This window comes from Manis javanica, chromosome 9 (genome assembly GCF_040802235.1).
Source record: "Manis javanica isolate MJ-LG chromosome 9, MJ_LKY, whole genome shotgun sequence".
Classification (NCBI taxonomy): Eukaryota; Metazoa; Chordata; class Mammalia; order Pholidota; family Manidae; genus Manis; species Manis javanica.
Window position 1 is genome coordinate 111,882,853 of NC_133164.1, and position 72,089 is coordinate 111,954,941.

The window sequence follows — 72,089 nt, forward strand, 5'->3', positions numbered from 1 at the left end:
TCGCCTAGCTTTAGTGTATTTGCATATCCTCAGGGCTGGAGAGAAGTTCATCTCCATGTCAATGGGTAATTACCTGGGCAACAGAGGGCTTATCTGTACCTGAGAGGTAAGGGGAGGGGCGATCTTGCTTCTGTCAGAGTAGGAGAGAGAGACACCCCGGACTGCAGTTTGTAAGCAATAAACGGATTTTAAACTTTATTTCTCCCTTTGACTGATTTCAGTTGTAGAGGTATTCTGCCCCAGGATTTCCTCTCCCCAGACTTACAACATAGCAAAAGGAAACACTCCAGGAAAAGCTGCCACTCCAGAGTCCCTCAAATATCAGAACCAGAGGTTGATTGGATGAAGAACTTGTTCCTTCTGCCTGTTTGCTGTTCTCTGATCACTAGTGTCATTCACTCTGGTTACTTCACGTGGCCAAGGACACAGCTACCAGCAGACTGGGTCAGACACTTATGTATTAGTGAAGTAAGAGTCTTCAGCACCTGATTCAATTAAAAAATTCTTGGGGCAGGACTCAGTGTTCCAGCTTGCGTTATATGCTCAACCGTGGATGAATGACAATGATCATAGGGTACCTGATTGACCAGCTCGTAGGGTGTGTGTTTGGCATGAAGGAGAACAAAATACAGCACCCAAAAAATACCCCTCTCTTTGGCATATTGTTATTTTGAGTTGGTTATTTTTAAGAAAGAGCAGACACTGAAGCAGCTTTGAAAACTCGGTAGATAGTTACCTTTTGTAAGAGATGTTTACATTTATAAAGGAAATCTCCATTTGTAAAAGTGGGTAGGAAGAGGCAGGTGACTAAGTCCCTAGAGACTCTTATCAATGGAGAAGGCAATGCCTTAAATCTGCATACCAACCACACCCTTGTTTACTGTGCTTTTCCTGGTAGAACTGGTCTTCCTTCAGCCCACCCCCCAACATCTTTGTCTTTAGCTACAGATATTATTAAGGTGGTGGCTTTGGCCATTTGGGGGAGCTCCTCAGTTTTTTCTGGGTATCTCTCATGTATACAGGAGGGATTTTTATTATTGAACTTGTTTTTCTTTTGTTAATCTGTCTTTTATTATGGAGGTCTCAGCTAAGAACCTAGAAGGGTAGAGGGCAAATTATATTTTCTTCCTTATAGACACATCAAGCCCATTGAATAAATCAATGAATGAATGTAAGTAACACTCACTTGACTGTGGTTTGTAGGATTAGAAGAAAAATGACTACTGAGAAGAAATTCTGATAGGAAGCTATTGAGATACTGTTGGCAACATACAAAATGAATGCGGTCAAGATGTGATTAGGAATTGACTCCCAAAGTGGAAACTTGATGTGGCAGATGCTGTAGATGTCTCAGTTCTAGGCCACATCTCTAACGGTTCCTCAATTCATATCACCTAATATTTAGAAATTAGGATGTAGATATAATTTAGAGAAAAAAAACAGAAGTCTATACTTAGCATTTATCCCAAGACTTAAGAACATAGATTCTGCATTTTTTTCCTTTTACAATAGGAAACAATGAATTCTTAAATACTTACACAATAATAACATAACATATGAAGATGACACTCTTGATTTTCCTTTGATAGTTTATTTTTTGGTCCTCATACTGATGCCGGGGTTCTTGTTTGCAGAGCCGAAGAATGAGCTTCACAAACACTCAAGGTAGGAGAGCGAGGTACAGGCTTTTATTTAGCGATAAAGTGAAACGACAGAGCTCCCAGCTCACGCCAGGAGGGGACAAGAGAGTCCGTAGTGGTGCGTTGTCCAGGGGGTTTTATAGGCAGCTGAGGATTTTTCGAGAACATGAAAAAACTTAGGGGTGTGGACTTTTAAGTGGTCTCTGAATATTTAGAATTAACACTGTTAGGGTCCAGGACTCCGGGGTTTCCCAGAGAACAAGACACACGGACACGGAGATGAAAATCCAAGCAAAGTCTTTATTGAGCCAGCAAGCTGGGGTCAACAGCACCTCCCCTGACACGCAGGCCTAGTCCGAGCTGCTGACCCCGAAGCAACTTTGGGTATTGATTATATAGGATCTTCACAGCAGTTACATCAAAGCCCGCGCAATAGGATCTTCACAGCAGTTACATCAAAGCCGGCGCAGTTCTACAACTAATAGGTTTAAAACACACTCTATATTGTAACCAATGGGAAACATTGTAACCTTTTTAGGGAACGTGCCAGTTGCCTGCCCGCTTCAATTGTTATCTCTTGCTTACCCAAGCATGTCTATGTGACTTATCACGGGTTACATCCCCAGGCGTTCCCTGGCTGTTGCCCACTTCTAGTTATCTAACTTAGGGTAGGCGCATTTCTCAGAAGCCTCGGGTAATTTACACAAGAAAAGACTGGGTGGCTCTCGCTCTAGGCAGTCAGGTTAAGTGTCATTAGTTCTTTTTCCTGACTTGATGCTCTCTGCACTCCATTACAAACACAAGCAACTTCCTCTGATGATTTCTCCCTGAGATACCAGCATCTTGGTCTGGGGGCATATGAAACAAGGCCACCTGCTCAGCCCCTCAAGGTGAGCTGAGGTATTGTTTGCTAAAGAGTAACTTAAGAATTTCTAACGTCTTAACTTCTTGGGTACTAAAATGCAATCTTATCTTTAAGGTGGAATTCTTCCTGCCTTTTATTGTGTTGTTTATGCCTGGGCTTACTTGCTAAATTATTTGCCCAGTTTACAAAATTACTTCATCAGATCTGAAGGAGAAAGACAGCACATAGGCCTGGGCCTTTTAGTATGCTAAAGAGAACCTTACACGTGATTATAAATGGTTAGCATGATAAAACATGTGCTACTCTTCTTTATCTGGGGAACATTAACTGATTTTACTGAAGAATGATTCTAGAGCTCAATGTTTAATATAGAGTTTTAGCAGGGGGGTTTCCTTGCATGTAGTTACATTGCTCTGACTGCAAATATCCTGCCCTGCCCCCTCCAGAGGCCCTCACCCTACTCTGACTACATCTATGGTCCCTGTCTCAATACCAGGAGATTTGAGCTGAAGTGATAAAACTTGCTGAGGTGGTTTAACTCACTTTAGTTAACACAAAATAGCCATCTACTAAGTTCTCAGCTTTGTACCAAATCAAAACAGACAAAACTGAGTAATACACAATGCTAGTTTATTTCAAGGAACTGATAATGAAGTTGATGAAGTAAAATGAGTATAAATAATTATACTGCAAATAAATGATAAGCACTGTTAGGTAAAAATCCACAATAAAATTTAAATTCTCTATGTCAATGCTGAGAAAACAAATTATTTCATTATATGGTATTGAGAAAGACTGCAGGAATCCTGTAGAAATAAATAGGGCTTCAAATAATAAAGGATATTTGGGGAAGGCAATGCAAAACTGAGTTAACAGTTTAAACATAACTGGACCTTTAATTCATTAAAATAAATTTTCACAAGGAAATAAATATATTTTGGACATATATACACAAGACCCTATTGAGACAGGGATGGTGGGTGTAGTCAGAGTAGGGTGAAGGCCTCCAGGAAAAGCAGGGTGGAATATTTACAGTCAGAGCAATGTAACAATGGGCAAAGAAGTCCCCATTGAAACTCTGTGAAGCATTATGCAAAGTCAAGGTCACACTAATTCTCTAGGGAAAGATACCTAAGAATATAGACATCTTCAGTGAGATCAGTTAAGGTCAAAAGACCACGAGCACCTTGGCCTTGAATGTTTTGAGTGTTCTGCAAGGGTATCAGCATAACCCATGACTCCGCTGCCAGCCCTGGCAATCAGACTATGACCCAGCCCACCTTGAGGACAGGGCAGGTGATGCAAGTCCACACCCCTAAGTTTTTTCATGTTCTTGAAACATCCTCAACTGCCTATAAAACCTCCTAGACAACGCATCGGTACAGGCTCTCTTGTCCCCTCCTGGTGTGAGCCAGGAGCTCTATTCTCTCACTTTATTTCTAAATAAAACCCTGTACCTTGCTCTCCTACCTTGAGTGTTTGTGAAGCTCATTCTTTGGCTTCGTGAACAAGAACCCGGCATCACTATCATCTTGTGCACATAGATCATACAGGAAGCTAAGCGAATGAGAGTTAATAGGTGAACTCCATCCTTAATTCCCATAAAAACTAAAGAGATAAGAGATATACTACTCTTTGTTCTTTTCTAGTTCATCTCTGACAGTTTTAAAGTTTTCTAATGTGTAAACAGAATCAAGCTAGTATCTCATTTTCAAATGGTGTTCAATTATATAAATCTCCATTTTCTCTTTGCTTTTAATAGCAGGGCAGTGTCCAGTTATAATGGGAGAGCATTTTTTCACCTATTCAAATGTCATTTATTTAAGAAGCAGAATTTTTGCATAATACATCCTCTACAAAAGATCAAGTTGATACATTATTCAGGGAATATTTATGAGTTTATTCATTTGTTTTGCAAGTCTTGCTTACCTGTAGGTGAATTCATATTCATGAGCCAATTTATGTTATTGGCTTATTTTGTGATATCCAGATGTTATTTTTTTTCTCTCTGTATTCAGTAATGACCACTTGAGATTCAAATGCAAACAGTAGTTATAGTTGTCATACTTGTATATCATTAAGAAATGAATAAGTCTCCATAAGAAAAAGCATTTAATTTATTGCCTTCTTTTAAATGAGTCAGTACCATTGGGAATCTTATTTTCTACTTCAGAATAATTTTATGTCTACAACATCTATGTTTATGAAGGCAGCATTTTATAATGCAATACTTTTAAAACTTTTTGGTCTCAGGATCCTCCCTTCACATTCTTAAACATTGTTGAAAAAACCCTAAAGGATTTGTTTTATGTGGCTATGTTACCAGGTGAGATGCTGTTTTTCCCAGGATCATGTCTCAGAGGTAACGAAAAATGAAGCCGACAAGAGTGTGGAGCAACCAGCAAAGTTTTTAATGAGAAGTGAAGCAAAAAGGTCCCCTGCTATGCAGGAGGAACTCCAAGGAGCATGCCATTAGGACTGCAGTGGCTAGGGCTTATAAACATATCAAGGAGGAAGTCCACCTGGTTGCTTAGGACCTGTTGCTAGGGACAGGCTGGGAAGCCCATGTGGTTGCCTAGGACTTGTTGCTAGGGCTGGACTGGAGGATCAGAAAACATCCTTGTTTCTTAGGCTGGCCATTCCAGGAAGTGATCCACGTGTCCTGCTTGGCTAACTGACCACAATGTTGGATGTCAGCATTTCTGCTTGGCTGTTCTCTACCAGGGCAACATGTCCTGTTCTACCTACCCCAGTGACTACCTCCTGTCTCAGTTATATCTAATAATGTTAGCTATATTAGAAATACTATAAATTCAAATGGGTAAATTTAAAAATATTTACTAATATATTTTTAAAAACATTACAAACCAATTATATTAACCTTAATACTGTAGTTTTATAAAAAATTCTATTTTCCAAAACTAAAATAAAAATAGTAATATCATTTATGTGTCAACCTACCAGATTGGCTTCTATTCTTAGTATTTTATTGCTTTTTTTGGCAAGGATAACTCATATTCTCTATTCTGCCCAATCCAACAGGCACTCCTTGTCTTTTTGGTCTAATTTTTTTTAGTTTTCTCTCCTGTATCTGAGGAGAATAGGTATTTACTTATTCATTTTCACTTTAAACATTGTTTTTTAAAAAAAGTAAAAATAAGAAAAATCATCTCTGATACCTTTACCAACACATTTATGATTTCCAACATTTTTCGTTCCTTTGTGTAGAACCAAGTTTAAAAAAAAATCTTTTCATCATTTTTATTTAGCTTTAAGAACATCCTGTAATGCATCTGGTAGTGCTGTCAACAAATTCACTCTTGTTTGCGATAGAGAATGTGATGTAGAATTCCACTTTTGAGTGTTTGTTTGTTTTCAGCACGTTAAAAAGTCTGCTCAGTGCCTTTGGACTTACACTGTTTCTGATAAGAAGTCTTTGGTCATTATCATCTATCCTCTTATATATAAGGAATTTTTTTTTCTGGCAGCTGTAATTTTAAAAAATAATCCCTTTCAGCTTTTGATATATGTGTTTGTGGTTTCTTTGTGTTGATTCACTTTGAGATTTGTTGAGCTTTCTGCAATCTCTGGTTTTATAATTTTCATCAAATTTGAAATTTATGTTAGCCATTTTTTCTTCAAATATTTTCTGTAGCTTCTCTCCTTCTGGAACTCCAACTGAGCCTGCATTAAATTGCATTTTTTGCTGCACCTATCACTATGTTCTGGTCATATTTTTTCAGCGTTTTTATACCTGTACTTTAGTTTGGATAGGTTTTTTTTGCCATTTTCCCCCCAAATTCATTAGTCTTGTCTTTATTAATTTATTTCTATTATCTACTCTTCTATTAGTCCGATTTAGTGAATTTTCCATTTCAGACATTTTATTTTTTCAAACTTTGAAGTTCTATTTAGATTAGTTTTGTTTACATTTATCTTATTATGTCCTTATTTTCTTTCAAAAAAATCCCTGAGTATATTTGTAGTAGATGTTTTTAAAGTCCTTAACTCCTAATTCCATGATATCTATCATTTCTGAATCTGTTTCTATTTACTGATCTTTTTTCCTGGTTGTGGGTCACATTTTTTTATTCTACTTCTATGTCCATTTTGTAATTTTTATTGGATGGTGGATGTTGTGAACTTTTTGTTATTTTGTATATAGATTTCATCCTTCACATTCATCCTTCATTTACATTTTTTCTCTAATTTCTTGTTTGCAACCTTCATAGTGTCTTCATGCTTTGGTGACTTGACTAGGCTGGGAGGGACTGATTGATTCCAGTTTATATGACCTGCTATATGCTGCGAATCCTTAGTTCCTAAAATATAAGAAAATAGGTCAGTTTAATTGCTAAAAATTCCATATATGTATTTTATTCAGTTATTCTGTCCAGGTTATACCTATCCATCAGAGATCACATGTGAATATAAAAAAAAATTTCAATCATGAAATCCTTGGGGGTATCTATTTAATTATGGATAAAAGCAGTAAATACATATTTTTAGTATGTTTTAATAATCACAAAATATTTCCTTTTTTTAAACTTAGATAAGGAAGAGATGAGAAAAAAATCTGTTCATACTTTTCAATCAACTGAGCACAAAATGAAAAAAGATATTGACATGAGAATTTAATGACTAACTTATCAAATGCTTATATTTCAGGTATGATGTCATCAACACATGTTATTTGTTGTATTCTTTTTTATAAAATTCTATGTCATCTACATATTTTTTGAAGCAATTATAATATCCTTAAATCTGATGCTTTAACGTACTTTTAAAAGTGCAATTACCAGCTTGTTTTTTGGTAAGACAATCAAATAAGATCTATCTAGGAGATGCTGAAGGGCCAATTATTCCAGTGGTGTTAATCTAATATGGCTTATTTTTGCTGAAAATTGTAATCCAATGGGACATTGAATCAACATTATTAGGAGGATTTGGGCAAATGCTACAACACTTGCTATTTAACATGGTCTTTTAATATCTTTAATTTTCAAGGATCAAAACTCTATGCTATGGTGATTTTCTTTGGCACTGTAGTTACTGACCAGGCTGTTTTTCTTTTTTTTTTTTTCTCTAGATTTGTTGCCATCTAAGGATGGCAAAGATTTAACACAGTGTTTTCTGCTACAAGTGGTAAATATTCTTCTGCATCACATCGAAAAAACCTTTGATGTTAAGAGTAAAATATTGGACTTTCATCATCCTCATCAGCTTCTTCAAGGTTTGGATGGGTTTAATTTAGAACTGTCCGTTCACCCTGAATCTCTGGAGCAGTTACTTGTTGACCATACAGATACCTTAAAATATGGTGTTAAAACAGGTGATTTTTTGAATTGGCATGCATGAGCTGGAGACTGTATGATTAGCCTTGAGTTTACATTTGTGTTGAAAAATGATCCAGTTTTATTCATTTTTATTTAAAACATTTGTCTAGCTTATTTTCAAGCTGGTGTTACCATATGAATTGTGTTAACAAAGAAAAGTAAATAAAATGGTTTTGGTTTGGTTTGGGAAGTTATATTGCAATGGTAACTAAATGCACAATTTTTATTTACCTCTTCTCATTTATGTATTTCATTTGGCCATATTCATTATTGATGCTCAATTGAGTATCCTTCTATATCAATAAAATATATAGCCCTAAAGTTAATATATGTATAATTATATATATCCTATATGTTTGACTCAAATAAACTGACACTTAACAATAATGTCATTTTGACATCCCAACAACTGTAAGCACCACAAATATTTTGTCTTCAGATCAAACCAGTCAACCACGCCAACAAACAAATAAGATTTGTATTTGAGAATCCACATTGCTGAATTAATTTGAATAACAAAACCCAAAAGTATCTTCATTTTGACATTTATCTTATATAAACTATGGATAGCCTTTGAAGAGATACTATGCAATGTTACCATGTAAAAACCTAGGAAATTCATGGGAATTGCTCATTGGATTTTAATCATTGTAAAAAGATATACCACCAAATAACATGCACAATATGATTTTAATCATACTTAATTATATTTTAAATTCTGTGTGAAATTGTAAGTATGTACACAAACATAAAACTATTTATAATAAATACATTCTTAAGTTATATCTTGCCAATGTATTTATTACAAATAGTTGGATAGATATGTGCACAGTCTCTGTCGCTATATGTGTAAATTACTATTCTGTATGTACTGTTCTCTAGTCTATGTACATCTATCTATAACATTTATTATTTTTATAGCTAGAAAAATCTTCTTAAAGACAAAAGGAAAGCCTCATAGGATTGCAAAATAAAAGGCATGTTTAAAGACTCAAATTCAGCCATATAAAGTAAACACAAAGTTGAAATAAGTTTTAGCTAGTAATAAAAATATCAAAAAGACTTTCTGAAAAAGTGGGGAAATTTGGAAGCACTTCCAGCAGGTGTAAATCAAGTTATTTTCCCTTATCTAATATTGCATGTGTAGAAAGAATTGTAGGGATCCATCCCCCATGTTCGCATTTCTGGTATCAAGTGCAGAGGGAAAAGGCAACGATGCTGAGGAAGTGAAAAGTAAAGAATAACGAGGAACACTTCACTAACAGCCACAAATCACAGACATTCCATTTCATCCAACTTAGTGAAGATTTATCGAGCCCCTGCTTGTTAAGAAATTATGCAGCTGCTACGGGAGTGGGGGCATTGAAAATAAGAGTAAGTTCCTACAGGAAAAAGAGAGACTCAGAGAACTATGATGTGTATCGTCTTTGAGACATGTTGTCAAAAAAGTGCAAAGAACAATCTATTTTGCAGCCAAGAGGGGATTAAAGTGAGTTGAATATAGATTGTTCAGTTTGACAACTAATGCTCGACAATTCTTTATTAAAATAAATCTTCAAGAAATCATTGTAAGAGGGACATTCAAAAAATGTATATGCTACTTTTGAGTGAATAATTACTTAGTTTTTTGGGTGGTCCTTCCCCCTTTCCCTGAAGCAGCCTTACATACCCCATCCTGGGTCTTCCTAGTTTAGGCACTGGATAGGTTCCTCCCCTTCCAGCACGTGAGCTTTTTCTCAGCTCAGCACCTTCTCGGAAGCTGCTCCTAATAGTCTAATGATCTTCCTCCACTCTGTCTGGAAACAAACTTTGAATCTGACCTGAAAGATCACTTCTTCCATGAAGGCTTCTGTCAAGATTGCCTCTCCTGCTCCCCTGACTGCCTGAGGTCCACTAGGACTAGTCTTATGCATCCTGATCTTTTTCCATGTAGCTCTTTTTACAATTGCAGCTAAACACTGTAGAGGAATGCAGGGAACAGAGCAGAGCCACGCAGTTTTCGTAGAAACTACGCGAGGCTAACATTCCTGGACCCTGCCCTAAGTTAGATAACTAGAAGTGGGCGACCCCCTGGGGACGAAACATGATAAATCACATAGGAATGCTTGTGCAAAGGTCAGGCACCCGGCGTGTCCCCGTTTCAATATTATTGGCTAAAGTATAGAATGTGTTTCAAATTCATTGGTTGTGGTAATGTGCAGGCTTCGGTGCAATGGCTGTAAAAATCCTATATAATCCATACCTAAAGTTGCTTGGGGGTCGGCAGCTCAGACTCGGCCTGCGTGTCAGGGGAGGTGCTGTCGGCCCCAGCTAGCTGGCTGAATAAAGACTTTGCTTGGATTTACATCTCCGTGTCCATGTGGCTTGTTCTCTGGGGAAGCCTCGGAGTCCTGGACCCTAACAAACACATTTGTGTTACATTTGATTAATGTATTTTTCTTCCCATCAGTCAGTAAGATCCATGTGGTAGCCACTATGTCCACCTCATTTACCCCTGAAACTCCAATATTGAGTGCTGTCCCTGCATATGATGGTTGCTTAATAATGTTTAGCATATGAAATAAAATATGCTTGATCCACGTGTTAACTGAGAAACTCCTATACAATGTAATCACTTTGTAGCCCTGTGTTTTTATTTTGGCCCATTTGTCTTTTTTCTAGGACATCCTCTATTTTTCAACCAGCTCTCCAGTGGACTAGATGTGATTGGACTTGCAGGGGAATGGTTGACAGCCACTGCAAACACCAACATGTGAGTGTCCTTCTGGGCCCAAGGAATATGAGACTAAACACACATAAACGCATGTAAGCAAGAGTGAAGATGTAGAATGTGGAAGTTCTGCTGGATAGGATTTTGCTCTATCAAAAACAAATAGTTGATACTTTGATGGAAATGCCAAGAAGCAGCTACCTGTTCATTGGGTGACATATTTGAGGTATACCTGGTCCACTGGACAGTCTCTCCAGAAACTTGCAGGGTTTGAATTCCCTGCTAAGTAGTAAAGGTCAGTTGACTACTCTGAGCTAAATCCAGTTTTTAGGATTAGAGTCATTTCAACACTATCCAAAACAGGGCACAGCACAGAGCCGTCTGAAAGATATCCGCAGGTATATGGAAGTTATCTGAATGTAAATTAGAACCTCAGTCTGATCCAAGGTGAAGAAAGTAAACTGTTAAAGAAAAGTTAAATCCAGCTCATTTAAGTGTGATGCTTTTAAAGTTTTGACCTTTGCCACAGCAAAACTGTTTGTCATATGAAAATGAGATACACTGATGCAGTGTTTTGAAGTCAAGTTAATTTTAGGGCAACAGTTTTCCAGGCTAAAAGGGACAGAGAAATAATTGGATGTGAAATTGAAAGGAACAGTTTGTGTCAGATGTTAATATAATTTAACTAGCAATCAAAAGAGATAGCTGGTAGAAGTTTAAACTTTAACACCGAGAACTAAACATTTATGAGGAAGGACTGCTTTGCTATGTGGAAAAACTGAGGTTTACTTTAACTGTTTAGTTATCATTGGGATTTTAAGGATGCATAGTTCATGTGGAGTAATCAGCATTTTATAGATATGAAATGCAAATAAAAAGGGCCTACATAGTTTACTGCTATTTTTAACTTTTATTGCTTGATTATGTCCTTTAAACATGCATAGAGTAATACTTGAAAATAAAACCATATCTCTTGACACAAATGATATATTCTACATGTTATATAAATTCTTACATACTATGGAGTTGACATCTCCTTCCGTTGTTTAGAATCCCATTGTTATGAGTCTTCATCTTCCCTGTGAGGCAAAGAGATTTTTGGTTTAAACAGCAAAATAGTGGAAAGAACATGTGGGAGATGAAAAGAGAAAGGATTTAAGAGAGAGTTCTTTATCTTCCAAGTTTCCTCATTTTTAATGAATGGATATCACTTATGATCATCTGAGATAGTGGAAAAGCATGTGAGATGGAATAAAAGAATCAGATTCAGTTCCTACCTTCATGGCTCTAGAGTGCTGTGAAGTTGTGCGAGTCTCTGTTGTCTGAGAATAATGATGCCCTCTCCATGGAACTGAAACAGGATCAAAAAGGTAATGGGTGTAGAAGCGGAAATCGGTACCGCACATTCTGGAGGAAATGAGCCTCAGTGAAATAAAAGTCTGTAAGGCTTGATTTGTACTTTGTTCCCCTTAGAACAGAATGGCAATTCTAAGAGGCAATGGAGGTTTTTTTTACTGAGACTCTCTGAAGAGCCCGGTGCAAGACCTTCTGTGATACTGCTTTGTTAGGGCATGCCATCTGGGGGAGCAGGGTTGAGGAAAGATGAAGGGCATCTGGTTACTGCAAGAGGGCATTATAGACCTGGCTGCATTTAGTGTGAGCAGAAGTGAGTGCGTCATCTCCTGGGATGTAGTGCCCCCCTTGTAAATGACTGCTTCTGTAGGGAGCAAGGTAGAAGACCTTATTCCCAGTCAGGTCTCCTCTGGCCAAATGACCACACTGTGGGATAGTTAACTTCACCGTACATAATGACTGGGCAATCCTGGGACTCCCATCAGATTCCATGACTTGTCATACCTGGGGACAAAAAAGAAGCTCGGGGTTGGAGGTCAGTAACTGTGGTGTGGGTGGAAGGCAGTTCTTTGTTGGGTTGTGGGTATGTCTGAGTGGAAGTGGTCATAGTGGTGGCTGGGCCTCAGTAACGTCTCAGGCCATAGAGACAGAGCAAACAGACAGCATCTGAAGTGGCACAGAAATGGTGGCTGACACAGGTCATCTATATTATACATCAGAACACTTCAAGAGGTCTTCAAAATTCTTTTGAGGACAAATAAAAAGATTCTTGAGAATAATTGGACCCATTCTTTGATTTCAGAGCCTACTGTAAATACTTCATTGTTTATTGTATATGGTCTGTATAGAGGAAAGTTTATGTTTTTCTTTTTCATCCCAGCTGCTGTCTGTGGAGCTGAGTCTAACCCCGCAGTGTGACCCAGAGGAGAGTCCCACCATCATGCTGACAGAATTCTTGCCCTTGGGTCTCATTTTGTTCTTTTCTTGTACCATTTCCTTGTTTTGAGACATTAGTGAAAACACAATAGCCTTTTAAAAAATGTGTTTGCTTAAAGTACAGTCTTTAGGTAGAAAATGTTTGTCAATCAATTTTTAGAAAAGGCTTTTTCTATCTCCTTGTTTTGCAAAATTTTATCTGGAGCTCTAGATGTCTGTCTTTTTAATTTGCCCACTAGGGATTATATGTTTTTAATTTAATTTAATTTGACATTTTTCCTTGGTATCTGAGCATTTCTGGCCCTAAGAGTATTGAATGTGTGCTGAGGGGGTAGGGCTTTCTTTCAGAATTCCTTTTGGTGGAAAAGAAATTTCCAGCTACTGCACAATAGAAGCTATGATACTTTCTTTGTAGAACTAATATGCTCTTAATCTGGAAAGGACAATTTATAGCATATAAAGTTTAACTGTTTCTTGAACAGTCTACTATAGAACACAGAAATGTGTATAATCTTATCTAGCACATGATTTTTATCCTCTTCCATTTTGTACAATTCATAGTAGAATTTCTATATATGGACTCTAGGTTTACATATGAAATAGCTCCAGTATTTACTATCATGGAGAGATTTCTTCTCAAGAAAATGCATGACATTATTGGCTAGGGAGAAAAAGAAGCAGATGGAATATTTGCACCTGGTAAGAAAAAGCAAGAAATCATTTCTAAACGCTAAATGAAGTATCTATTAGGAGACACTCAAAACACATTCCAACTACTACTATTATTGTTAAGAGATACTGTAGAGGAATGCAGGGAACAGGGCTGAGCCACCCAGTTTTCATAGAAACTACGTGAGGCTAACATTCCTGGACCCTGGCCTAAGTTAGATAACTAGAAGCCAGCAACTACGTGAGGCTAACATTCCTGGACCCTACCCTTGTAGGATCTGAAAAATCAAAAGTTAGCATAAGTGCATAAGTACAGCCATCTTAAAGGCTTAAACACCACCCTCTAACCTAGAAGAAGGAAAATTATTAGAATCTTGAAAAACAAGTTAGTCAGCCAGTGTTAAATGTAGTGACCTTCAGTTAGCTAACCTCAAATTAGTTAATCATGAACACCAGGTGGTGGGCAGCTGCAGCCTTCAGACAGCTAACCTTGGTTGGATAGTCATGCATACCAAGCTTATCTTGCTGAAACACTGTGTAAGAAAATACTGTCTTTTTGAAAATGCTATGCTATAAAAACCTCTAGCTTTAGCTGCTCAGGGTCCTTGTTGAGACCTGCTGCGTCGGGCTAACTTGGACACCAGCTAGCTGGTTCCTGAATAAATTCCTCTTGCTTATTGCATCAAGAGACGCCTTTCGTGAGTGATTTGAGGCGGTGTCCTCCTCTGGGAGAATCCAACAACCCTAAGTTAGGTAACTAGAAGTAAATGACCCCTCTGGGGTCAAAACTCATGATAAGTCACATAGGAATGCTTGTGCAAAGGTCAGGCACCTGGTGTATCCCTGTTCCAATTTTATTGGCCAAAGTATAGAATGTGTTTCAAATTCATTGGTTGGGGTAATGTGCAGGCTCTGGTGCAATGACTGTAGAAATCCCATATAAACCATACCTAAAGTTGCTTGGGGGTCGGCAGCTCGGACTTGGCCTGTGTGTCAGGGGAGGTGCTGTCAACCCCAGCTTGCTGGCTCAATAAAGACTTTGCTTGTATTTTCATCTCCGTGTCCATGTGTCTTGTTCTCTGGGAAACCCCGGAGTCCTGGACCCTAACATTTGAGGGCTCATCCGGGATTCGTGTGGCTTCCCTGAGAACAAAGGATGGCTGGATGGAAGGTCTAATTGTCCGGATGGGGCGGTGTAATTCGAGGGTCGCCCCCTCGTATCTGCATAAATCCATTATAAAGCGGGAGTCGCCATCCTGTGTATGGTCTCGGGTTAGTGACCCCGAGTGAGAAAGTCCGGGTTGGTAGTCCCGGCCCCTGGGTTAGTGACCCTGGGTGAAGTCCAGGTGACTAATCCTGGCCCTAGGGTCCGAGTGACTCGGCCTTAGGAAGGCAAGTCCGATCAGCAGGAACCTGGCCCCCGAGGAGGACGGGATCGAGCTCGTCACCCTGCGGCAGTCTGAGTGGATGCCTTTCGGGAGAATCACGAGAGTTTTTGAGGATCCTGAAAGTGGTGAGTGTGGTGCGCACCAGAGTGAAAGAAGGACCGGTCCGAACAAGTGCGATCAGATGTGGTGTGTGTGCTTAGTGTTATCATAGATTGTTTTATTGTGTTTTGGTTTCAGTTTATATTTCTTTCTGCGCTTTTTATTTTAAGTCTCCCTGTTCTAAGGTTCCCTGTTCTTTCCATTCCTCCTCTCTGCCACTAAATCATTCCCCGCGGGCACGGGTCGGGCAATTAAGAGCCATTAGGGCACCCGCCGCTAGAAGACTCCCGTGACAGGATAAGGGGGTCACAGCCGCGAATCCCAGATAAATTCACGACCCCTGCAGAAGAAAAACTGTGCAACAACAGGCACCCGTTCACAAGCACATACACCAGTCATCTTGTTAGAGTGGCATCTCTACCTTTTACCCTTGTCTTCCTCGTATTTTTCACTATGGGCCAGACTCAGACTACTCCTAAAGGTCTGATCCTTTCCCACTTTCCGAAGGTTAGGAAACAGGCCCTGAATGTGGGTTTTAACATCGAGAAAGGTAGGCTCGATGCTTTTTGCTCAGCCGAGTGGCCTTCCTTTGGAGTAGGCTGGCCGACCCAGGGGTCTCTTTCCATGGACCTTATTGACAAGATCAAAGCCGTTATCTCCCGGGCAAACCCTGAGGGCCACCCTGACCAACTTCCCTATATCCTTGTTTGGGAAAATTTGGCTAAGAATCCCCCTTTCTGGCTGAGGCCCTTTTTGGTGGAGAAACTTCACATCGACCCACCAAGAGCCTCCGTCCTAGTTACCCAGGAAGATTTAAAGTCCTCTAATCGCAGGGCCAAAAACCCGAGTGCGCCGCCTGTCCTCCCGGACAGTTCTCCTCTTTACCCCCTTCTGCCGATTGAGCAGCCACCCCCGTATGCGGAGGAGAGGGGTGAAGCTGCGGGAGGATAGAAAAGGAGGCTGGGGAACCCAGCAGGAACCAGGCAGCCGCAGCTTCCCCAGACTCTTCAGCAGAGGAAGGCAGGAGGCCGGAAAGAGCTTTCCCACACTGCCCCGCCCTGGCCCCACGCTGGGCGCCAGGTAGAGCTGGAGGAATGCAGTTAAGGCCTCGGGGGGCCAGGGAACAAGAAAGGGAGGCTCCCTCCTCCACCTCAGAAGGATCAGTGCCGGTTCTGCCTGTGCGTGCCATCGGTACAGGCATCGCTCAACAATATCAATACTGGCCCTTTTCATCTAGTGACCTCTATAATTGGAGGACTCAGAACCCTCCCTTCTCAGAAGACCCCAAGTGTCTTATAGGTCTGGTGGAGTCCATTATGTTTACCCATCGTCCCACATGGGACGACTGCCAGCAATTGCTCTGCACCCTCTTCACGATGGAAGAGCGAGAGCGTATCCTCAATGAGGCCAGGACAAATGTCCTCGGAGAGAATGCAAGACCCACTACCCTCCAGCCCATCAACGATGAGGTGTTCCCACTTACGCGCCTGGATTGGGACTTCAGGACTGCAGAAGGTAGGGAGCGTCTCCGGGTCTACCGCCAGACTCTGATGACTGGTCTCCGGGTGGCTGCCAGACGGCCCACTAACCTGGCTAAGGTAAAAACTATTGTTCAGGGGGAAATGGAAAGCCCAGCTGTGTATCTGGAAAGGCTGTTTGACGCTTACCGGCAGTACACCCCCATAAACCCGGAAGCAGAGGAACATAGGTCAGCTGTAGTCCTCTCATTCATCAACCAGGCAGCCCCCGATATCCGGAGAAAACTCCACAAGCGGGAGGACCTGGGGGAGATCTCTATTAGAGAGCTGCTGCAGCAGGCGGAGAAGGTCTTCAATGCTCGGGAAACTCCAGAGGATAGAGAGGAAAGGCTGAGGAAAGAGAAATGGGTAATGCAGGAGAAAAATAGGAAGGAAGACAGAGAATTTCAGAAGAGGGAGAACAAGAAGCAGAGGGAGGAGATGGCCAGGATATTCCTGGCCGGGGTGAAGGAGGGCCCTAGGCCACCTCGAGGAACAGGACCCCGTCAATCCCGACTAGGATGAGATCAATGTGCCCTGTGTAAGAGATATGGACATTGGAAGAGGGAGTGTCCCCAAAGGGGGGAACAAGGAGGAGGGAACCCCGTTAAAACCCTGCATCTAGGAGAGGAGGCTTGATGGGGACGGGGCTCGGCACCCCTCCCCGAGTCCTGGGTAACCCTGTGCATGGAGGGGACTCCCATTGGGTTCATGGTAGACACTGGGGCACAATATTCAGTTCTCAACCAGGCCCATGGTCCCCTGAACCCAGGACGCACAAGTATAGTCCAGGGAGTGACAGGGTCCAAGAAATGTGCCTGGACCACTAGCAGAAAAGTGGACCTAGGAAGGCATCAGGTCTCTCACTCATTCCTGGTCGTAACTGAAAGCCCCGCACCACTGCTGGGCAGAGACTTATTAACCAAGGTCGGGGCGTGCATTCATTTTGAACCTGAAGGGATAAAGATCATGGACAAAGAGGGGCAGCCCCTACAACTGGTGCGTGTGTTAACTCTGTTCCTGGCTGACAAACACCGTCTGTTTCAGGTGGATCAAGAAAAGGGGGGCCGGGGAGAAATGGACTCTTGGTTGCAGAGGTTCCCTTCCGCATGGGCCAAAACCAGGGGAATTGGTCTCCCCAAACATCTGCCCCTGGTCATTGTTCAACTCAAAGCCACGGCCCTACCCATCCCGGTCTGGCAGTACCCAATACCGGAAGAGGCTAAGAAAGGGATAGCACCCCATATTCACAGACTGTTGGAGGCAGGAATCCTTAAACCCTGCCAATGTGCATGGAATACGCCCCTGTTTCCAGTAAGGAAGACTGGCAGTAGAGATTATAGACCGGTGCAGGACTTGTGAAAGGTTAATGAGAGGGTAGAAGACATTCACCCCACAGTGCCCAACCCTTACACCCTACTCAGTCACCTGCCACCCTCACATGTGTGGTATAGTACACTGGACTTGAAGGATGCCTTCTTCAGTATTCCACTCTCTGAAGTTAGTCAGCCTATGTTTGCCTTTGAGTGGCAGGAGCCAGGGGGAGGAAGAAAAGGGCAGCTTACCTAGACTAGACTGCCACAAGGCTTCAAGAACTCTCGCACTTTATTTAATGAAGCCCTAAGCAAGGACCTGGAGCCCTTCTGCAGGAGCCACCCCCGCGTGACACTGCTGCAGTATGTGGATGACCTGTTGCTGGCCACAGAAACCCCTGAGGAGTGCGAAGAAGCCACAGGGAACTTGCTGGCTGAACTAGGCGAACTGGGATATCGAGGCAGGGCCAAAAAAGCCCCCATCTGTCAGAGGTCAGTAGTCTACCTGGGGTACAAAATATCTAATGGAGCCAGGTGGCTAACGCAGGCCATGAAACAAACTATCCTGACTATCCCCGTCCCTACCTCATCTCGGGGAGTGAGGGAATTTCTTGGCTCAGCCGGGTTCTGCAGGCTCTGGATTCCAGGGTACGCAGAAATAGCCCGACTGCTATATGGAGCAACCAAAGAAGGGCCGGGCTGGCAAAGGATTCAGGAGCAACAGGAGGCTTTTGACAGATTAAAAGCAGCTCTCCTCCGGGCCCCCGCCCTATCTCTGCCAGACCCAGAAAAACCCTTCATCCTGTTTGTAGATGAAAAGAAGGGAGTGGCAAAAAGAGTCCTGGCTCAACAGCTGGGCCCGTGGAAGAGACCTGTGGCCTATTTGTCCAAGCGGCTAGACCCAGTGGCCTCTGGATGGCCACCTTGTCTGCATATCCTAGCAGCCATTGCTCTACTAGTAAAAGAGGCAGACAAGCTGACTTTTGGCCAGAACTTGAGAGTAACAGCCCCACATACCATAGAGGGGATCCTCAGGCATCCTCCAGGAAAATGGATGACGAACGCAAGACTCACCCACTACCAAGGGCTCCTACTAGATTCTCCATGAATCACCTTCTCTGACCTGGTAACCCTAAATCCTGCCACCCTTCTGCCGGACCCAGATCTGTCGACCCCCACCCACGACTGTAGAGACATCCTTTCCAAAATTATCCAGGTGCGAGCAGACCTGAAAGACACACCGTTACCAAACTGTGAGCTAAATTGGTATACGGACGGGAGCAGCTTTGTGCAGGAGGGGGTCAGGAGAGCAGGGGCAGCAGTAGTAACCCACGATGGGGAAGTTGTCTGGAGTGCAGCTCTGCCCCCTGGCACCTCAGCACAGAAGGCGGAACTTATTGCTCTCACTGAGGCCCTGGAAAGAGCAGAAGGCAAGCGGGCCAACATTTACACAGAGAGCAGATATGCCTTTGGCACTGTCCATGTCCACGGTGCCATCTACCGAGAAAGAGGATTCCGTTCCACAGAAGGGAAGGGACTGAGGAATCTGCAAGAAGCCCAAAGACTACTAGCTGCTGTCGAAAAACCCAAAGCGGTAGCAGTTATACATGTACCGGGCCACCAATCAAGGAAGACACCTGAGGCCATCGGCAACAGCCATGCTGATGCGGAAGCTAAGAGGGTAGCCCTCTCAGACTCCCTTTTACTTGCAGCCCTCGAAATACCCATACCCGAACTGCCTGCCTTGCCACCCAAACCTGAGTATTCCCCCCAGGATCTTGAGTGGATTAGGAAACAAGTATTGGGAGAAGTGTCTGGGGAGGGAAACTGGAGTAGAGACCAAGAAGGTAGGTTGATCCTGCCAGAAGCATTAGGATAGTACATGCTTGCTAATCTGCATAAGTCCACCCATCTAGGCTGGAAAAAGCTGCTCAGCCTTTTTTCAGTCTGCACAGTTGGTGTTTCCCCACCAGAATGAGGCAGCTCGTCAGATCACAAAAGAATGCGGTAGCTGTGTAATGCTAAGACCAGCCCGAAGAGGGCTGCACCCGGCAGGTACCCAGGAAACAGGGAGGGCTCCAGGGAGGAACTGGGAAATAGACTTCACCGAAGTAAAACCAGGAAAGTATGGATATAAGTATTTGCTGGTTATGGTAGATACCTTCTCTGGTGGGTGGAGGCTTTTCCAACCAAGCATGAGACTAGCCAGGTAGTAGCAAAAAGATTAATTGAGGAAATCATCCCCAGGTATGGAGTCCCTGAATCTATAGGTTCCGATAACGGCCCGGCTTTTGTAAGCAAAATCCTGCAAGGATTAGCCCGAGCTTTGAGAATAGATTGGAAGTTACACTGTGCTTATAACCCACAAAGCTCTGGGCAGGTAGAAAGAATGAATCGGACCCTAAAGGAGACCCTTTCTAAATTGGTATTGGAGACTGGCGGGGCCTGGGTGACCCTCCTTCCCTTAGCCATCTTCCGTGCTTGGAACTCCCCCTATGTACATGGTTTAACTCCATTTGAGATAATGTACGGGGCTCCTCCACCTATAATTCCGTGAGTGCAGCTTCCCGGTGCAGAGAACCCGGCCCCTGACTATCTGAATGTGTTGCAGGCTCTTGCCAAAGTGCAGCAGGAAATCTGGCCCCTGATCAGAGCATATTATGAGGGTGGGAAAATTCTGAGCCCGGAGCATGGCATAGTCCCAGGGGATATGGTATGGGTCAAAAGACACCAAGTAAGGACTCTTGAACCCAGGTGGAAGGGACCTTACATTGTATTGTTTTCCCACCCCCACTGCTCTCAAGGTTGACGGTATTGCTCCTTGGGTGCATCACACCCACGTTTGGAAAATCCTGCCTCACAAAAACCCGGGTGATCACGAGGAAGAGTGGAAAGTGCAGCAGCATCCTGCGAATCCCCTGAAAATACACCTAAGCCGAAGATGAAGGGGTCCTGCTGATAAGTGCCTTCATATGGACTCTCGAGGAAGCTACATCGGTGAAGCTGATTCCAGGACCCACAAGAAAACTGGGTTCGGGTCTCTCCGGGTTAGGTAACCCCTTATGGGAAATGGTGCAGGCATTCGCAGAGACTCTGAGCCGCACCACTCCCTCCCTCACCGATCCCTGTTGGTTATGCTATCCAGGTTCACCCCCCTTCTATGAGGCAATCGGGATAAATGGCTCCTACAACACTAACGACTCCTATCCCACTTATTGGGACAGGGGGCCGAGGGGACTTACAACCGCTCAGGTCTCAGTCGCGGGAACGTGTGTAAGCTCAGTCCCGATAGTCCGGAGCCAGTTATGCTCGTCCTACACGTACAATACATGGAAGCAGGACAAATGGATCATACCCTCCTCGGGTTGGTGGCTCTGTTTAAAGACAGGCCTGACCCCGGCCATATCCACCTCTGTGTTTAATGCTAACAGTGAGTTTTCTGTACTTGTGGCCATTCTACCACACCCAGTATATCGTTCTCATGAGACCCTCCTTTCTTATTGGGAAGAATGGCCGAACCCCCACAGGGAAAAAAGGGACGTTATTACCGCCTTGACCATTGGGGCCCTTTTTGCCCTAGGGATGGCAGGGGCTGGCACAGGGGTCGCAGCCCTTGTAACTCGAGAACAGGGGCTCACAGCTCTGAGGCGGGCTGTCAACAGGGACCTAGAACAGCTTCGACAGACAATATCAGACTTGGAACAATCTCTTACCTCCTTAGCTGAGGTGGTCCTACAAAACAGAAGGGGCCTGGACCTCCTGTTCTTAAAAGAAGGTGGACTGTGTGCGGCCTTAAAGGAAGAGTGTTGCTTCTATGCAGACAAAACAGGTGCAGTCAGAGATTCCCTGGCCAAACTAAAGAAAGATCTAGAGAAGAGGCGTAAAGAATATGACAGTAGCGAAAGCTGGTTTGACTCTTGGTTCAAATACAAACCTTGGTTCGCTACCCTACTCTCGGCTGTTACAGGGCCACTGGTCATCCTGCTGTTATTGCTTACGATTGGTCCATGCATAGTAAATAGGCTGCTTAGGTTTGTGCGGGAAAGGGTTAACGCCATCCAACTTCTGGTTCTTCGACAGAGATATCAGGCCTTGGATGCCGCTGTGGAAGATTCCTCAGTTTAATCAAGAAAAGGGGGGGAATGTAGAGGAATGCAGGGAACAGGGCTGAGCCACCCAGTTTTTGTAGAAACTACGTGAGGCTAACATTCCTGGACCCTGCCCTAAGTTAGGTAACTAGAAGTAAACGACCCCCCTGGGGTCGAAACTCGTGATAAGTCACATAGGAATGCTTGTGCAAAGGTCAGGCACCTGGTGTATCCCTGTTCCAAGTGTTTCAAATTCATTGGTTGGGGTAATGTGCAGGCTCCGGTGCAATGACTGTAGAAATCCCATATAAACCATACCTAAAGTTGCTTGGGGGTCGGCAGCTCGGACTTGGCCTGCGTGTCAGGGGAGGTGCTGTCGACCCCAGCTTGCTGGCTCAATAAAGACTTTGCTTGTATTTTCATCTCCGTGTCCGTGTGTCTTGTTCTCTGGGAAACCCCGGAGTCCTGGACCCTAACAATACATGTCCACAAGCCTCTGTGTTAGTTATAGTTGCAAGCAAAGTTTCCAGAAATCGGTAAATTAGGAGTTGTGTCATTTGATTTCCTTCTCCATACTTTTAAGAAAGGATATTTTAAGAATAGCATCAGTGATTTGACACCACTTCAGTTTCAGAAAATTCTCAGATTGTCATGATTTCAGGGAACACTTCTGATTTTTGAGATTAGATTAATAGTCATTGTGTTTCCCTTCCATAGATGGGAGTATATCAAACCTCTGGGGTATATTGGCAGTGTGATATAAGCAGTATCCTGAGAGAAAAAGGAAAGGCATGATGGTGCTTCCAGGCATCGTATTATTTGTTTCTGAACAAGTAAGTACAAGGTTCAATTTTTCCAACTTTTAAAAATCTCCTAAAATAAACTATAAAGTAGTTTGAAGACTGAGAATGTTAGTTTCACTGTTACATTTAATATATTCAGTCATCTCTGGGTCTGGATCCAGATATTGGTCTGGGCGTATTGATACTGGAAAAGGAAAAACAACTTTCTAGTCAATATAGGCCCTGTAGATGGGCAACACAGAGAGATGAGAATTAAAATTTAACTTCAACATATGAAGAATTAACAAAGAATGTGTCTGTAAATATAAAACATTCTATCTTTGCCAAAAAAAATCAAGCTGTAAAAATTTTAAAGACTTAATGGTTCTCTTTAACATTGAATGAAGAGAACAAGGATGTGATTAATGTTTTATTTTTCCAGTTAGGACCAAAGGAATCAGTTGAAAAGTTTATCTTTATGGACTAGGTCCTAAGCCAAATGTTTTTTATATATTCACTGAAGTCTCCTTTTGTTTTAATGTTCCAGTATTGTGCATAATCTTAAAAAAAAGAATCAGTTCTTCCCTCTAATAAAACTGGTCAAGGTTTTCTTTTCTTCCACAGCAATATTCATGAAATACAGTGTAATAGTGGTCCATGGCAAGGGTTGTGCTCTGTGATAGTGCCTTTTAAGAGAGGTGTTACAGCTTTCTTGATCTCATAAAAGGCCATGATAGGGTCTGGGAATAGGGCTTGAGACAGGTACTTGTGTCTAAACATATACAGGTATCTCCCAAGTTTGAGAGTTTGCAATTTGCCACTTAACTTTTAAAAAAAATTTTGTTATCATTAATATAAAATCACATGGGCAACATTGTGGTTACTAGATTTCCCCCATTATCAAGTCCCCCCATACCCCATTAGAGTCACTGTCCATCAGCATAGTAAGATGCTATAGAGTCACTACTTGTCTTCTCTGTGCTGTACTGCCTTCCCTGTGCCCCATCCCACGTTCTGTGTGCTGATCATAATGCCCCTTATTCCCCTTCTCCCTTCCTTGCCACCCACCCTCCCCAGTCCCTCTCCCTTTGGTAACTGATAGTCCATTCTTGGGTCTTTGAGTCTGCTGCTGTTTTGTTCCTTCAGTTTTTGCTTTGTTTTTATGCTCCACAGTGCCACTTAACTTTTATGAAAGAACTACAATATTACCTGTTTTCGCTAATGGAAAGAAATCCGAATCGAATTTTCGCTTTTATGAAAAAAAGGCAAAAAGCAAACACAGCATTCAGTGTTGGATTTGAAGTGAGCCTCTTGGAGGCACAGCGCGCCCTGAGCTGCCGGCCTGGACTGCCCAGCCCCTTCTCAGGAGCTACACTCACAATCTCCACACCAGGCCGCCAGAGCTTTGAACTGTGGCTGTAACCATCAGTGCTTCGTATCGATTTATTTTGTGTACCCGTTAGTGAGATGTTTCCTAAGGTATCAGAAAAGCCTTCAAGAGGTTATTTTTTTGGGTCTTGGAATCCTAAAAAGATTTACCATATGAATTAATGGTAACATCTTCTCTGCTTCACGCCATTTCAGTTTAGGAAAGGTTTCTTAGGAACTCACTTTGGGAGAGCAAGGGAACCCTGTGTGCATGCATGAACCCACTCAGAGCTATGTATCTATGCTCTTCAAAGCACTAGTGTACATGATGACTTAATACAGGACAATTAATGCCTTTCCTATTTTCATTTTTTGCCCAAGGGTCATTATTCAATAAAAAAGGCTGCAGCGATCCTTGGTATTGGAGCTGATAATGTAATTGAAGTAAAATGTGATGAAAGGTGGGTGTCTTAACATATTGACAAAAATTTATATTATCATTATGCTTCATAGATTAAAATACCATTTTTCTATTCTGATTTTTAGCAGGAACACTCTCCCAGATTGATTTCAGTAACTTTCAACTAAAAGAAATTATGAAAAAAGTACTAAAGTTATCCTATCCTACTGTTAAAATTTCTTTACTAAATACAGTCTATACAAATAGAATTGCCATATATCTGTTCACTGTTTTAAGTATATTGATTAACAATATAATAATATTTAGAGATAAAAAAATAACTGCTTAAAAAATCTACAAAGTGAAAATATATTACCATTTATCATGAATCTCAATCTTCAGAAATAAACAGTATTACAAATATTGCATATATTCTGGAAGATCATTTTTAGGCATATCAAATTTATTCATACATCAGTTTTGTGTTGTATTCTGCAACTTGATATCTTAATTTTTTTGGTTTTAGAACATGTCTTAGAAATCTTATCCCAGGAACTTATATAGACCCTCCTTATTCTTTTTTAATTCAAAGTTTTCCATTTTATAAATGTAACATAATTTCACAAATCTTATATAAAAAGACCTTTAAGGGTTTTCCCTTAGATTTTCATATTTAAGAACAATGATTAAATGAATATAATTATGTAAATATATTCAAGTGTCTGTGTTTCATTATTTCTTATATGAATTTCTAGAAACTGAGTTATTGGTTCAAAGAACACAGTTTCATGAAGATCTTTCATTTGCCCTTCAAACATGTTTGAGTTAATTGATACTCTTATCTATAATTTGAAACCCAAATATTACTGATTCTTTTATACTTGAAAATTCTGACAGACAAAAATGATATTTCATTGTTTAAAACAATGGATGTCTTCTAATATACTGATTAGCCAACTGTAATTACCACAGGTTGTCTACTCATGTTCTTTGTCCATTTTTTATTGGTAATTTATTATGGGCTTGTAAGAAATCTCTATATATTTAGAAATTCTGATATATATAAAGCATATGAATATAAAATAACTTGCAAATATGTTTTGTAAGTTTATTATGCAATACTTTATATTGAGTTGTTTGATTTTCTTTGGGAAACGTTAAAAACTCATATTTTTAATCTTGCATACAAGTTTTTCTTCTAATTGGTAGAATCAGTATGTTTATTAGCTCATAATATATCAATGTGTATATGCATTTTTAAGGGGAAAGATGATTCCAGCTGAGTTAGAGAAAAATATGCTACAAGCTAAAAGAATAAGTCCCACACTTGCATATTTAATGTGTGAATACATCTTTATTTGCTTGACCTGTGTTCATTAGTAGAAAAAATTGGTAAGGTAATTGCTAAGAGCAATAAAATAATCCCTAAACATAAGAAATTGCTTATAAAATTGAAGTGAAATAATTTAAGTAACAATATTTCTTTAATAATTTTCTGTTAAATCAAAAGCAGTGTTACCAAGCCCTTTACTAAATAATCTGGTCATCTCTATTTTGGTGGTATTACTTTCTGAAAATAAATTCAGATAGAAATACTCAGAAATGAAACTCAGAGGCAGTGATACGAGTTCATCTGAGTGAGGGTCAAGCTACCTTCTTACAGCTACCAGTGCCATACGTACCTCAGAATATTTGAAATTATTAGATGCTTAATGCTCTTGGTCCAGGTTAGCAAGCTTCCTGATGTCCAGAAATGTACTACTTAAGTAACAAGATCAGCGCCCCTCTGGACTTCACGAGATTGTAAGAATGATCCAGCTTTTGTCACTGCCAGGGCCAAACTCCTTTTTGTGTCGCTGCCACGGCTGGCAGCACAGTGTTCGGGGCCTTTGACCCTTTCCAGGGCATTGCAGGTATTTGTGAGGCTCGCAGACTCTGGCTGCATGTGGATCTGAGTCCCATCCTTTCATCTGGCCCACAGTTCCCCTTTTTAACGAACATACTCTGTGAATGATTCTAAAATGTCTTAGTTGGCATTGCAGGCAAGGCAACAATTTCTCTGGAGCCTAGTTTTTATATTAATTTATAAACCTCATTTTGTAATATTTATAATGAATAAATATAGAAAAAGAGTAGTCTTATCAAGTGTTTCAAAGAAGTCTACACCTCTATCAAGATTCAGGCAAACAGCTTAGAAAATCAATTTGAAGAAAGAGTTAGACCCGATTTTAAATCAAAAGAAGATTTAACACCTTATTCCAATATATGTTTCTTCATTAGCACCTATTAAGGAAATCAAAACTTTTGATGATATTAATTTAGTACAATGACTCTGGACAAATACTTCTTTGGCTTTGATTAGAATTGAGCAAATTTAAAGTTATTTAATATGGCAGATATTTTAATTTTTCTGTAGTATTGCCATTTTGATGCCATCTTTTCTGTCTCTAAAGATACGGAAGGTGTCTGTTTGAATTAATTAGAAACCGAAGACTTCACTGTGTCATGAATAGACAATGAGAATTCATAGGAGGACATTTTAAAATGCATTCTTCTTGTAAGTAGGATAATTATAGCCAAGTTTATAATTGTCTAGCATAGCAATTAAATCTTCATCAACTTTTGAATAAAATTAACATAGGAAAAAGCAATTGATGCTATTTAAAAAGAAATAATATAAGGACATATATCCTTTGTATCTGTTGTCAGCAGCAGGGGGAGGTGGCTTGTTGATGTCCAGAAACCATTCCTATAAACTGAGTGGCATTGAACAGTAAGACCTGGGCCACTGCTTGTAAAAGCAAAAGAACCAATTTATGCTGATATTCTTTTTCACTACATTGTGAGCACTCATGGGAGCTGTTTTATCACCTAGCGCCAACTCTGTGACCTGGGATCCACATAAACTCATGGGCGTTCCCCTTCAGCGCTCTGCTATCCTGATCTGGGAAAAAGTAAATGATTTCTATTTTTAAAGAAGTGACATCTATTTTTAAGGCATCAATAAATGTCTTGTTAATGACTGGCTTCATTGTGAATATTTAAAATCAAAATAATTGTGTCTTCGTTGATATGAACATAGTGCAGCGCCATTTGTCCTACTGGGGAAAACTGACGCTTCTACCTTGACATTTAAGCAGCAGCCATTGGGTAATCGAGGGGCCACACAATCGAATGACTCAAGGGCACAAGTAGCACCTCAATGTGTGGATATGATCTGGGATGAGTTGATAGACAGTGATGCGGCCTCTAGAAAACCTGATCTTTCATTTGGCACTTCTTAAATACACCATGAGCAAACAGTGTATTTTAAGGATCAAATTTGGCCCACTGGCTAATTTGTTATTTCAGAATATAGGGCCCAAAATGCAGTTCATTTTACAAGTGGATAACTATGAATAACTGCAATATATTTTTAGCATACAAAGCACAAATTTGTGGGCTGTATGAAATTATTTCCTGCTTATGTGTTTGTGTTTTATCTCCATCCGTAGTACATGTGAAGCCATTCAAGGAGATAAGCCTATGTATCCTCCAAGGAGAGATGCAATTATAAAGGTTGACTTGAGCATTCTTAGCTCTCTGTCTTTGTCAGAAATACAAACACATTTCATGTAATATCACTTACAGCTTTGTTTTCTTTCTCTCATATTCACAAGCCATCCCAAGGGTTTGGATATAAAAATAAAGTGTCTTTCTTCCTATTATAAACTGCATTAACTAGCACAGCTCACTTACCTGAGTACTTAATGCCTACTTCATCTTCTCTAGTTCTGAGAGTCTTTACTCTCTCCCAGCCTCGGCTGTCCTCAGCAAGTCAGGCTGGAACTATTAGCTTTGCTTCAGATCTGCCCAGTTGACTGAATGGCATCAGTAAAATGACAGCTGCCTTGCATTTGAAGCCTGCAGGTTAACAGGCTAATCCTTCCTGTCCACTCTGGTGTGTCCAGGACCCAGACATTAAAGTTTGGCTGCATTTGTTTTCCTAAAGAGGCTTTTGAGTTTGGTCCGTCTCCCTCTTGCTAACAGGTCTAGACTCAACCATATTTCTGATACTTTTATGTTTAGGGCACAAGTACAGATTTTCTGCAGTCTTCCCTCATTTCTTCACCCATAAAGAGTATGCTGAAATAGTATATTTTATTCTATTATCATTTATCATGTGTTTCTCGAAGAAGTTAAATTTTTGCTTTTGGTTTTATACATCCTTTTTGTTTTTTCTTAGAGATAGATGGTTGATGGAGGTGGCACATAGTCCTTAAACTACTAAGCTTTTACTCTTTTTAAATCATCTCTGGAAAGCAAGCCTATTTTGGTACAGTCTTAAATTAAGATGAACATTTGATTCTTATCTGTTGAAGCATCTGAGAGCCCAAGGTTGCACACAGACATCTGACTCCTGCTTTGATGAGTAGTACAACCTGAGTATACTCAATATTTAATGGATATGTTTTTCTGATGCTGAAAAGGCACTTATTAATACATACTTTGCTGAAATTGTAATATGCTTAATTTTGTTTAGTGTCCAGCCTGCCCTGACTTACCCAGCCTCCTGCAACCCAGACTGTAAACTCAGTGGGGCAGTGTTCCCCCCTTTCCTCCCACAGATCCCCTGCCCCAGCACAGCATTAGACAGATTGCACGTGTTCTAAGTATTTGTTGCCTGAATAACTCACTGCAGAAGCAATGGATAAATCTCATATTGATTATACTGTTTTAAAATATTTTAAATAGTCCCCAACTCTTATCTAACACAAAATTAAAAGGAGAGTTTGAGACAGACTAGAGAAAATAATTACATGTGCAAATAGAACACCCAAGATACACACACCTATATGTCTATGTATATACCTTTTCTTTTTTCTCCCAGTGCTTCAGGACTAACCAACACACTGTGCTCCTTGCCCCGGGTCCATAGCCTCTCCTAAAATAGTGTGAGTTTTTTCCTTTGGAAGTTGGATTTCCACAAATTCCAAGACAAACTGCTCTTTTGTCAGATCCCAAGTTCATCCCTGTATAGATATTGACCTTGAAAAATTACTTAATGTGTTACAGTACCAGTGTTTCCAATCTATAAAAATGATAATGATATAATAATAGTGCTTATGTTACGAGTTTTCTGAGGCTCAAATTATATAATATTTGTGAAGTGTCCAGTATATAATAAACACATAATAAGAATATTGTAATTCACTTCTTGTACAAATACTTATGCTCAGTATGTATTTAAACTGTTCCTTGTCACTGTGCACAGATTTATCCTTTGTTAGGCTGAACAGCACAAACCCTTCGAGCAAAGCCTCTCTTTCATTGCCTGATGGGAAACATTTCTTTCCTCTAGTGATTCTTAACCATCCAAAGCAAATGTTTTCTTCATTCTTCAGCACTGAGGAGGAATGTTTCAACATCTTTTATATGAGAAGAAATGGTTAGGAAAGCACAAAATTAAATGAATGGGTTATTTTATTCTCTACTTTGGCCATCAGAGCATTTTATTGACTGGCATGTATACTGTTGATGTATGGGAGAGTTTAGGTAAAGTGAACTAGGCACTCACTTCTCATTAACTTCAACATGTGACAGTATTTCAAAAATCAACAGAAACTTCAGTGCTTCTAAAAAAAGTTAAAAACAGGTATTAATCCAGTTATACCTCCTGCTGTTCTAGATAAATACAAAGAATAACTGAATATATTAAAATAATGAGAAAGTAACACATTTCTATATAAAATAAACAAAATTTTATTTAAAAGTGCATGTAGAGTAGAAATGCTATGTTAATTGAAATAAATAATTGTAATTTGTTATTGACATGTATATGACTTACATAGCAGATATATTATTCCTTTTTTAAGGTCTTCTGGAAGCATGCAACCAGATGCAAGCTGGGTATCTTTTCCAGCCAGATAAACTCTATGATGCTGACTTTGACACTGGGGATAAAACCATTCAATGTGGCAGACATGTTGATATCTTTAAACTATGGTTAATGTGGAAAGCAAAGGTAGGAATTTGCCATCTCATTTATTAGGTCCTATTTATTTGGATACAAAACAGACTATTCCATTTTTAAGAGCTCTATTTGGGTGTTTTTTTCCAAATGCTAACCCCATTATTTTCCCAAAAATTATTCAAGGAAACCACTATATTTCTAATTGCAAATGGTAAGTTTGCTATCTCAGGTCAAAATTCTGAGGTAGAAAAACAATTTGGCATGTTCCACCATCACTGTATGTTCTTAAATTACAAGAGTAACAATCTGTTAGGAATATAAACATGTTTGCAGTTTTTCAAAACTTAAAAATTTTTAAACTATTTTTTCCTGTCTAGTAATTAGAATTGGTAAGAGGTAGAGCTACTCGAAGTCAGTATAGAGTCTCAGATGTGAACACTTATTTATTGCCTGAATGTTCAATCTACCTTAGAGTCAAGATCAACAGATACAGTTTCCCCAAAGATTTTGACAACAGTAGGACATGTTCTGTACCCTTCTCCTGCCCCATATTTATAATTTGTAGCTTAAATAAATGACACACTTTTAGGAATCTATTTCTATCATCCCCTTCCCAATCTCCTATAGAAAGACGGACATCAGGTTCTGTGCAGATGAAATCTTTGACATAAACTAACAGCACTGTTAATACATTACTGACACTGTTATTTAATTTGAAGTAATTTTTGTTTGTTTGGTCAGAAATCTACTCCAAAATCAGAGACACCACTTTTCATAGAAGTCACTCAGCAATAACCTGATGTATAGCCAACACTTTGGTACAGAAATATCAGTTACTCAGGAAGACATTTGGCAATTAGTTCATTTTGGAGGTTTCACCAATAATTTTCCTTATTCAAAGGTATGCATTCTGTAAGTTCTTTTCCTGAAGAACTTTAACTAGCCAATTGGGAAATTTCATTAAACTTGCTTTAAAAATCAAAGTTCAAATTTTTGCAAACACAAAGCTCAAACTTGTGTGTAGATCTTTCACTACCAATAATCCAAATATCTCTCAAGCTGATTCTATGCCAATTTTATTTATGTAAATATTTTCATGAACTTCATCAGCCTTTTAGGAGGAAGCCATTCTCCCACAACTTAGCCATCAATCAAAGCCCATAAACCTGTCTTCATCAGAGTATATACACCTAGATGCTTGTCACAAGGTTCATCCTTGAACTCGCAAATGCTCAACAAGTATCAAAACATTTTAAAAAGAAATATATATATGTATAAAGCATTATGAAAAATTGCATAGTTCATATATTCTTTTGTGCAATAAAGGAGTGGCATTCAAAGTTTTTAACACAATCTATAGTAAGAAATACATTTTCTGTAGTGGCTCAATAACGCACCCAGGCACATACACAAGGTGATTAAAACAAGTTTCAGTAAAAAACCTTATATGATATGCTCTAATATTTTCTTTTCTATTCTACCTCATTGAAAGAAGGCTGGTTATAACTGACTCAGTTGTTTCTCTTCTGCACTTGGTGGGCTATGACCTGTATTCCAATAGATACGGATGAGCAAATTTAACCTGGATAAAGCCAGACCACCAGAGCTGTATCTTATTGGACCATCGTATTTGGCCTTCTATAAAACAGACTTGAGCAATGAATTTTTAGTACCTATATTTATTTATTTCATCCCTGCAGTAAGCATAACATTTTCAGAGGAGATGAATTACTTACTTGCAGAATATCTCAGTGCCAATTCTCCAAACCCATTTCTCTCTTCAGGCAACATGATGAGGGCAGGTCACATCACCCTACATGTGCAAGGGGACTTACCCTGCAGGAGAGGGACCCTGAAATTAGGAAACTGGAATCTCATGTAAGAGCCGACACACCCACTCTGAGAGACAGGGCCTGTGGGTAGGGGAAAGAGAGAGCTGGAAGGGAAGAGGAAAGAGAGAAAGCTTGTATTTACTTCCAAATGCAAAGGAATCTTCTTTTGGCATAGGAAAGAAAGGTCTCTATCCCACTCTACCACAGAATGAAAGCACATGCTTCTGGGGAGATAAGAAAGATTTTATTACCCTGTCAATGGCAGCAGATGATTACACAAAAGCTCAGAATGCAGTGCAAGGGAAACGTGTTTCCCATTAAAAAACCATTTCTACACCCTGGAAATTAGGTTCAGGTAAACAGCCACGACAGGCTTGAAAAGGAGTAAACTTGCAAGTTTATTAGCACAATATGTAACTATTTAATATTTAAACATTTGATATGGGAGCCTCCACCAGCATTCTTTACAATAATGGGCATTAAGATCCAAGCCTTATGACAGAAATAAAAAAAATCTACTTTGTCCTCATTTGTTCTAATTACACAATAAATACTTCATTGATGCTTGAAAAGGCTCCATCGTTATGAAATTCATAGTTCCTATAAATAAAATTAATTACATAAAATACTGTGGTAGATTATAAAAATAAGTAAGAAGAAAATCACATAATAATATAAGATTGTGTATCACAAGTAAATATAATGCAGAAGCTCACTTTTTGGATGGATTTTCTCCATCGGTTGGATGGGTTGTAGATTCATAAAATGAATCTGTTTTGGCCAATGGAATGCAATAGGGAGCTTAATTGTCCAAAAACCCCATATGCTTCTCTTAAATTCATAATTGCATTTGCTCTGAGGCTGTGTTTCCCAAGTTTTCTCCTGGCCAATGACTGAGCATGGCAGGGCTTCTAAGCCATTCTCATTCCTGAGAGACCAAACTCTTGTGACAGCTGACTTAGTGTGAAGACTCCCCAGTGGTCTTTCTGAACTTTCCTTCAACTGCGTGGCAGTCTAGGAAGCTTCTGTTCCCACTCTGCCTGCCTTTTCCCTTCACACAGGGGCCGACTTAAGTCTGACATCTGTCCCAGTCTAACTGGCCCCTTCCCACTGTCTGTCACATAGATGCTTCCACTAAGAAACCTTGTATCTTCACTCCCATCTTCATTTCAGCTTGTGGAGGACCTGGTCTAATAGCGTCCAGTAAAGCTTAGACCAGAAGTTCCATCATCTTTAATATTCAATCTTTGCAGGTTTTTGACAAAACTTAAAGATGCATTTGTAATATGGACATGTATTGATATTTTTCACTGCCAGTTCAGTATGCACGAATGCCGCCAAAAGTTCTATATGGAAATCTCTTACGGATAATAAACGCTGTGGCAACTACTCCCATGATCCTTAGCCCCATTTCTTCAGAATCACGAGTAGGAGCATTCATCACCAGGAATGTCTATGAACTTTTTTGCAAGTTTTTCTTCTTTCCTTTTTAACTATTTATAGCTTACCCCTAAACCAGACTGCTCTCAGAGAAAAATTTATGGCATGATATCAGATGATAAAGTGCTTATCACAAGAAATTAGTCCATCAATATTTAGTTATTCCTACATTTCAAAGACCAACTAACTGCCTTTTCCAAATTGCTTGTTTAAAATTGTGAGAGTTGTTGCTTTGAACCATATGTTCTTATAATTGCAACTTTTAAACACATTTTGAAATTATATATCTAATATGCAACATCTTATATATAACAGTTATATATATATATATATGGAAGATACATGGTTATATTTGATTTAAACAGAAAGTGTGGCATCTTGGGGGTGTCACCATCACTGCCTACTCAGCTGTAGATGTGCCCTGTTCACCTTGTACTTGTGTTGGGAGTCCCTGAGCTCCCATGCATCACATGACCCGTGGAATTCTGAGCTCATTGAGCATTGCAAAGGCTATGAGGGAATGGGGTGGCAAGGAATGATAAACATGTATGTTGCATATAAATCCTTAGCTCACACACATGATCCATTATCCCATTGGACTCCACTTGCTCAAATTCAAGTTAAATTTCAGGACAGCCATAGTGGGGAATTAAATTTAAGCATGAAACCCTTCTGAGTACGGGGCCCTGTGTGATAGTGCAGGCAGCACACTCATGCAGCCAGCTGATCGCAAAGGCTGAAGTACTGAGATACACTGAAGTACTACTTCATATGGTTGTTAAGGTGCTACACTACACAAGCCTATAAAAACTGGGAATGCACACCCGCAGCACGTGCAGTAGGTGTAGGGACAGAAGCAACGAGATCAGGTAGGGAGCAATTTCAATAATGCAGGAGAGGGCAACTGTGCCAGCATAGTGGCAGTGAATAGGTTAAGATATATTAGATTCTAAAGGTAAACCCAATGGAATTTGCTAAAATATTATGTGGAGGGTGGGAAAAAGAGGAGGATCAAGGATAAGAAAACTTTGGTATTTTGGGCTTTAGCATGTGAGGGATAAAACTGATACGTTACTGAGATTGGGAAGACTGTGTGAGTAACAAGTTTGTAAGCAATGATCAGGAGTTGAGTTTTGGACGAGTCATTTTGCGGTGTTTATTATTCATCTGGGTGGAGATTTGAATAAGCAATTAAATATAGAAGTCTGAGGTTCAGAAATGAGGTGCCTCATGAAAATAGTGTGGGAGAGTCATCCCCCTGTACACGTAGTACTTAGAGCCACGAGACAAGCAGAAACCATCAAGGGAAGGGAGGTGCATGGAGAAATGGTCAATTTTTCTGTGCCTCAGTTAACCAACTTATAGGTCCTTTTAAGAGTAAATTAAAGGGTACAAAGCTCTAAACTGCAGCCTGGAATATAGCAGAAACTCAAAAGTTGTTAATTTTTAAATACACCATGCCAACAAGTATGCCAAGGGCTTTATGTATAGTATTTCTCCTACTCCGCACAACATTATATAAAATTTTTAAAAATTTCCTCTACATATTGACAGATAAAAACTTTATGTCAAAATATTTAGCAAACATTTGTAGATCTAGGCAACTGAAGCTTAGAAAGGCTAGGTATCGGGCTTCAAGTTCAAGATGTAGGGGGTCAAAGAAGGTTGAAGATCTGGAAATAAAGTTGCAGTGATAATCGATAACACCTACTACAGGTAAGATAATCACATATTATTTTTTTAACTGAGTACATTTAAATACATTTAATAAATTTCAATGCAATTTAAAGGAGCTTATTTGAATGGAAACTTTGATTTTCTTTTTAAATCACAGGGAATCTGTGGCTTTGAGGCACAGATCAACAGTTATATGGAACTTGCAAAATACTTTTATAAGGTTTTAAAGAAAAAAGATAACTTTAAGCTGGTGTGTGATACAGAGGTAAGGACTCTTTTAGCTGTTGTTTTATTTTAAAGATAGTTTAATGGATCTATACTTTCTTTGCTGAATATTCTACCTTAATCTTACCTGAGATAATTATAAAAGCATTCTTAAATATTAGTATAAATATTTTATTTTATCTAAATGCAAATCATTTAGGGTTTAAAACCTTTTCCTTTTAAGTTCTATGTCTTACAAGCCAAGGGGCCAAAAAAAACCCTTAGTTTTATGATTATATTCTACCTTTTCATTTTTAAGACAAAATTAAAACTATTTGGTTATGACTGCTTTTCTGATTTCTCTGGTACTGAGTCAAGAGTAATTTAATTGTTCCTAGGTCTTTTCTTATATGGTAGAATATACAGTTGGGTTTAGTGTATAGTAGGTGATATAAGAGAAAGTGGGCTTTAAATTACATGATAGTCTTTGGTAAAAATTGTTATTAAGGCACTAAGTAGATACTAATGAAAGTTGAGATTTTTGTTAGCATTATATCCACATTCCTTTCCATGGCCCAGTGAATTATCCAATGGTATGAACTCAGGCTAACAAAAGTAACAATTAGGAAGCAAAGGTGCTTTGTTTATCTTCTAAATTACCTCCCTCTGACTCTATTAATTTTTGTGAGACTTCCACAGTCTTAAGTGGAAATTAGAAGTAAAGGAGTTTGTTTTCAATACTATACACCCACTGATAGCTTGTTTTCCTCTCTGAAACGAACGTTTATTTAGGAATTAGGTAGGGTTTTAAGGATACTTGTAAAATCACTAAGGAGTTAAATAAGGCTTAAAGGATACTTGTAAAATTTTTATCTTGAATTTAGCCTGAGTTCACCAATGTCTGTTTCTGATACTTCCCACCAAGACTTAAACGTATCCCAGAAGGTTCTAAAAGAGATCAAGAACTCCAAAAGGTAAGTCTGTGTGTGTGTGTGTGTGTGTGTGTGTGTGTGTGTGATGTTTTTCATTTTGATATTGTCTTTTAAATAATGTGTCTGGTTAGTGTGATTGGTTAGTGGATGCAGTCATGTGGTCCTAAGCCACTGGTTTAATACTTGCATGGAGCAAGTGAAATCTCAGCCCATCAATTATTTGCAAGTTAATCCAGTCATAATTTATACAATGGGAAAACAGTTATTGAATGCTTAATATGCAAGCTAAGTTTCCTACCATTGGCTTAATTTTTCAGTTAATATTTGTCAGGTGTTCCAATAAGAGTTAGAGGTGTAAAAGTGAGTAAGACAGCATATCAGTCCTGAGTTTGTTAGAAGGCTTAATGGGAGAAGAGACTAGAATATAAATAACTACAGCTCCTAAGAGCAGTAGAAGAGAGTGTAAAATACTTATTATAAGGTCATCTGAGCAAAAATTTGAGAGAGATTTTATTACAGATTGAAGAACAATACTGAACAAAAATATCAAATGAATATCATAACAAACAGGATATATTAATGATGTATATATATTAAAGATAACCACCATTATATATTATTTATCACATACATTTATTGTACATTTTTAACCTATCTTATGCAGGCATCATACACAGCTGCCCCTTGAACAATGTGGTGTTAGGAGTGCTGACCTCCCATGCAGTTCAAAACCTATTTTTAGCTTTCAACTCCCCCAAAACTTAATTACTAATAGCCTATTATTGACTGGAAGCCTTACCAATAACATAAACAGTCAACACATATTTTGCATGTTATATGTATGAAATGCTGTACTGTTATAAAAAAGGCCAGAGAAAAGAAAATGTTATTAAGAAACTCCTAAGGAAGAGAAAACACATTTATAATACCATACAGTATTTGGTGAAAAAAATCCTCATATGAGTGGACCTGTGTTGTTTTCATGGATCAACAACAATTTGAATATATATATATATATATATATATATATATATATATATATATATATCTTACTTTTGAGTTATACCAACATCACAACCACTTAGATAATGTGAGGTGCCTTAGGATATGTTGAACAAAAACTATCTGATATCAGTGTTTAAGGGCATCAACTCTTACTTTTATTTTTATTGAAGTATAGTTGATATACAATATTATATTGGTTTCAAGTATACAACATAATTATTGGGCAGTTATCTACATTATTAAGTGCTCACCCCAATTAGTGTAGTTACTATCTGATAACATACAAACATATTACTGTATTATTGACTATGTTCTCTATGTTGTAATTTCATCTCCAGGACTAATTTATATTATGACTGAGGTTTTGTGCTCTTTATCCCCTTCGACTATTTCACTCACCCACCCCCAACCCCTTCCCCATGGGAATCACCCATTGCCTTCTCAGTGTCTGTGAGGCTTTTTCTGTTTTGCTTTGTTTTTTTTTAGATTCCACATAGAAATGAAATCATATAGTATTTGTCTTTCCCTGCCTGGCTTATTTCACTTAGCATAATACTATCAACTTTTAATATCAGAAAATGTCACTGGGCTCATAAGTGCTGAGAGAAAATAGAGATTGTTTTGTTTTGCTTGTCATAATACCCCCTATTTAAATATTTTATGATTTGAGGGGAGTATTAGGTGAAGCTCTTAATTTTTTTCTAGACACATAAGTGTTATCCTTCACTAGAGTTAATTACTACCAGCTGACAGTGAGTTAGGTGCATTTACACAGACTTGCAAGCTGGTTCCTGGAGGTCCACACAGCTTATCTATCAGAGAACGGTCCCTTTTAGGGTCCCTTTTAGGAGTCTGCACATGTTCCTGAAGAAAGGCAAGGGGGAACCATGAAACAGGTTTTTAAATATTGCAGTCAATAACTAGAATTTGTTATTTTATAGTCATGTTGATTCATTAAAATATTAAATAAGTAAAGACATGAAATGAAATGAAATGCTGATTAAAGGTGATATGTAAACATGTGCTTCTGCACTGCCGTTACATAAAGGGAAAGTTAAGTAATGGGTGGCATCTGCAGTGTTTTAAAAGTAAACTGTACGCGGAAGCAGAAGTTTCGAGAAGGAGAGCGTGTTGAGTAGCTATAGAATGCTCTCCTCTGGCTTTCCCATGTGTCAGTGCCTCTTGGCCCTATAATAATAATATACAAATATGGTACAAGGCTACAGGCATGGTATTGCTTTAGGAGCTGTACAGGACAATGAGGCAGAGTTTGTCTCTGACATTTATGAAGAAACTGTTTTGATACAAAACAGGTGACCTGGTAGAAAGTCTCAAGATATATATAATTCAAATAATGAAAGTTATTATTTCATGAATATGCTATTTTTCTATTCCCTATTTTATCTTACCTCATTCCCAGATACTTCTATTTGATTGCTATATAAAATAAGCAAAATGTCACGTAACTTTCTTTAATGCATTCTAGCATACATGCAGTATTTTATGCATTTGGTAATTGTGAATCACCGAGTAATGAGAGTCACAGTATGAATACAGAGCATGCTGTTTTTTTTTTTCTGTACTAAGCCGCTTTATAAAGGTTGTGCCTGATCGTTTTATGTGGCCTGCAGTTTGCTTCAAACTGATTGGTGGTTATGTAGCCATCTAGAATGTGGAAGAGTGTATACTTGAAAATCCCTTTACTAGTATTTGCATTTACACACAGATTGCTCCATTGATTGAAGCACAGACACTAGAAGAAGGCACAACTATGATAAGCTACCAGCCAGGTGGGGACAAAGTAAATTTTTTTCAAATGGTCTTTTTTAATCCTGCCACAAGACAAACAGATGTTGACTACCTTATTGATGAAATTGAAAGACTTAGGAAGGATTTATGATACTTCAATATGAACTTCAATATAATACTTAATGTGAACAAATGTAAATGCTAACTCTAAAAAAATCTACTACTGTAAATGACAAGGAATACTATGTGATATCCTCTCTTTTAGAACTTCTATTCTCTTTTATCCTATGCTATCTAAGATGAGGAGAGGCGAGCCAGTTCATTGAACATAAGTAAATAGATAGATAGGTTCAAGTTTATTCATGCACTTGTTATTTAATAGAAATTGCTGAAAATCATTAAATGTCAGGTACTTTTCTGGGTGGGTTTAGAATACATCAGTAAATAAGAAAGAGAAAAATTCCTCATCTTATAAAGTTAGGGAAAGTTCCATTGTGGACTTTCACAATGTTGTTATTTAATTTAAAAAATTAAAAAATGATTGTAACTTAAGTATTTTTAAAAATTTGAATCACTCTGTATGTGTTAGTGTTTTTCTTTCACAATGTATACATAGATCAAATCATCATGATGTACAATTCAAAATCCTATAATTTTATCTGTCAATTATACTTCAATAGAGCTGAAAAAAGATATTTTCTAGATATAGAAAAAAGCAAATGATTCTATAAGCTCAATGAAAGCTGAAATCTTAAAAATTAGTGTCTCATGATGGGAAAGGTGGAAGGAAATATAGGATTGAATTTAGAGAAAAATATGAAGAAGGAAAGAATTTAAACATATGTATATCTCCTTTATAGCCTATTAACAATATACTTTCCACAAATGGACAAAGAGAAGCATGTACCCAGTGAGAAATCTGTAGTCTTGGCCGTGTAGAGGCTCAGTGTATAATTAATGTTAGTCCTGAATATTTAATCATTTCCTATGTCAAACAGATCCAGAGATTTAAAAAAATACACTAAGCAAAATTAAAGTTCTTTATTGGTTTTGTCTTTATTAATCCTTCAGGGTACAATTAAATATTGTCACGGTTCTCCAATACAGAGAACTTTGTACCTTTCTGTTTTCCAAGCTATGTTGCATTCATTCAAATTAAATGTGGGAGAACTTTCATATTTTAGAAATAAAGACACATGAATTGGGCTAGAAATTATTTTTAATTGTGCTTCTATCAAATAAATTAGACATTTCATGTTCTCAGAGGAAATAAAAAATTAATTATACTACCGACTTTGATAGGTTGCATCTTTGTGAAATATAAGGCATAGCAGTTAATTGTCTAAGTGCAATGTATCCTTTGATAAGAGTTACTGCTCTAGACAGGAAGGTTTATTCCAAATTTGATCTGGTTTGTCATAAATATAAACCTGTGTCTTCCCTGTGGATTATTCATAGTTGCCTCTCATTAGTTGCCTATCATTACATGAAAGTTATCACAGATTAAACGTTTCCTTACCGTAAGTGCTCTTTTAAGTTTCTTTGTCCCTATATTCACAATTTTAGTTATTGCTTTTATTTTTTAATAAGCACTTTGAAAGAAGAATATACTAAATCATAATAGCATTTTAATATAATATGTGCATTAAGTGGTTATATAAACTAGTTTAAACAGTGCTTTCTTCCAATATACGTCTATGAATTAAGTAAGTGTATCTTGTAGAGTTTGTAGAAATCCACAAATTTGATTTATTCAGTGGTGCCCTGTGAATCACAAGGAACCTAAAAAGAAGTGTTCCTTTATTGAGGTCTGCAGCATTTTAATTATTTGGATACCTGTTTTACACATTGTTGAAAGTTTGCGACATTTAAGGAAAAGATAATATTCATTAACCTAGGTCAGCCTTTCCCCTAGTGAACCTGGATTATTTTTTATTTCATGGTCAATCAAAATTATTTTTGACACAGAACCATTGTTCCCATGTCTGTTCTCTCGATCAAGGGTCTGGCATTAGCCTTGTATTACATGAAATAATGTCTGAATTTACCTTCTGTAACTTATAAGAATTCTGTAAAAAGAGTTCTTGCTGCTGAAATAACTTAATATAAAATTCTTAAAGAGATTTACTAAGTTCATTTTTTCTTTTGAACTTTTCCCCCAAATATTACATTATATTTTTAAAACAATGAATAGCATTCATTTAACCAGCAGAAATTACTAGCAGAGAATCTCCAAAACTTAGGGCAAAATGGGGTAGACCAAAAAAATTAATCAATGTATCAGAATTTTTTTTCTTCAATTCAACGTACTACCATAGAATTGTGCACAACATATGGACATTGATTTTTGGAGGCAGTTTCAGGGATAGATGAGACGAGGAGCAAGCCTTGAGCTGAGAACACTAGTTATACAGGCTACAGCAATAAACCAAGGAGGGATAAGGGACTGGTAGCACCAGGCAGTAGGGAATTAAGAGCTATTTAGGAAGTAAAATCTCCAAAATGCACTGGTAGATAAAGAAAAGTTCAAAGAGCCTGAAGTTTCAAGCCTGAAAGACAGGTTAGATCTTCGTAGCACAGAAACCCAAAAGCAAGATGCACCTGAGCACAATGTCATTAGTCCACTTCCTTTGCATAGAGTAAACAAACTGGAATTTATGGATTTATAGAGTTCAGCTCTCTGGAAAATCTCACATGAGCTATGTAACTATCTGAGTACACAGTGGAGAGGTTTCACAACTAAGTTCCCTTCTGTGTAATTAATGTAGCATTACACATTACTTTGAGATTTCATATGTTAATGTAGGTCACAGAACCTCCTGAATGAGCAAAAGAGGACCTGGGGAACTACTTGACGATTCCAAACCTCCCCCTGCTTTGTGCTTCCCAGTTATGTCTGTGACATTCTTAGTAAAGCTTCGTACTGGACAAGATCTCTGGTTCGATTCTGACTTGACAGTCAGATCCTGTGAATTATCTCAGTGATTATCTAACCCAGGAGATTGAGTGAATGCTTGAAGACTGGTCTACGTGAACCTTACATTTTCCACTGCAGCCCTACAGATATGGACCCTGAACAGGGAAAAGCCAACGGGGCACTGGTCTGGACTCTAAACACTCTCTCTTTTGCTGAATTGTATTGCTCTATATCCTTGGATTCTTCAGTTTTCTGTCTGGCTTTTTTCTCATCCCACTTGGTCCCTTAACTCTCTGACTGGAGAGTGATTTTCTCCCCTCAAGTGTCTGGCTTTGACATGAGTCTTCCATCTATGACACAGCTTTTAATGTTCATTCTGCCCAACCAGCCAGACTCTTGGCCACCACCCCACAGCAGGAGTTCGGGGTGTCAGCCCCAGCCAGGCTCTCTGCCTCACTTGTCACCCTCATTGTTGGCTCTCATCTGAATGCTATTTAACTCTTCCCATCAAAAGTGTAGCTATCCTACAAAGGACAGCCCAAGGTTCCTCATTCCTGATTCTTTTTCCTAATCCAAACCCCCACTATGGAACATGGGTACAAACCAATATTTTGCAAGATTATTGGAATTTATTCCTCCAATATCATGTGAGACTTCTTATCTCTAGGTCCCTATGATAGCTATCCTGTTACAAATACAACTAAAGGCCATTAAATCTTTCCGATCTTCACTCCCACATGGAATTTCCTTTCACCTAGAAAAACTTTGTTAGAAGCTTCCTTGATAAAGTTATGATAGTGGTTATGCTGATATATTATTTAAACCATATATAGGAATAGTAGATACTCCCTTAAACCATATCCACACTCTCAAACTGGTGAACTGTTTATAAAGAACACTGGTATGCCTTAAATTCAGCAGTTCTTTGGGTATTTCACAGTCTTACTATCTTCCACCTTCTGCTCAGTATTCTGAAATTTCCTGTTAAGAATGACTTTTCATTGTCTTAAAGAAGTAGCTTTGGCACCTCTAGTTGCAAAACTTACTATGCTTTTAATATAAAATCACTAAATTGGCTCTGGACAATAGTTTCTAGCAATATATGAGGTTACAGGTCCTTGGAAGGCTATAAATATTTTTCTTATTTCTATTTTGGTAAAAACAAATAATTGAATTGGGTTCTACAGTCTCCTAAGTTAGAGCCACTGGTTAGGTGCATAATGAAAATCTTATGTAAACATTTGTTGATAATGTGATAATAGCTAATAAGACAACTTAACCTTTGATAGCCATTTTCTTGTTTAAAATCACCTAGGCATAATTTATTTTATTTTAGCTGGTTTTGTTTCTTAATGAGATAACAGCAAGAATAAAGGTGATTTTTTGAGGCTACTACTCCCCGTTTACCAATATAAAGAGATGAATGGAAAAATTAATTCGAGACTCAGAAATTTTTGAGGCAGCAAGCAAAGCACTTGGGTCAAAACAATGCATGTTACGTTGGCTTAGATTGGTCCTATATTTCCAGGCAGACTGAATAATCTTGGCTGCAGAGACCTCACATGTATTTGGAGCTTGTACTTGGAAATGACCCATGATTTCAAATTTTCCCTTGGCAATCCAGCAATCCCATCTGGGAGCATTTTATCACTGTGGTCCCTTGGGAGTATTTCATGACACATTTAATCTTTCACAGATAGTAAACACAGCATTTCCAGGTCTCAGCTCCCCTTATTCCCATTTCTCAAATCATTTAAAGGTAAATCGAAATAGAAGTGGAGCCATACCCAAATTATCCTTGGCTTAGTGAAGATGACATAGTTCATAGTTTGTGTTAATTGGCTAGTGGTATGACATAATTCATAGTTTGTGTTAATTCCCTTTGCCCAAATCACATATTTCAAGGAATAACTGGCATAATTAAAAGTGCAAAAACATCATTCAATACAGTAAACACCAGTGCATGAACTCCATTTCAGTGATTTATGGATAACTTTGAAAATCATCAGTACTCAAGCCCCTCTCATATCCTATGGATTGATCTTTGTATAATTACAGCAAATGCATTCAGTAACTGTTATAAATTGAAACTTCCTTTGAACAGATGATTTATTATGATAATTCAACCACACTTGATTTTTTTGTTATAGTGACTCTGTATTGAAAGTTAAATGCCTCCAGGAAATAAGATGACAAAAATTTGAAAATGTCAATTATATAGAGTTGCTTAATAGCTTTGGTAAATTTGGGCTCTACTTTCTCCTGGATTTCCAAAGTGAAGAACGTTTCTGTGTGAAATTTTTTTCCATTATGTAAGAGGAGCAATTTTGCATCATTTTGCTTTTAGTTTTATGCTTACCTTTCACCCTCTAGCTCCAAGGTCATTATAGGTAGAAACTTCCTAACTGAGTATTATGAGGCAGGGTCCTAGTCAGGACCTGGTGTATGGCAGGGACCAAAAGGAGCTTGACTATTTGGTAATTGATTTGTATATTTGTATGTCCACACCAAATTATATCACATACAAGTACAGATACTTTTTTTGGACCTGGCTAAATGTTAACCACTTATTGTTACATTTAGAACTTATTTTATGAAAATCACAGAAATATAAGTTGTTTCTGTGGAATGGTATGTGCTTTGTAGATTTACACACACTAAAATTGCCATAGGAAAATATGTCAAAATATTGCAGGCATTTTATTCAAATGAATGAATGTTTATTTATTGTTTTCTTAATATCTTTAAAAAGTATTTGTATTACCTTAATTCAAACAAAAGCGTGGGATACAGAGATACTGAAGGCAATCTTGTTTAAAGAAAGCATGAAGATTTAAGAGTATAGAAAGACAAAACAGTATCAAAACACAAACAATTTCATTTCTATACACTGGCAATTAACAATCTGAAAATGAGATTTAAAAATAATTCCACTTACACTAACATCAAAAACAATCCAATCATTAGAAATAAATTTAACAAAAAAAGTGCAAGCACACTGAAAAAATGTAAAACAATCACTGAAAGAACCTAAAGACCTAAATAAATAGAAATAAATCCACATTTATTAAAAGAATATGTTTAAAATGGCAGTACTCCCGAAACTGTTCTACTGATGCAACACGGTCATTATCAAGATCCCAGATGACTTTTTTTTTTCTGGCAAAACTTGACCAGTTGATCCTACAATTCTTTTGGAAAAGTGAGTGACTCAGAATAGCCAAGATAATCTTGAAAAAGAACCAAGTTGGAGGAATCACACTTCCTCTTTCAAAGCTTATTACAAAACTACAGCAATCAAGATAATGCAATACTGGCAGAAGGATCAACACATGGGTCAATGGAACAGAACTGAGAGTCCAGGAAAATGTCCTTACATTTATGGTCGATTGATTTTTGACAAAGATGCCAAGATGATTTCTTTTTAACGAATGATGCTGAGACAACCAGGTATCCAACTGGATATGGAAAGGAATAAAGTTGGTCCCCTACTTCACACCATACACAAAACCTAACCCAAGATGGATCAAAGACCTAAGCATAGGAGTTAAAACTATCAAACTGCTGGAGAAAAACAAGAGTAAACCTTTGTGATCTGAGGTTATGCAATGGTTTCTCATAAAAGACACCAAAAGCACAAGCAATGAAATTTTTTAAAATAAATCAGACCACAACAAAATAAAAAACTTGTGTTTCTTGATCATCAAGAAAGTTAGAAGACAACCAATGAAATGGAAGAAAATATCTGCAAATCATTTATCTGATAAAGGGCTTGTGTCCAGAATTTATAAAGAACCCTTAGGATTCCATTTTAAAAAGACAAGTAATCCAAATAAAAATGGGAAAGGCATTTGAACATTTTCCCAAAGAAGATAAATAGCTATTAAGGAAATGCAAATTAAACTATAATGAGCTATCACTTCACATCCACCTAGATGGCTAAAGTAAAAAAGATGGACAATATCAAGTGTTGGTGAGGATGTGGAGAAATTGGAATCCTCATGTGTTGCTGGTGGGGAAATAAAATGGTGCAGCAACTTTGGAAAGCAATTTGGCATATCCTCAAAACCTTACACATAGAATTGCCTTATGACTCAGCAATTCCACTCCTAGGTGTATAACCAAGATAAATGAAAACATATATATACATGAAAACATACATAATTTATAAAATACATGTTTATACCAGGATTACGAATAATCCTGGTATAAACATACATACCAGGATTATTCATAATAGCCAAACAATGGAGACAACTCAAATGTCCATCAACTGATGAATGGATATGCAAAATATGGGACAATAATGGTGGAATTCTTCATGGAACAGTATAAAAAAGAAATAGCTGATATATGCTACAACATGGAAAAATCTTGAAAGTATTATGCTAAGTGGAAGAAGCAAGGCATGAAAGGCCACATACTGTGTGATCTCATTTATATGAACCATGTGGAATAAGCAAATACAGAAAGTAAATGTGTTTTCCAGGAGGTGGGGAAAAAGTGGCTTTCAAAGTAGAGAATAGGGAATGGCTGCTAGTGGCTACAGTTGTTTTGGTGGTGAAGAAAATGTTCTAAAATTAGATAGTGATGATTACACAACTCTTTGAACTCTTTGAACCATTCATTGTTCACTTAAAAAGATGAATATTATAACAATCAAATTTGCCTTCAATACAACTGTTATTTAAGAAACTTCAAACAATTTTTTCAGACTTTATTGAGATATAATTGACATATAACATTCTATAAGCTTAAAGTGTACAATATGATATTCGATACACATATATTAAGAAATGAAAAAATAAGGTTAGTTAACACCTCATCATATAATTACATTTTTTGTATAAGTTGAGAACATTTAAGATCTACTCTCCTAGCAACTTTTAAGTACATAATGCAGTATTGTTAACTATAGTCATCATGCTGTACATTAGGTCCTCAGAAGTTACTCATTAACTGAAACAAAAATTTTTTATGAAAGAAAGCCAGACTGATTTTGGAGGTAGCTAAGAAATAGCACTAAGGAGTAAAGACCACGTATCTACATGTATATAAAAATAATAGAACAGATAAATAAAAAAGCAGCTTGCCATACCTGTGTAATATATAAATACCTTTTTTTTACAGAAGTTTCTGTTAATATAAATCTTCATTTCTTTAGGGTAAATAACAAGAAGTGGGTTTCCTGGGTCATATGTGTATGTTTAACTTTTTAAGAAACTACCAAACCATTTTCCAAGTGGCTGCACTGTATTGTACTCCTGTAAGCAACGCATGAGAGTTCCAGTTGCTCTGTACCCCTATCAACACTATGAATTTTCAGTATTTTTTATTTTGGACATTTAAATCTGAGTAAAGTGGTGATTTATTTTGGCTTTAATTTGAACTTACCTATGGCTTTTTTTTCATTTTCAAGAGCTAGAAAAGTTTAAATAATATCTGGAAGATCTTTGAGTAGAAAGTCCTTGAGCAGGTTAATGGAACATATTATATGCATAAATTTCAAAATAAGGTTCAACTTGTGTTTTCTCATTTCCCTTAACACCCAGCTCCTTAGCAAGTGAGAATTTCGTGATACATCTCAGTATCTGGCACAATGCTTCCCAACCTTGTTTCAAATCAAAATTATTTGAAGCTCTTAAGAGAAGTGCTTTAGGGATCAGTACAGAATCTACTGAAATGGGTTCTCGAGTGCTTGGCTTGGCTAGGATCGGTGTATCAAACATGCAAAAGCAGCTCTCTGGTAGCAGAAGCATGGCAGAGGAACAGTGGCCTCATATTCAGCCAACCGGAAGTACAAGAGGATCCTCAGCACAGTCGCGATATGGGCCTTGGTAATGTGAATTCCTTCTGCCACCGTCCACTGTGACCACTTGCACGCTGGGTGACCTGCACCATGCCTTCTCTCTGTTAAGTGGCTGTGCGTGTGCTTTTATAGCCCTTTATTCATTGCCAGAATTATGTCATTTGCATGCATAACTGCACTAAATAATCCTAAAAACACATAGTAATAGAATGTGAATTTTATTTAATTTGCCAATTTGTTGATAAAATTAAGCAGATACACAAACTTGATCATTGTTTCTTTACTTCTGTACAAAATGGAAGGGAGGAAATCCCACTTGCATGTGGCCTAACAAGAGATTGATAAGCAATAAGGAGATAAGACTCATCACACAGACATCTTAATAGCCAAAATTAATAATTTTTGTAACCTCAAATTATCTGAGTTCCTGCTTCCATGCAGGACCATATCCCAACCACCAGAGAGCTGCTTTTTCCACGTAAACCATAACCACTGACACAGACATTTACCCTGCTAAGTACTGCCGTCCTCACTGTCCTGTCTTCAATTACTATGGATTATCCAGAAGTGATGATATTTTATGAAGTATGAAATTTCATAGTCGTAAATGTGTGTTGTATGATGTAACTCTTTTAATGCTTCTACATTTTAATTTGTTCTCGTACTCCATTTCTTCAGTTGATGGAAAACACAATCTCTAATTTAATAATTTAATATTGCCACTTCCAGGTAAAAGCTTAATATATTAGTTTCCTTCTGGTTTTACTTATTCTGGAGGTGCTCTTAGTTAGTGGTGGCAATATTATGTTATTCTGCCATGGGGTGTGGCTGACATGTAATATTCTAGGCTCTGCTCATTCTGTTTGATCTGGCTTCCTCTGCCTGTATTGGCTGTCACACTGACATGCTTCCAGTTATTGGTAGGCTCCATAATTCTGTACTCCTGTATCCAGTAAGTACTTACACAGACCCGGAAAATCTCAGCTACTTTTCCCACACCACGCTAGGGGTGCTGGACTTTCTAGGAGAATTCAAATGTAACAAGACACGAAACACTTGTTTTTCAGCCCTCTTCTCTTTGAAATATTACTGCTTTCTCCATTCATCATCCTACCTTTGCTGACAAGAGTGTAGACTGTTACTGTCATACATTGTTCTGGGAAAGCAAAATATGGCAGGCATATTGGAAAACACTTTTAACTTTTCTTATAAAGTTAAACACTCCTAGGTGTTTATCTAGAAGGAATAAAAACTTACATTCCTATAAATCCAGCATGCAAATGTTTATGTATAGCAGCTTTATTTCTTCTTGCTAAACACTAGAAACAAACCAAATGTTCTTCAGCCAGTAAATGGATACCCAAACTGTGGTATATAATCCATTGTTTACTCTCAGCAGGGAAGAGGAACAAACTAATTTCTACAACAATACAGATGACTCTCAAATACATTTTACTAAGTGAAAGAATACAGGAATTGTAGGAAGAGGCAAAATTATGGAGACAAGATCATATAAGTGGTTCCCAAGAGTTGGAGATGGGCCAAGAGTGGGCCAAGAGGGGTTGTCTCTAAGGGGGCAGCATGAGGGAATTTGGGGGTGATGGAACTATTCCACAGTGATTGTAGTGGCAGGTTACATTAGTCTATCCCTTTGTCAAAAGCCATAGAACTGTATGCCACCGAAAGGACATTTTACTGTCTGTAACTTAAAAAAATAATGATAATTTGCAAAATTAAGGCAAAGTAATCACTATTTTGTTCTAGGTTTCACTCTCCCTGCCTCTGAAACAATACAATGATTTGATTCAATAGTTGGAGGGTCAATTAGAGACAACTGGGAATTACAAAATATGATGCACCAATAAATATCTCAAAAATGTCCTGCTACTATGCTACTGAATTTTGGAGATTCGCTATGTTTGTTATAGTTCTTTCACCAGGTATGTTAATTGTTGTGGCTTATAACATGGATGGACTTTATGTCTACTTTGTTCTATAGGCAAAAACCTCAAGATGCAAGAAATGTTAGAATCCAAAAATGTATCATCCAAGAAGTCATTTGGATTTTAGATGCCATTTCTGTTGTGTTTGCAGCAAAGACATTTGTAATTGCTTCTATTGATAAAAAACAAAATTTAACCCTCGCACCCAAATCTATTGATTGGTATTCCTTCATAGTAGAATCACTAATGATCAGATGTATGGAGACACATAATTGACTTCAACATGCTCGTTAGACGTAAATCAAGGAGAGGAAGAGATTTTACAAATGTAATTAAAAGAGCCTATGCTTTACAACTAGAGCCACATGGAAATTTTATACTTTGGCAGATCTGAGGATCTACTTGGACAGATGATTGGAAGCATGGAAATAGTGAGTCACAAAAATGTGGGACAAATCAGTGTTTAATAAAGTCCCATTTAATGGGTTTCTGATTGATTTCTCTCAGGCAAGGAAAAATAGAGAAGTTTGTATCAGTTCCTCTCCTTAATTTCAAATGACTGATCTCTCAGTGGGTCTTTTACATTTGTTGCCATGACAACAGAGATGGGGAAAATGGAGAAACTATTAACAATGGCTTTTTAGAAATTACATGTTTGACAGGATAACGCAGCTAATAAAAAATGAGAGTGCAACAGATTGCTCCATAGGGTCAGGGTGAGTTCTTCTTAAGAGCAAGCTTTCTTCCTAACCATCCCATCAAGTTTGATGATATCAAGCCCTGGTGAACCATTTGCTTTTGATCCAATCCCACCATATCAATTTCCACAATACTCTCCACTGAGGAAACCACTGTTGTGCCCAGTACACACTTATCACCAGGTTGATAGCTCTGACGTTTGTTCATCTGCAGCAGAAGATAAAGTTCTTGCTCAGCGGGCCTGTGGGGACAATCCACTGAGCAGTGACGCATAACTCTGTCTTTACATACGTATCTGTGGCTGCGGGTGTGGGTGACTCCTAAGAATTGTTTATAATAATGCCTCTTTTAATAACAGCCACTTCTCATATTCAGTTAGACTACTAGTGCCACAAGGACAGGGACTATCTCTGCAATACCACTCTATAAGCGGTGCTAATGACATGAGCATTGGGAATACACTCACTATGTTCACTGAATGATAGCCCTGAGTACATTGCACTGAAACGATATGCTTGACAGACTGGCTCTTTCACTGGACAGCAACTTCTTCTGGGCCAATAAGGATGACTTATTTTTTCTTGGCAAAAAAAAAAAAAAAAGGAGAAGAATGAAGCCTATATTTCATTCAGAATTCGGTCAGCTATACCAAGGTAATATTTCAAGGTTTTAATACTGTAAGACAGTCTAATTTAGAGTTGTTTTCTACATTTCTTTATACAGCATATGTCATTTCTCATCCCCTGTTCACAGTAGAGAAATGGCAGAGAAGGGGGTGCAGAATAATTTAATACAGATTATAATATAGAACTATACTTATATCAAAATTACTATACATACATAAAATCAGGGTAGATTCTTTCATCAACTGGTTATGGCCCTAAACAAGTCATTTAATATCCTGAATTCCAAGGTTTTAGGTGGATGTATAATGAAGCAAAATCAGAAATTTTAAATACAGTGACCTTATCTGATTATTTTCCCCATGTTGTCTTGCTTAAGTTTTTATGGCAATCATTAAGCAGTTTTCTATAGTGTGTTATTAGAGAAAGATTACTTGGCTGGAATTCAGTGTTTTGGGTGTTCAAATCTTGTTTTGTCTCTGGTGGTTCTTTAACTCTGGGTCATGACCCCTGCATGTTGACACAATCCAGTGATTTTTCCAGGGGAGCTTTTTAAAAATGCAAATGTATGGACCCACCCCAGATAAATGAAATCAGAGTTTCTGACGTTGTGATCAGAATACTGGTATTTTTATAAAGGCATCATCCTAGGGATTCTAAAATGCAGTTAAAGTGGAATCACTGGTTTATAACCCAGCAAAGTTAAATAGAAAAGTCTAACCTCACTGAGTTCTAGCCCCAGAATAGCCGTCAAGACATTGGGTGGTTTCTTGAAAGAATGAATTTATATACTTACTGTATACAATATATTGAATACAATAATGACTGATTAAAGATCAAATATTTACTTTGAGCCTAAATAAAGTATCCAATTCACTGAAAATGCTCATTATCTAAGCATTTTATCTGTTAATACTATGATCTATGATATTTGGATATAGGTTCAAAGTAGAATAATATGTGATGTTTAAGAAGGCCTCATGGTATTGAGAGAAACAATAGTTCGTCTGGAATGGGAGTAGCAGAATCTACATTACTCATACCTCTCCCTTACTCAAAAAGAAGCATGTGATTTGTCAAACTGTAGAATATAAGCAAAAATGATCATAAGGATACTTGCAGATGTGATGTAAATGACTTCCAGTTCTGTTACTGGGATTGCAGATAGCCCATTTTATTTTCCCATGGTCTACTAAAGGGTATCAACTAACTTGAGAAAACGTAAAACTAGCTACTTAAAAGAAAGAAGAGATTGACTTATTTAGGTGCAGGAAAGAGTAAGAAAGTGCTAACTCCTCTCTGTAACTCTATTCACCAGGTAAGGTGGCCTCAGAGTGCTTGTTCTCTCCGAGGACCAGGCAAGTGACAATGAAGAGTTCATGACCCCTGTAGACTAAAGCTCAGCTGTACGAAGATTGACTTTCTCGTCTGGGAAGAGTTGAAGGAATGGACTTGCCTGGTTACACACCAGAGAATAGCTCATCTCTACCTGGTACAGTGGCTGTTGTGGCTACAACTAAAACCGTTTTTTAATGGTTCGCACATTCATTGCTCACCTTAGAAATAATAGCAACTTGTTACTCATAGACTTATTTTATCTATTAGATGGCATCGGATGTATGTGGCAGGGAGCCATAGCTGTTTTCAGGAGCTTATATTACTTTTGGATCAAATACTGTATTCCATTTAGAAAAATCACAGTATAATTTAAAAAACAAAACAATTTTTATGGACTCTTCATTCTGACCCTTATAAATTAATGTGACCCTTTAAATGATTTGAATCAAAATATACTTAATATCTTAATGCAAATATTTTTATTTTAGTAGTTTTGCACTATTTGCCTTCATGATTAACCTGGAAGTTTCCTTCATATAAGCTAATGGCTAGTCTTTTACTTATCTTCCATGGCAGAACTCTTTGCAGTGTTTCCATAAATATGTTAACAGACAAGCAAGTTAATTTTCACGAACTCAAATTTTGAATGTATATTAAAGAACATGTAACATTTTAAGACAGTTATAAGAATTTCCATTTGCCCTTAACTTCTCAGCAGTGCTGACTCTTACAGCTTTATATCTTGCCAAATATCTCCATTGATAGGATAGGTGGTTATGCTATGATAACAAACAAGCCCATAACCTTAGTGGCTTATAATAACAAAGTTCTATTTCTTGTTTATACCACATTTCTGCTGCAGATTATTTGGGTATCTGGTCTCCAAGTCCTTAATCTAAGCCCCAGGCTAATAGAACAACCACTATCACTAACGTTTTAGGTCACAGAAAAACAACTATCTGGTAATGGGCACTGTGATAGCAGAAAAAAGATAAATCCCGCATGGGATCTTAAAGCTCCCTGGAGGAGTTGCATATTGCTTCTACTCACATTTGTTGGTCAAACCAAGTTACATGGTTAATGCCTAATCTCAAAAAGGGCAGATAAGTACAAAATTAACATGTGTCTGGAAAGCAAAAGCATGGAAATATTTGGTCAGTAGCACTTACTACTACCATGTCTAACCATCTTGTCACCAAATTTGACTGTATCTCACTTCTTTGAGCAAAATATGCATACCCTATCTCCAGAAAAGTAATTAAACACCCCAGTTACATTACAGCCTCAAGATCAAAGTTCTCAATTGTTGGGTGATATGTGGTGGTTTTCAGTCTGAGGAGTGATAAGCTATCAGTTGTAAACAAGAACCAGGTGTGGTGTCTCTTGATCCAGAGATAATGAAATCAAAGGCCAGTCATCTGTCCTGAAAAAATCCAGAGTGATAAAATAGGGATACAATTACCACTGTAAAAGTCTCTTTCAGAAAGAGAAAAGAGGGGGGTACTTATCAGTTACCAGCACATAGCAATTTAAAAATCTTATTGTGAAAATATCAGGAGGACCTTCTTCCATGAGCACAGGGAATATCCCTTGATTAGGCCCCAATGTCGTTTCTTGGTCTGACTCCCCAGTCCACTGATCTCCAGGGTCCTTGGCTCTGCCACTTGGAGACTTTTATTTTTCTATTGTCTGCTTTGCCACAGTTAAATTACAATTTGTAGAATATGACCTCCTTGCAGATGAGCAGTTTTCTCAGCCCACTTCACGTCTATAAATGCTCGAGGGCCCAAGGCTCATTGTAACTGCCAGGTAGGCACATTCCACCATGCACGTTGGCCCTTCTGTCAGTGCATCTTTCTCACAGACCGTCAGCTGCTTGTGTATTTGGTTCCAATAGTTCAGCGTGGGTAGCTTCATCCACAGTTCCTTTCTAGACTCACTTCTTAGGTTTCCTGTATTTCTCTGTATTCTTACTTTGGAAACTCTCCCCAGATATATATGTCTCTGCCTCTCTTTTGACTTAGTTGTGGGCTCCTGAGAACTATGGGTTTCCCATGAGAGAGCTGCACCCTTGGTCTCTGTCCTCTGAATTATTCTGACCAGGTGAAAGAACCTCCCACTGTTGGATTTCCCCCAAAGGAGGATGCCACCCCAATTCACTCACGGAAGGCGTCTCTTGATGCAACAAGCAAGAGGACCTTATTCAGGAACCAGCTAGCTGGGGTCCAAGTGTCAGCCCAACGCAGCGGGTTTCAACAAGGACCCCGAGCACTCAAAGCCAGGGGTTTATATAGCATTTTCAGAGAGCATTTACTCATAGTGATTTTCCACAAGCACATAACTTTTGACTGGCGCCACATCCTGGGGGTTTAGCAAGAACAAGATAAGATCACTCTTCAAATGTTAGGGTGGTTCAGCGAGATAAACTTGGTATGTATATTAACTGACTAAGGTTAGCTGACTAAAGGTCACCGCTGCCGGTGTTCATGATTGATTAACTTGTTTTTCTAGGCCTTACCCAGTTCTAGTTTTTCTTTTCAAAGGGCGCCAGAAAATGGCTTCTAGGCCCTCAAGATGGCCACTCTTATGCCAACCTATTTCTATTCTCACCTAATGCTTAGATTCTACACCACGAGCTACCTCACTCCAATCTTTGATTTCAACTAAGCACAGTGAGAGGAGCTTGGTAGGAAAATGTCTTTCTATTTTGAAGGTATGAAGAATGAGTCTACATTGTATCTGAGTGAGTTTAAATGAGTCTGAAAGGTGTATAATCTGTCTCTATCTAGAGGTCAAAACTATTGCTGACATGAGTTTAATATTTTAAAAAAAATGAAATTTTCTGACCAAATGAAGTATTCTCCAGATATTCTCAGTAAGTGAAGCAGACCTCTGGCAAAGTGCTGAATGAATACTTAGGAGTTCAAGTTAATACTGGAGATGAAACAGGGTATCAGATATAGAGTCTATAAAGATTTTAAAAATCTTTATAAAATTCAAAGAAAAAAACCCAATGCTAGAAATTTTGAAAGATATATTACCATAGTTTCTCAAGAAAAAGATAGAAAAATAGAAGCAAGTGAAAACATTAAAGGACTGATTCCATAACTTTGCTGCACTAGGAATAGAGACCTCAGGGCCTGGCGGTGGCAGAGAGGGGTTTTACACATTCTCAAGGAACAGACAATCCCACCTTTATACAAACTACTTTATCACAGAATAAAAAAAGAGAGACACCCCAATCTATTTTATACATGTAGTCTTTAAATTAAAACCAGAAGAGAATGGTGTAAAAACATTGACACTTTATACCATACTCCTTTGTGAACACTGAGGTGTATATCATAAACAAAATGCCATCAAATCATATTTAGCAATGTATGCTCACCTAAAAAAGACTCATATCTTAAAACAGAGCGCTCTCTTAATCTTAAATTCAAAGTAATTTCGATTGAATTATTGACAGGGTGTTTTTTGTTTATTTTTCAAAACTTCACAGCTTGATTTCAAATTTTTTATGAAAGGAATAAAGAGCCAAGTATAGCCACATCCGTTTGAAGTTCCAGTATAAGGAAGAAGAACTTGCCCTACAGAAGATCAAAACTTTCGGCAAAACTCGAGTTTTTTCGATAAGTCGGTATTTCACACACTGGGGTACTGGCACAGGAGTAGATGAACTGTAAGACCCAACAGCCTTATTCCGGTCTGCGCTTCCCCCCAGTGAGGAGACGAAGGCTGCGGCAGATCGATGCAACAAGCAAGAGGTTTATTATTATTCCAGCCAGCTGGGGTCCAAGTGTCAGCCCGACGCAGCGGGTCTCAACAAGGACCCCGAGCACTCAGAGCCAAGGGTTTATATAGCATTTCAAAGCACTTAACTCATAGTAATTTTCCACAGCTATACATTATTCTTGCAAGACATATATCCTGGGGTTAAACAAGGGCAGGATAAGACTACTCCTCAATGGTTAGGGAGGTTCTGCACAATAAGCTTGGTATGTAAGGTTAACTGACCAAGGTTAGCTGACCAAGGGTCACAGCTGCCCACCACCCGGTGCTCATGATTAACTTGTTTTTCAAGGCCTTACCCAGGCCCAGTTTTTTCTTTCTAAATAAAATGGCTTCTAGGCCCCTAAGATGGCTACTCTTATGCTAACCTATTCCCATTCTTACAGAACAAATTGCTCAATGATTTGAACTGAAAATGTGAATTCACACATATGTAATAAAAAAGTAAAAATATGGGCAAGCAGGATACACACCAATTTCAGGATTAATAATTTCCTTCTTGACAGAGAGGGAGGTGAGAAATAGTTAAAACGGCATTTCAACAAAATATGGAAAGTTACATTTCTTAAAGTATACCTAAACAAACGTAAAAAAAATATTAAGGTTTATTCATCTAAATGATGGGTGAATGGATACTTGTTAATTCCACTTCTATGTGATTGAAATATTTCATTATTTAAATGAATGAAAAATTCATTTGGTATAGCTGAGAAAGTTAAACCTCACTTAGAAAACTTGAACTTTAGCCCCTCCTCAGCCTTTAATTACCTCTATAACTTAACTGTTTAACTGTCAAGTCTTCTCATTTATAAAACAAAGCCACCAGATACGTGCTTTGAAACCACAACATGTGCCCTTAACCAGCAAAAGGTAACATCCCTGGCTGCTCCAACCCATGTAATTCCCAGGAATTTCAGTGTGCTTTGAATTTTAGCTGGGTTTATCAGTCAGCCTGCATTTGTTAGATAGGTGACTATAGTTCTTAACCCTCCGGTTTATTCCTCCCAGGAGGCAGTTATGATATCATCATTGTAATGCGCTAACTGGTTCTTAATGCTATTGTTTCCAATCCATCCTCACTTAATTACTCAAATGCCCATAAATTCAAACATCCCTGTGGGAAAACAGTACATGTATACTGGGTTCCATCCAAAAGAATGCAAACTGGCCTGGCTGGACTCCAATTGTGTATTGAATAGAAGGCCTTTATCAAGGTTTATCAGTCACCGTTGGCCTTGCTGACTTCCGGAACGTCTTTTCCATATTCGGCACAGTTGAAGTAGCCAAAGCCACCACCTTACTTAACCTCTATGCTCTTAACTTTCTGAGTATCTGCTGACTAACTGACCAGGGCAGTTAAGTGGGGATTTAGTAAGAAGCAAAACTGCTTTAATCACTTTCTTAGCAATAGTAGTGATTTCTTGCTACCCTCTGGGAAATTCTAAGAGCTGTGCTTTAGCATGGCCAGTTAAAAATGGGCAAAGGGCGGGCTTACAATATTCCCATGGAAAGAGTAAGGACGGCTTGACCAGTTCATTATCTGCATCCCTCCCATGCATTTGGAAAAGGGCAATAAGACTTCAGAATAATCTTTCCAATTTGCAACCGAACTCGCTCCTTAATATCCTCTCCAACCCAGAATCTCCAACACTCCTGCACACTTCCTCCATCTCTGTCCCTCAAATTCTGTACCTTGAGCACCCAGGCCTGGCAAAACAAAAGTGTTCTGCATGTACTGCTCCCTGGATGCTTCGCTCAGATGGTTATTTTTACCTAAGACCTAAACTCCCCTAGGGATTGGATGACTGGCTGAGTGATCATGGGCTCTCAATTTTTTTCAGATTCTATGGCTTTAACTGAGAAGGTAAACTCAGCACTGATTCAAATAGTTTTCTTTCTCAACTGCAGTCCTCATAAATGAATTTGAATTCCTCAAGGCTTCTGACGTGTAAGGAGAGTGGACTATGTCATCTTCATTTAAAGCCTGCTGGGTTTTGTGCGGACAGCCCCTTAGGTTAGTGGATCTTATAGGGCTTGGGTTTATTCTTTACCATGGCAGATCTATTTCAGTTTCCAATTTAGTTCAAGGGCACATTTCCTTTATTTTGGAGCTTGGTCCTTAGTCGTAAAGCCTGGTGTTTCTGGCTCCTCAGCTAAGTGCTCTGGCCCCCGAGACATGCCTTCCCAAACCTCTCTGCAAGGCAAGCAGCCTCTTCTGTCAGATGAACCCCCACTGCTTCAGCAGCACAGAACTTGGGCTGTGCCTTCCCAGATCCAAGGCCCTGACCCCTGGGGCTCCACCTGCTGGCACTGCGGGCAGAGAGGTGATCCTGTGGCTCTTCTCTCGAGCATCATGGTCTTGAGCTGACTTCGTTCAGTGCCAGGGAATTGTTGCCTCACACGGTGTGGTCTAGTTTGATAGTTAGTTATGATTGGGGGGCAAGCACAGTACCAGCTACTCTGTCCAGCCTGTGAGTGGACTTCTGGACTTGCTTTTTTCTGGGATGATTTTTTAAAAAATAGCCAGTATGTTTTATGTATATACTGTCTATATTCAGTTTATTTTCATGTAAGTGCCAGCAGATGTCAGCAAAAGGCAAGGCAGTTAATATATGAATTCTGTGTTGAGATGTCAAATATTTAATTATCAAAGTTGGAGTTGAGTTGAACATCCCAGTTTTCTAAATGTGATGACTCCACCTATAATTCCATTTTTTGGGTAAGGTTGGGCATGAATAGGTGGGAGTGAGAGGAAGAATCTCAGCTTCCAGGGTAGTAGTAGTAGGTCTGCCAGTTGCTCAATTGTTCTGAACTATCATAAGGCCCTGAGAATTCAGACCCAGAGGGTAGTGACAAAGCAAAAACTCTAGAGGCTAAGAGATCTCTGAAATTTAAGGTTTTATTGATCCAGCACAGATACTAGCCAGAAAAAGGACTGAGTCCTAGGACAGGAAGTTTCTACTTCACCCTCAGCAAGGGATAGTAAACAGAAGCAACTTGTCTGCCAGACTCAAGAAAAAGGGGACATTTATAAGGGGTTGCAGGGAAGGAAAGTTCTTTAAATTCACATTGGCTACAGATAAGGAAGGTGGGATAGGTGGTTAGTCCACAGAGAAGGCTCATGGATTGGTTGTTGATGAAGGGACTGGTTATGTGCAAGAGGGATATGGTAGTTTTGGGAGCCTTCTAGATAATTGGTGACAAAAGTTCATCCAGGAATGTGGAGTTTTGATTGGCTAAAGCTGTTGGCTAATTACCTTCCTTTGTCTCTTTCCTTCATTCTCTGGCCCTTATGTCATTTAATTTTTGGACATCTCAGAATTCTTTCCTTATCAGTAATTGCAAATAAATCTTGTATCTTGAATAGACCGTACCCTGTTATACTGAGACAGGGACTGTGGGTGTAGTCAGAGAAGGGTGAGGGCCTCCGGGAAAAACAGGGTGGAATATTTACAGTGAGAGCAATGTAACAATGGGCAAAGAAGTCCCCAGTGAAACTCTGTTAAGCATTATGCAAAGTCAAGGTCACACTAATTCTCTAGGGAAAGATACCTAAGAATATAGACATCTTCAGTGAGATCAGTTAAAGGTCAAAAGTCCAGAAGCAACTTAGCCTGGAATGTTTGAGTGTTCTGCACGGAAGGGTATCAGCATAACCCGTGACTCTGCTGTCAGCCCTAGCAATCAGACTACGACCCAGCCCACCTTGAGGACAGGGCAAGTGGTGCAAGTGCACACCCTTAAGTTTTTTTCGTGTTCTCGAAAAATCCTCAACTGCCTATAAAACCCCCTAGACAATGCACCACTATGGGCTCTCTTGTCCCCTCCTGGCGTGAGCCAGGAGCTCTATTCTCTCATTTTATTTCTAAATAAAAGCCTGTACCTTGCTCTCCTACCTTGAGTGTTTGTGAAGCTCATTCTTCGGCTTCGTGAACAAGAACTCTGGCATCAATATTACATACTAACCAAGATTTCCCTCAGGTTTTGCCTAAACTTTAGATAGGCTACTTCCTGACTTTCAGCCTGACCTTCCTCTTCTTAGAACATTTACTTTAGAAATCTTATAATTGCAAATTCTTTCTCTGCACCTTTGAGATGAATATCTTTTTAAACTGCCTGTCTTCCCAGTTTAGAACTCAAGACCATCTTTCTCAACTACCTGGGAGCCATGCCTTTGAAATGTAAACAAGAGAGTGCCTCTGTCTCAAGTTTCCTGAAGGGTAGGAGGCTAAGTGTAGTGGGCATCTATGTTGTAAAACTACCTCCATCCTGAACACAAGAATGTTTGTTCTTCCTTTACCCATGGCCAATCAGCAAATTCCAATACCCTACCACTCCCTGCTCTGTTTCTTAAACAATTTTGTTTCAGCAGATCTGAGCTCAGAGAGTTCTGGCCTCTCTCCCCTGTTGGCATAGCCTTGGATAATGTCTTCCATATATGTGCTTAACTTTAGTTGCAATTTTTGCTTTGACATACCGAATCAGAATCTATTAAAAAATCTCTAAGTTATCTTTTGCATTTAAAAAAAAGCATATGCTGTCACTTACATATGGAATCTAAAAAATAAAACAAACAAAAACCAAATAGACCCATAAATACAGACAACAGACAATTGATTACCATGGGAGAAGGGTGGGGGAGTGGGTGAAATAGGTGAGGGGGATAAAGAGGTACAAACTTCCAGTTATAAAATAAATTAGTAACAGGAATGGGAGTACAGCATAGAGAATGTAACCAATAATCTTGTAATATCCTGGCTAGATAGCAGTTGGTAAATACACTTAACCATGGTGAGGATTTAGTAATGTATGTAATTATGGAATCACTATGTTGTACATCTGAAACCAGTATAATATTGTATATCAACTATATTCCAGTAAAAGAAAAATTAAAAGCAAGGCATTCAGTATATTTAATATTATGCAGCCATTCAAATATAGGTTCAGGGTTTTTGAATGTGAAGTACTTGTGTGTGAGAGAATATATGAGTTTTTTGTCCCTACAAAAAAATTCATATGACTGTAATGATAGTTATACATATCTGTGAATATTAAAAACTCTTGAATTGTACATTTTAAATGGGTGAATTGTATGGGATCTAAATAACATCTCAATAAAGTTGTTATAAAAGCAAAGAATGGTAGGCAGCTTCTAGGGACTATATAGTGCTTGTCAGCAAAATTGAAGCCTAAAATGGACAAGATAAGAATTTTTTTAGTGTTAACAGAATTCATAGTTTGTGTTGCTATTTCACATATTAAAGAACTCCTTTGTCTTTTAGATGTTTCAAATGCTTTAGAAAGATTGTTCAAATAATTATGCAACTCATGAAACAGAGATTATTATAAAATTTAAGGATAACTGAAATTGAAAGAGTTGATTATGCATACTAAGGAAGATTATGCATGTTAAGCATTTCTTTAAAATACGTTGTATTTTTTAAAACTAACAACAACAACAAAAAAAAAACCCCAAACAAAACACATATCATTAGCAGCTTCTTGAAAGAGTCTTGAACTCAGATCTGTCTGCTGAGAGTGCCTAGAAACACTGACATTCCAGTAGCCTAGGGTACATCTAACGCCCAGATCTTGATGTCTACATAAAAGGAACCATTCTCCAATAAAAGGAACCAGGGATTCTTGGAAAATGGCTGGTTCTAGAGCTTGGGCAGGGAAAATATGATAGGAACCTGGAACGTCTTTGGTGCAAGAAACTAAGAGAGTAGATTTTTTTTTTTTTGCCAACTTTTATCTTTTATTTGGCTTTTTATAAATGGAGGTATTATAAAACAACATATATAAAATAAGAAAAATATATCTGAAACAACATCAAAGATCTGTTTAAAAAATGGTAATGTAGTAATGTGTTGGACAAGCTTAAAAGAGTAGATTTTTAAGAAAAGGGGGAATATCTGTGGAAAAGGAACAGGAACCCAATAACCCACATGAAGGGCCTCCCAATGGCCAAAGCTGAGGCAATTTGAGCGACAATATAATGAGAGTATTAGATTATAACCTGTCAATTAAAATAAATCTACATGAGCCTCTTCTATAAATATATTTATATATTATATATATAAATGAATCACTTAGGAATAATTGAGTTAAAATGGGGGAAGAAAAAGACTTTACATTATAAAAAGATGAAGAAAATAGAAAGTCATCATTAGACAAATGCCACAATACTAATTGTTGCAGGCATCAATGGATGCTGAAATTAGTGAACAGAAGTATGGTGAGAAATAGAATATTTCCATAGTTTCAAAGCATTTTCCCACATGTGCTTATTAATTACAAAGAAAAGTTGCTCTACAATGAAGAAAACTGACACCACCTTAATGATGTGATCAAAGTTAACATCACCAGTAATAAGATATATCAACAATATATGATGTGACATCACTTCTGTGGTATTCTCTTTAAAACAGTATAAACTCAATTGCACCATGAGAAATGTCAGGCAAACCCAAATCGAGGAGCAATATTCTTCAAATGCATCAAGGAAATGAAAAACAATGGAGGATTGTGCAAATATTGGAGACCAAGGAAACATGACACCCAAATGAATAAGGGATCCCGGATTATCCTTTGAAAATGGATATTTTTGAAAAGTGGCAACATCCTAATAATGGGTGTAGATTAGTCAACAGTTTTGTATCAATGTGAATTTCATGATCTGATGATCATATTATGTTTATGTAAGATACTAACATCAGGGGATAGTTGGGGCAATATAGGAGAACTCCACTCTTTTGTAAATTTTCTGTTAGTCCAAAACTATCTCTAAATAAAAATTTATAAAATGTTACAGGATTTGTTGTCAAGCAATCTATTCATGAGATTTTTCTTTTTGATTGGTTCTTTTTTATTTCTAAGAAATGGTTATATAATCACCATATATCATGCAATTTAGTTGTATTTTACCTTGTAGTATCATGGACATTCTTTCAGGTTAATATATAGTTCTTTCTCTTTTTGTATAGCCATAGTACAAAAACTAAATTAATAACTTTCCCAGTGATGGACCTTCAATAGTATGGAAGTAAATAGCATTTACTTTTAAAAATGTAAATCAGGTTGTGCCTCTTTCCTTCAGAGGCTTTCCTTTTTCCATAAAATAAGATACACATTTCCTAACATAGCCTTGATGGCCCTGGATGATCTGGCCCTTGCTTCTTTTTAAATTCACCTTACACCACTCCCCCCTTGCTCACCATAGCCCACACTAACTGGTAAGGTTATATTCCACCTCATGGTCCCTGCATATTTTCTGTTCTTAACCTATAAAGACCTCTCCTGAGTATCCTCTTTCACACCAATCTAAATTGGGTTCCCTTCATTTTTTTAAATCAAGGTATCATTGATATACAATCTTATGAAGGCTTCACACAAACAACATTGTGGTTTCAAGATTCACCCATATTATCAAGTCCTCACCACCCCTAACCCCATTGCGGTCACTGTCAGTGTAATAAGATGCTATAGAGTCATTTCTTGTCTTCTCCATACTGTACTGTCTTCCCCGTGACCTACCTATATTGTGAGTGCTAATTACAGTGCCCCTTAATACCCTTCTCTCTCCCTACCCACCTGCCCTCCCCAACCTTTCTCTTTGGCAACCACTAGTCCCTTCTTGGAGTCTGTGAGTCTGCTGCTATTTTGTTCCTTTAGTTTTGCTTTGTTGTTATACTCCACAAATAAGTGAAATCATTTGGTACCTGTCTTTCTCTCCCTGGCTTCTTTCACTGAGCATAATACCCACTATCTCCATCCATGTTATTGCAAGTGGTAGGATTTGTTTTCTTTTTATGACTGAATAATATTCCATTATGTATATGTACCACTTCTCCTTTACCCATTCATTTATTGATGGACACTAAGTTCCTTCCATATCTTGGCTATTGTAATTAGTGATGTGATAAACGTAGGAGTGCATATGTCTTTTTGAATCAGGGATCTTGTTTGGGTAGATTCCTAGGAGTGTAATTCCTGGGTCAAACGGTACTTTTATTTTTAGTTTTTTGAGGAACCTCCATACTGCTTTCCACAATGGTTGAACTAATTTACATTCCCACCAACAGTGTAGGAGGGTTCCCCTTTCTCTGCATCCTTGGCAGCATATGTTGTTTCTTGTCTGTTGGATGCTGGCCATCATAACTGGTCTGAGGTGATATCTCATTGTGGTTTTCATTTGCATTTCCCTTCTGATTAGTGATGTGGAGCATCTTTTCATGTGCCTGTTGGCCATCTGAATTTCTTTTTGGAGAAGTATCTGTTCATATCCTCTGCCCATATTTTGTTTTTGGGTATGGAGGCATGTGAGTTCTTTATATATTTTGGATGTTAATATCAGATAAGTCATTTATGAATGTATTTTTCTAAATTGTAGGGTGTCTTTTTGTCCTGATGATGGTGTCCTTTGTTGTACAGAAGCTTTTTAGCGTGATGTAGTCCCATTTGTTCATTTTTGCTTTTGTTTCCCTTGCCTGAGGAGACATGTTCAGGAAAAAGTTGCTTATATTTATATTAAAGAGATTTTTGCCTATGTTTTCTTCTGTTAGTTTTATGGTTTCATGACTTACGTTCAGGTCTTTGATCTATTTTGAGTTCACTTTTGTGTATGGGGTTAGACAGTGATCCAGGTTCATTCTCTTACATGTAGCTGTCCAGTTTGGCCAGTACCATCTGTTGAAGAGGCTGTCATTTCCCCATTGTATATTCATGGCTCCTTTATCATATATTAATTGGTCATATATGTGTGGGTTTATATCTGGGTTCTCTATTCTGTTCCATTGATCTGTGGGTCTTTTCTTGTGCCAGTACCAGTAGCAAATTATTTTAATTACTGCGGCATTGTTACTAGAGCTTGAAGTTGTGGAGCATAATCCCCCCAGCTTTATTCTTCCTTCTCAGGATTGCTTTGGCTCTTCAGAGTCTTTTCTGGTTCCATATGAATTTTAAAACTATTTGTTCTAATTCATTGAAGAATGCTGTTGGTATTTTGATAAAGATTGCATTGAATCTATAGATTGCTTTAGGCAGAATGGCCATTTTGACAATATTAGTTCTTCCTATCCATGAGCACGGGATGTGTTTCCACTTATTGGTATCTTCTTTAGTTTCTTTTATGAGTGTCTTGTAGTTTTCAGGGTATAGGTCTTTCACTTCCTTGGTTAGGTTTATTCCTAGGTATTTTATTCTTTTTTGATGCAACTGTGAATGGAATTGTTTTCCTGATTTCTCTTTCTGCTAGCTCATTGTTAGTGTATAGGAATGCAACAGATTTCTGTGTATTAATTTTGTATCCTGCAACTTAGCTGAATTCAGATATTAGTTCTAGTAGTTTGGCAGTGGATACTTTAGGGTACAATATCATGTCATCTGCAAACAGTGATAGTTTAACTTCTTTCTTACTGATCTGGGTGCCTTTTATTTCTTTGTGTTGTCTGATTACCATGGCTGGGATCTCCAGCACTATGCTGAATAAAAGTGGGGAGAGTGGGCATCCTTTTCTTCTTCCCAATCTTAAAGAAAAAGCTTACATCTCCTCACTGTTAAGTATCATGTTGGCTGTGGGTTTGTCATATACGGCCTTTATTATGTTGAAGCACTCACCCTCTATGCTCATTTTTTTGAGAGTTCTTATCATGAATGTATGTTGAATTTTGTCAAATGCTTTTTCAGCATCTATTGAGATGATTATGTGATTTTTGTCCTTTATTTTGATATGGTGTATGATAGTGATTGATTACCAAGTATTACACCATCCTTGCATCCATGGAATAAATCCCACTTGGTCATGATGGATGATCATTTTGATGTATTTTTGAATTTGGTTTGCTAATGTTTTGTTGAATATTTTTGTATCTATGTTCATCAGGGATATTGGTCTGTAAGTTTCTTTTCTGGGGGTATCTTTGCCTGGTTTTGGTATTAGAGTGATGCTGGCCTCATAGAATGAGTTTGGAAGTACTCTCTCCTCTTCTACTTTTTGGGATACTTTAAGGAGGATGAGTATTAGCTCTTCTTTAAATGTTTGATAAAATTCAGCCATGAAGCCATCTGGACCAGGGATTTTGTTCTTAGGTAGTTTTTTTATTACCAATTTGATTTCATTGCTGGTAATTGGTCTGTTCAGATTTTCTATTTCTTCCTGGTCAATCTTGGAAGGTTGTATTTTTCTAGAAAGTTGTCCATTTTTTCTAGGTTATCCAATTTTTGGCATATAATTTTTCATGTTATTCTCTAATAATTCTTTGTATTTCTGTGGTGTCTGTTGTGATTTTTCTTTTCTCATTTATGATTCTATTTATGTGTATAGACTTTCTTTTTTTTTCTTGATATGTCTGGCTAGGGGGTTCTCTATTTTGTTTATATTCTCAAAGAACCAGAATCTGGTTTTATTGATTCTTTCTACTGTCTTATTCTCAATTTTATTTACTTCTGCTCTGATCTTTATTATGTCCCTCCTTCTACTGATTTTGGGTCTCCTTTGTTCTTCTTTTTCTAGTTTCATTAATTGTGAGTTTAGACTGTTCATTTGGGAGTGCCCTTCTTTCTTGAAGTAAGCCTGTATTGCAATGTACTTTCCTCTTGGAACTGCCTTTTCTGCATCTCACAGGTCTTGGGCTGTTGAGTTTTGTTATCATTTTTCTCCATATATTGCTTGATCCCTGTTTTAATTTGGTCATTGATCCTTTGATTACTTAGGAGCATGTTGTTAAGCCTCCATGTGTTTGTGGGCTTTTTTGTTTTCTTTGCATAATTTATTTTTAGTCTCATACCTTTGTGGTCTGAGAAGCTGGTTGGCACTATTTCAATCTTTTTAAATTTATTGAGGCTCTTTTTGTGGCCTAGTATGTGATCTATGCTGGAAATCATTCCATGTACACTTGAGAAGAATTTGTATCCTGTTGCTTTGAGTGGAGTGTTCTATAGATGTCTATTAGGTCCATCTGTTCTAATGTGCTGCTCAGTGCCTCTGTCTCCTTACTTATTTTCTTTTGGTGTGAGTGGTATGTTGAAGTCTCCTAAAATGAGTGCATTGGATTCTATTTCTCCCTTTAATTCTGTTAGTACTGCCTTTGATGTATCCCATAGGTTTTGGGCTGTTGAGTTTTTGTTATCATTTGTCTCCATACATTTCTTGATCTCTGTTTAAATTTGATTATTTAGTCTGTTAAGCAGCCATGTGTTTGTGGGCTTTTTTGTTTTCTTTGCATAATTTATTTCTAGTTTCATGCCTTTGTGGTCTGAGAAGCTGGTTGGCATGATTTCAGTCTTTTTGAATTTATTGAATATGTTTCACACATTTAGGTGCTCCTATATTCAGTGCATAGATATTTGTAATGGTTATGTCCTCTTGTTGGACTGTTCCCTTTATCATTATGTAATTTCCTTCTTTGTCTCTTGTTATTTTCTTTGTTTTGAAATCTATTTTGTCTGATACAAGTACTGCTACTCCTGCTTTTTTCTCCCTATTATTTGCATGAAATTTCCATCCTTTCACTTCTAGTCTGTGTAAGTCTTTGGGTGTCAAGTGAGTCTTTTTTAGGCAGTATATAGATGGGTCTTGTTTTTTTATCCATTCTGTAACTCTATGTCTTTTGACTGATGTATTCAGTCCATTTATCTTTATGGTGATTATCAATAGATATCAATAGATATGAACCAAAGGTTCAAAGATAACTTCCTTATTATCTAACAGTCTATCTTTAATCCCTTATTATGCTATTTTTATCACAATCTAGAGGTTCTTTTTTTTCTTCCCTTTTATTTCTTCCTCCTCGACTCTTTATATATTACGTGTCATATTCTGTACTCTTTGTGTATCCCTTAACTGAATTTGTGGGTGGTTGATTTAATTTGCATTTGCTTAATAATTGGTCTACTTCCTTTACTGTGGTTTTATTTTCTCTGGTGACAGCTATTTCGTCTTAGGAGCACATCCATCTAGAGCAGTCTCTTTAAGATAAACTGTAGAGATGGTTTGTGGATGGTGAATTCCCTCAACCTTTGCTTATCTGGGAATTGCTTATCCCTGCTTCAAATTTACATGATAATCTTGCCAGGTAGAGTATTCTTGGTTGGACACCTTTTGGTTTCATTTCATTAAATTTATCATGTCACTCCCTTCTGGTCTGTAAGGTTTCTCCTGAGGGGTCTGCTGATAACCTAATGGGGTTTCCTTTGTACATGATTTTTTTTCTCTCTCTGGCTGCTTTTAATACTTTCTCCTCATTCTTGGTCTTTGCCATTTTAATTATTATGTCTCAGTGTTGTCTTCCTTGGATCAGGAGATCTGTGCACTTCCATGGCCTGAGAGACTATTTCCTTCCCCAGATTGGGAAGTTTTCAGCAATTATTTCCTAAGAGAGACTTTCTATCACTTTTTCTCTCTTCTTCTTTTGATACCCCTATAATGCAAATATTGTTCTGTTTGGATTGGTCACATAGTTCTCTTATTATTTTTTTCATTCCCAGAGATCCTTTTTTTCTCTCTCTGCCTCAGCTTCATTGTTTTACTGTTCTTTAATTTCTATTTCATTTACCATCTCATCTACTTTTAAATCCATTCAGTGTATGTTTCATTTCAGATACCGTACTTTTCAAAATTTCTGTTTGCTGAATGCCTCCCTGAGATCTTGAATATTTTTCTTTAGCTCCATGAGCATGTTTATGACTTTTATTTTGAAATCTTTATCAAGAAGAATGGTGATTTCAGTTTCATTAAGACCTCCTTCCAGCATTTTTCTTGAATTTTTGTTTGGACCAAATTCCTCTGTCTCTTCTTTTTTAGTGTTTCTTATGGGATAGTAGGTTGGTGTAGGAAGCACCCTCTAGTGCCCATAAGCTCTATTCTCCAGAGCTGCGGTGTGCCCACAGGAATAGTGGGGATCACAGGTGAGTGCAACTGGCTCCTGCTGTGAGGAAAGAGCTCAGCTGGGAGGGTTTCCTGCCTTCCTGGCTCTAACACATGCCTGCACTGCCAGGTACAGTGGGCTGTGTATGCAGGGAGGAGCCTCTTTGCTACACCCCTGTAGCTTCCAAGGATGGGGCACCCGTCCAACTGGCCTGGCACAATGGTGGGGGCAAAAGGTGAGCAAACTGATGCCTGCTGAGAGTAAGGAGAAGCAGGCTGTGGACCACAGTAGAGGGCTCCAGGATGCATTGCCAGCTAGGGGGATGGAGCACCTGAAGTTCCTGAGATTTCCCAACCTGCTGGGCTGAGCACGTGAGAATGATTTTATCCACATGCTCTTTCTCCTGAGCAGCAAGTTCTGTGTAATCTTTGCCCCTTTAGCAGCCCCCTCACTGCCAGGAATTTTTCAAACTGCCTGCTTTTCTTTTGTCCAGGGCAGCCGGTTGTGCATACCTGTTCTCCACAAGTGAATGGAATCTCAGTCTCTTCGAGTAGTCTGCCTGTCTTTTCTTTCCAATCCCACTAATCTCTGGAACACCATGTAATGTGGGTTTGTGCTCCCAGAACAGATGGCCAGGGCTGGGTGTTCAGTAGTCTGGCATTTCTACTCCATCCCTGCTCCGTTTCTCTTCCTCCTGCCTGGGGTCAGGCGGGGCCTTAGATCCTGCCCCACCATGGCTTTTCTACTTTACCTTTTTCTGTGAGGTCTTCTCTTTTTCCCCCAGATGTAGGCAGTCTGTTCTGCAGTTTTCAGGTCACCCTTTCAGGATTAATTTTATTTGCTGTACTTTCTTGTTTTATGTGATTTGGGGAGGGGGTTTCTGCCTCACTTCTCATGCCACCATCATTTTCCCTCTATTCATGAGATTTTTGATATTTACATTTAGAAACATCTTACATTCTGTCATTCTATGTGAAAGGTCAGCAAGCATTTTTTGTAATGGGCAAGATGGTAAATATTTTAGACTTTGAGGAACATATGGTCTCTGTCACTGTGCTGTTGTAACATGAAATCAGCCATAGACAGTATTTGAACATGTGGCATAGCTGTGTTCTAATAAACTTTATTTACAGAAACAGGTAGTACGCTGGATATTTCCCAGGGGACATAGTTTGCCAACCTCTTTTCTAAAAGATCAGAACATGCCAGTTGGTTATTTTATCAGAATCATCTCAGTGTGATACGGGTACTTTTTCCTCCCAAACCTAAGGTTACCCATTAATAATTGCTGCAATCATTGATTGAATGTGAAACTAAGAAGAAATTTAATGTGTACTTTAATATGGTAAACTAGTGACTCTCTATTCTTTCTGATTTCCTACTTTATATTATGCTATTTTACACCCTATTTACCTTATTTAAATTACACTGCTTAATATTGTAATCCTTTATGTTCTTTCATAATAATATTAAGTTATAGCAGAAGACATAAATTGGATTTTGGTTGTTTATCTTTGGAAAAGTATAAAGTATGACACATTTTATTATATTTTAATAGTATAATAATAAAATCATTAATTTGGTTTATGTTGCTTTTCCTTCCAAGAAAATAAAAAGTCTATCAATTATTTACAGAAGAGAATTGATTTAGGGTGCCTAAGGGCACTATAATAAGGATATTTAATTTATATTTTAACAGTTTTGAAGAATGATCTAAAGATCTGAGAAGACCCATGTTTGTATTATACAAGCATAAATACTTTTAAAGCCACTCAGACAATTCTTTAGGGCATATAATTTATGTAGCTTCAGAAACAGACCATGAGAATTGTATGTGAGTTTATATGGGAGGTGAAGGGGTTTGGGGAAGATAGCCAATAAAGAGTTCCTCACCAAGCTGGCTACCACTGTGAGTGAACAGATCTAAATCCCACTGAGATACTGTGAAAGTCAACAATTATTGGTTGAAGGCTTCCCTGGAGACTATTAATTTCCCAGCACCTTGGGCTTGCTGCATGCTCATCAAACTATGTTCTAATAGGAGGATAAAGCCCTCAGGCAAACAGATGCAGGTGGTGGCCACAAGGAGTCAGGCCAGGGCATGCTGACATAGACCCCATGAGGAGGTCAGGTGGGGCACTGACCATATCTACTACAGTATGTATAACTGATAAGCCTGTGTCAGCTTTGGATGCTTGGAACATTTTTCAGTGTTGTTTTTCCTGCTCTTTTGGGCAAGTTTGTTTAACAGAATATTTTAATTATTTTTTCTTAGTTCATGTATATTCAAGTATTGAAAATGTTGATCACGTAACAGCAGAGATGTATTTTCCACCAGACATTGAATTGTTTCACTACTTGCATCTCATCTCCAAGGCTTCATTTTATCTTTCCTTAGTTAGGAAAGGACTTTTTATCGGGAAAAACTGTCTAGGTTAACTGTGAGACTTTTTATGGCAACAGAATGCCCAGGAGTCCTTCTGAGCGGTCCTGCAGAGAACATCTCTTGTAAGTATCTGAGAGCTGGCCCCTGTGACCTTCACCAGCACAGTCTCTAGCCTGGGCTTGAAACGGAACCCACATGTCTTGCTCCCTTAAGCTCACCAGTGTTTGTTTTTGTTAGTTATTTGGTAGAGCATAGTTTATTCTGGATGTTGTTCAACTTATTTTTTTGGCATAATTCACCTATGAGCGTACCAGTGGAAAATAAAAAGTTAACTCAGTTTGAACCATTAACCTACATGGATGGCAGAAGAGATAATTTCTTCCTTGTTTCTAGTAAACAGCTTAGTATTTGACTTCTGAAAGAGGAGCCCCATGATGTTGAATTTAGAAAATACAGGTTTAGA

At 38.3% G+C, this 72,089-nt stretch overlaps 1 pseudogene; it reads left to right on the top strand.

Annotated features, from left to right (window-relative positions):
- Positions 1-7,061: 7,061 nt before the first annotated feature.
- On the top strand, positions 7,062-39,407 carry LOC140843455 (glutamate decarboxylase 1-like; annotated as a pseudogene).
- Positions 39,408-72,089: the final 32,682 nt, after the last annotated feature.